We start from the raw sequence: 72,089 nt of genomic DNA, 5'->3' as shown, positions 1-72,089 counted from the left end.
GCTCACACATATATGTCATCTCACCTTGACTACTACAATTCTTTCTATGTAGCAATCAGTCAGTCTGCCCTGTCTCGCCTGCAGCTGGTTCAAAATGCAGAAGCGAGACTCTTCACTGGTAACCAGTGAACAGTACAGTACAGAATTTATTTTAAGATTATTTTATTTGTTTTTAAAGCACTGCACCAGATTACTGTGAATCTCCGAACTGGTCATCTCTTATTCCACCCCGTGACCCCTCAGATCTGGTGACCAATCACTGCTCTCCATTCCCCTCACCCAGTTAAAAACCAGGTGACTGAGCGTTTTCAGTTGTTGGCCCTAAATTGTGGAATAGTCTAGATCGATCTCCTCCCTTCCTTGATACCTTTAAAACCCGTCTAAAGCCCCATCTCTTTGCTTTAGCCTCTTAAATGTCATCATGAATACATGTCTGACCACACTCTTTATTTGTTGTTGGTGTAAAGCTGTTTGTGTTATGATTTTATCAAGATATTCTATGCTTATATCCTCTCACTTATGTCTGTGTTTTTACTCGATCATTCCTGTGATCATCAATGGAATAATCCCATAATTTAATCTCTCTGTAAATAGCAAATGTAAGTAGCCTACTTTTACTTTTGATGGTAGCATAAGTATATTTTTCTAATCAGAATCAGAATCAGAATCAGAATCAGAAATACTTTATTGATCCCCGGGGGGGAAATTGTACAGTACCGGTGCTCCCATTCAAGAGTAGAAAGTAGCATAATTTAGAACTAAAAGTTTGTACAAAATATAAAAATAAGAAATACAAAATACAAAATATACACATTTACAGTATTTAAGTGAAATGAGGTGAAAATGAAAAATGAAATGAAAATACAAAATATACACATTTACAGTATTTAAGTGAAATGAGGTAAAAATATATACAATAACAATGTATATGTATGTATCTGTTGCACTAAAGTGTGTGACTATATATGTATTGCATATTTGTATTGCTAATTTTGAATCTATGACTTTTACTTTAGTATTTCTTCCTTGTGGTATTGATACTTTAATTGAAGTGATCTGAACACTTCTGTCATAACTGCAGCCCTGATATGTGAAGTAGTAAGCAGAGATAAACGCACTCCCTGTTGTCCCTTGATATGACCATAAACCCGTTGTTTGATTTTCTGTTCCTCTCATTATTCAGAAGTCTGCCGTGAGTGTTATTCATCTATTTCATGTTACATTTCATTTCAATGTGAGAGAGAAGTTGTTTCCGTCGCGGTGTAAAAGCTGGTTTAAGGGGAAGTGGATCCTTTGTACTTGAGCTCAGTCCAGGCTGTGTGTGTGTGCGGCAGAGGGATCGTGGTGCTACTCATCACACGTAGCCACAGTTTCACACTGCGGGCGCGTGCTCGTGTGCGCGCTCACCCCGGCTATTGTGTTTTTATCAACACGGACACCACCGTGGCCTTGCGGGTAACCGAGCTGGCCAGCTGAACGACAAGGGAGCTGCGAAACCATGGCGGACGAACAAGAAATAATGTGCAAATTAGAGAACATCTTGGAAATACGGTAAGAGATGGGGAACAATATGAAAGTGGTTGTCATTTGTTTTGACACGTACGGAGAAACGCGATCTTAGCTAACGTTAGCCGGCCAAGAACAAGCCCCTTGGCATCGCTTTTGTTACTGAGCTAGCTAATATTAGCCGGTCTGCTGCGAACCCTGTCTTTAATAGGTTTTTGCTATTCTAGTTTTAGCTTGTTCCCGACAGGGCTGGCAAGAAATCGCCACAGGCTAAACAAGACACAGGTACAAAGACGCTGTTAGTTAAGGTGAATTCTGATCATGCATGCTTTAACAGTCCAGATGTGTATCAACAAAAATGCCAGATGTGCGTTGCAAATTATTTCTGTGGGTAAGCTAGCTACTTCGCTAGCAAGCGTATCGGTCTGTCAATAGCTCACTAAACACCGGTGGCAGAATGGTGTTTGTTCGAGCTGATGTCTTCTTTGCTGCCACGCTTAATAACTGTGTAACAGATGTGCAGAATACAGCAATTCATGCACTCAGTATATTAATTCACAGCTGTAGTAATTGGTCATTCTGCTTCACATCAATGCAGAACGTCTACCAAGTAAATCATCATTTTACTCAAATTCAAAGCATTGCATGACAGATGGAAAATAATGTTTTACATCTTATTGTGGATATTTCTTTTCTTTTTTTTTTCTTTTTTTTTGCATCTGCATCTGTGAGGGAAATAATGTCACAGCTGGTGTCTTTTGTCTCTGTGCCGCTGGCTGCAGGAACAAGACTGTCCAGATGCAGAAGATCAAGTCTCGTCTGAAGGTTGAGTTTGAGGCTCTGGAGTCTGAGGAGAAGCACCTGAAAGAGTACAAACAAGAGATGGATCTGCTCCTACAAGAGAAAATGGCTCATGTGGAGGAGCTGCGGCTCATCCATGCAGATATCAATGTGGTGAGTGGGCACTACACTCTGAGATAAGCACCTTCTATAGAGGAAGTGTTACTGAAATCTCAGTTCAGCTTTCAGATGAGTACAATTTAGCAACAGTGTTGAGAATAGCAATGTTAGACCAACAAGACATGATAAAGATATAGTGAATGCATTTTCAGTGCCTGTATTATTTTCAGTGTAAAATATATGGAGCTTATATCGAGCATATTACATATTTCCGAAATCCTGTCCTCTCAGATGGAGAGCACCATCAAGCAGTCGGAGAATGACCTGAATAAGCTGCTAGAAACAACTCGCCGCCTGCATGATGAGTACAAACCTCTGAAGGAGCATGTTGATGCCCTCAGGATGACTTTAGGTCTACACAGACTCCCTAACCTGAACGAAGAAGAAGAGAAGCTCTCCCTGGAGTCAGTATACGCACATAAACACACACACACACACACACACACACACTAAAAATGCATGCAAGGCGCACTAAAATTCTTTTGAACAGATGTTGTTAGATACCGTTTACAGTGTGTTCTTTTTAACATTTTTTTTGCAGGCAATTGACACATATATACAGTATGTGTCAATATATATATACATATAAAATATTTGACTACATATGAAAGACAGCCTTTTCATAATTTTTTTAATATGATACACAGCATACAATGGACAGTTTTCATGTTAACTTTATTACCATTGTGCTTTTTCACATATAAACAGTCAAAATTGCATAATTCACTAACTCAAAGTACAGTTAATCTTTGTGCATTTTTACACTGAACTGACATATGAATATTATCTACAGTGTAATCATACAGATTCTCAGCAGACCATGTAAATATCCACTGTCACTCTCAAGGTACATTTGAGTAGCACGCCTGAGTGTTTGCACAACAGATGACATTTCAGTGTGCATGTACATAGTGTCAGAATGTGATGTATTAATTACTGTGTTCATTGTGTACTGTGCAAAGCTGAAATTTACTCGCAGGGACATGATGTGTAGATGAATTCATTGTGTTTATTTATAAGCCACAAGTACATACAAATGTAGCATATACAAAGAAACATGGTCCTAGAATGGAGCCTTGTAGCACACCACATGTAATCAGTGACTTTGAGAAATTAAACCCATTCACAGAATGTTTGAATTTCCGCCCAGTCAAAGAGAACCTCTCCAGTCCAGTCCTTTTAAACACTGTCCCATTGCTTCAGTCTATTAATAAGGATACAACCAACCAGCATTGGCAGCATCAGGCTGCAGCAGCACTCAACATGATCTAATGTATGACCCTGACGACAGCTTGAAAGGGTTGCACACAAGCAACCTTAAAATATTCAGACACTACCAGAGGACAGAGAGCAATGTGGTTGCTATATAATTTAAAATGTGTGATATCTACAAGGCTAGAAAACAATCTCATATTTGAGATAAACCAGCTCACAGAGAGATCAGTCTAATGTAGCTCACTGTACAGGACCTTAGCTTCATCTAAGAAGGTTAGGAATGTTTGTCTCTCAATACCTGAGAAGTCAAGGTCACTAGAGGAAGATAGTTTCACAAATGGATTATGCTTATTTGTAGAGATACATTCATAAATATCGTTTGCTTTTGCTTTCATTTTCTTGTTCAATGAATTTATTAACTCCTTCATATATTCATAGTTCTCTCCAACAATCATGCTTTAAGCAATTGATTTATTTAGATATTTATATTTATTTATATAAAAGGATATATTGATTAATTTTTACTTGTATTTTCCTGGAGCAACAGTAGCTAAGATTGAGGATAAAAGTCCATTGATGCAATTATATAATCATTTGTCAAAGTCCAAGATGTTATTATGTTAATATTTAGGGTTAGGGTTGTAGGGTAAGTGTGAGCAGTACATTTCTAGTCTGTTGTGAATTCTTCTGACACACTTCAAAAAACTAGTTAAATATACAATTAAAGAGTATGAACTGAATCAAGAGTAAATCTCATTAACATTTACAATTTACAACGATTTGACGCAACATCATTGTGGATATTAAAGTTACCATCAATTATAGTTATAGGGCATGGGCAGAATTTCCAAAAAGGTTTCCAGCCTGAATTAGTTAAGGTTTAGGTTAAAAAGAAGACCAACATTGTGCAATAGTCTGTGAGTAATCGCAAACATGGTTATAAATAGCCACAGTAACAGTTTCGCTGACAGTTCTGATGAGTGGTGAGGGACAGCACAGATTATGGCAGTGAGGTATTTTATTGGCTGGTTAAGTAGCGTGAATGTAGCTCTTGAGATAACAGGCGGTTGTAGGTCATGAGGACCTGAGTCTACTGCATTGTAGAGAAGGTTTGGATTGGATGTCCAGATACAATATGTCAAGGGTGTATTTTTGTCACTGTGGTGTCATTTTTTTGTTATGATGGCAGACAACATCGTGGAGTTTATTCTTAAGACACTGAGGTGGAGAGCAAAGGCGGTTCGTTTGTGAGGCAGTTAATTTCCTATGTTGGCTTAGATGGAATATTCTTTGAGTGGGGGATGATCTTGTGGCCATCAGTGATCTGAAGAACCCGATTGATCTGTCTGATTTTAATATTTAGTCACTGATCTTTATGAGACGTTGGGCAGGCTTTCATAGCCCCGATGTAAACTTCTGAGATCTTTGGATTATTATCCGTTGTTGCTGGTTTTTGAAATGCCATTTCTTCATGCTTTGAACAAAATTACATTCACTTCCATTATATTTAGGTGTCAACAGAAGTCTCAACATTATCTCGGCACCTTGGCAAATTAAATCAACACTGCAATATCTGCACGACTAGATACTTTAAGGAATAAATGGGAAAATATGTTTTTGTGTTTTTAAGTGAACTGACCCTTTAAGTGCCTTAAAATGTAGCATTGCTAATGGTTATTAGAGGCTGGCTGTAAAAACTCTGCACTGACTTTTCTTTAAAAAAATGCCAATATTCTTTCTTGAAAAACATTCAATATCTCTCTCACAAGCTGCTAGTCTCAGCAGCTGATTTTACGTTCTTTAACATGTCGTGGTTGTAATGTGGACAACAAATGAATAATTTAAGGCTTAAAGAGAAATATCTGATAGACGTTCTCTTCTGTTAGCCTGTTCAGAAATCCAGGTCCAACTAAATTTCCCCTCCATTTGTCCAGATTCTGTGGCTTCAGTAACTGGCAAAGATGCCAGCGAGCATCAAATCCATTTTCAAGCTTCAGAAGGTCCTTGTTATCCACAACATTGCAGGCACATGAAGGGGACTGACAGGTAGACTCCCAGCCACACGAACTGCAGTCTGACATCCATCGACGGTAGTTGGTATTAAGATTGGACAGTTTACTATGAAGCACATCTGAGATAGCGGGGCTAGAATATGGAGGTGAGGTCAATCTCTGTGTTGGACTTGGAGACTCAGGTAGTGTTCACTTTTAGATTTTATCATCCGGAGACATTTTGCTGTGTAGGAAACTGCAAAAAGGGGTGGGAGGAGCCCAGTGCATGGCCCTTTCAAGTAGGGCTGCATCTAATTATTATTTTTGTTATCGATTAATCTGCTGTTTATTTTCTCAATGAATTGATTAATTGTTTGGTCTATAAAACATTAGAAAAAAGTGAGAAATGCCCGTCACAACATGTCTTGGTTTGTCCGACCAATAGCCAAAACCCAAAAGTATGCATTTTATTGTCATGTAAGACCAAGAAGTGGCACATGTTCACATTTGAGAACCTGGAACAATCACATTTTTTGACTTTTTGCTTAAAAATTACTTTAGTTTAGATTGGTCGATTATCAAAATGTCAATGGACTAATTGATTAATTGACGTATCATTGCAGCTCTACTTTGGAGCTCTAAATACCTAACAGTTATAGAAAATGACTTTTTATCTGAGATTTCTTTCTTCCATTGTACAGACTAAAATATAGACCCAGTTTGCTAGTTGTTGATTTGCTCCCTCACTCACATGTACGGCTGTCAAGATGTGACAATTGTTTTCTAACTTCAGAGTACATACTTTTTCACTTTGGCTGGTTGGGATATTTTATGTACTGCAATTTGAAGATTGTCTTCACAGATAAAGAGCTTCAGTTGTGAGTGTGCTGGGCCACTGCTGCTCTGAGCACTGACAGCATTGTTGGCAGGCTAGCCTCTCAGTTCGTCTGTGTGCTGTGTGGAAGCTCAGATGATGAGTTAATTTCTGGCCAGATGGTAGTCGTCTCTCTTTTCCTTCTTGGTGGCGTGCTCCTTGATGTTCCCTGAGTTTATGAGATACTTTGAAAGTTGAGGCTTATCACTGTTGTTGAGTGTTTTTCCTTAGATGAGTCTTCACTTGCACATCTTGCTGCCAGCAAAGTAATTCTAGGGTAATTTTGACAGTAATAGCGCCCACTGTTGACACCCCACAGGCCAGCGGGGTGTCAGCATATAAATGAGCACTCTACACCTCAGTAATAGCAAAACATCCGACTGAAATATTAACTTGTATGAAAGTAAGAACAACATAGAATCAATATCAAATAAACTTGTATTAACTGTGAAATATTTAAATGTATGTGCTAATGTGATGCTGGTAAATACGCTTTAATGTTTGGTGCTTTGATGGATCATGGTTACAAGAAATACAACCCATTAAATTTGTTCTGTGAATGTTCTACTCTATCACAAACCTATTTTGAGAGAAACCAGAGAGCGTAAAGAAATGGGATATCACTTTTTTTTTACTTTTGAAAATGAGCCAGTCAGGCATAAAGTCCAAGGCCAAATTTCTTTCCCAGCCCTCCCCTGCCCACACACACACACTCACACACACACACACACACACACACACACACTCTCACACACACACACACACACACACACACACACACACACACACACACACTTGCATGCAGACAAACACTCTGACAATGACTGTACTTTTGCTCAGAGTTGTACATAAAAAAAGAGGATGTGTGAGATTGACTATAATGTTCTCCAATTTAAGTCTCCTTTGTATTTGGTTTTGCCACTCCACATCTCTTAATAATACCCAGCGTAGATGGGATAATCTCAACCGTGATATGATTCAGAAGCTCCAAATAAGAATCGCAGCTAGCCAGGTTTCTCTCTTTCTTTGCTTTGAACAGTTACTTTGAGAAGCAGAAAGCGGAGTGGCAGAAGGAGCCGCATGAGCCCACTATCCCAGAATCCCTTGCTGCTGCTGCAGCAGCGGCGCAGCAGCTTCAGGTGTCCAGGAAGCAAGATGCACGCCAGACGGCCACCTTCAGACAGCAACCCCCACCTATGAAGGTATTGCTTTTACTGACCTAAATTAGCTGCAGTCGGGATGTGAAAAAAAGTAACATTTTAAGTTTGAATAGTCGGTGGATGGTGTCACCTAATAAAAGAGTAGCCATTTTTAATTAAGGCCTAAGTTACAATTAATTAGGCTACGCTTTATAGTTTCTATCTTAATAATGAAAAAAACGTGCTGAATTTCCAAGATGTAATTGGCTCCTAGTTGTGCCATATATGCAGAAAATGGTAAGAAAACAAATTTAGTTCCCACCTTAAAGTTAAATAAATAAAAGAAAAAGCTTTGTCAGATACAACCGGACTAAGTTGCTTGCTCTGTACAACACAGCAAGGACATAATATGAAGTGATTGCTCTAAATGTCTCCCACTCTCTCTCCAGGCTTGCCTGTCCTGCCACCAGCAGATTCATCGTAATGCTCCCATCTGCCCATTGTGCAAGGCCAAGAGCCGCTCCCGCAACCCAAAGAAGCCCAAGAGGAAGCCAGATGAGTAGATCCCACTCTACCTTCAGCAACAGCAGGGTTTAAAGGGACCTGGTCCAATACACTGATCTAAGATCAGCCACGTACATCACAATATATGGCTGAAATAACGGATCTGTGCTTCAGGACAATTTCCACAAACAGCCCCCACTTTAACAAATTGTCTTAGTACCTTTTTCATAAACTGTCAAGAATTGATGGAGGATCTGGTGTCATTCTGTTGTTTGTTTTTATCAGTGCTTTGGATGTGTTTATATGTAATTGTATGACTTCTATAGTAGGTATACTAGCCTTTAACCATGTAACTGCAATAAAGCAAAAGGGAACTTGATAAAATGTCCAAATAATTTTGCCCATGTTGCTATTGTTTATTGCCTTAGATATTGTACTGTACTTTCTATTTTTTTTTGTAATGCATGCGTGCTTCCATGGCTGTCATTTGTGTATTTTTTGTGCCAATATAAAAAAAATCGAATAGGTTTAATTGCGAAGTCAAATAAAACACAATGTTGTTTTAATGTTTACAGTGTTCAAGTGACCACAAACTGGAGAAAATGTCATGTCATTCATTTGCTCTGACTAGTGTTGTGTGTTTAACTTTAATACAGTGATAAGAAAATAAATGGCTGTTTTGTACTAACCTTGTTAGCATGTCCTTTTTATACTCAAAACAAAGGCTAGACACTTGCTTCTGTTATTTAATGGTGTGAACGTAAACACAGCTGTAGCTGAGCAGGGTAACCGAGGACACCGCCATCAGCATATGGATCACTGTTTGTTGGGCAAATGGGTGGGTTTAGCCTGTGTGTCAAAATAAAGAGGTAGGAATATGTTTGACTCCAGCGCAGCATTGTCCCTTTCATTGTATTAATACTGTGCCTGTCATGTCTGCAGCTATCTTTCTGAAAAAGGACAGCGAGGGCTTGCTAAATGAGTTCCTGTAGCGTTTTTGTCAGTGTAACCCCTCATTTCATCTGTTGCCAGGGCAACTCCACGTTCCTTAGTCGTTGCTACGGCAACCCCAGGTTGCTGTGACCCGCATATGTCCACCGAGTAATTCCTCCCAAATCCAGTGAGGGGCATCGAAGGCCTCTGAGAGATTTGGCACAAATTCCCCCAACATGTACACTCCTGTAACAGAGAGCGAGTTTTAATCCTCTAAATAATCAATGTGGTCAGTCGAAGTGACACAAGTATTAGTTGGCATCCACAGAGACGTGGCGTGACACTGTGCTGCTCTGTCTGTGTTTAAGTCACTTACTCCAGAGCCGGTGTGTGTGTTTAGTCTGCCCTTCAGTGATTGGAACTGCAGTTGTGTCTTCTTCCTCCTGATAAAACTTTTCAAGGCCACAGACGCTTGTTCCTGCTCACACGCGCTGCAGACAGCGGGGTCGTGGAGCTCCGCCCCTGCAGCCTGCCACACACAGAAACACGTGAAAATTAAGAGAATGGCGAAATGAGGCGTTTTTCTAAATTACAAAACTATGGAAGCACTGAGTCACACAAAGAGCGTCTGCTAACCCGTCTCATCTCCTCCTTGAAAGTTTTGAGCCTCAGCATTGCAAGGAGTTGAGGGGGGACGGGCTGGACTTCGGGACCTTGACACACGAGCTTGTGGGAGGTTTGGGCTCTCTCGGTACAGTCTGGAAGAGCGAGGTTATGCTCTCTGAGCTCCCTAAACTCGTCCCCGTTTACGACTTGTCTTTCAGAGTCGGTCCTCTCCCTCCCCCTGGATCCTTTGTGCTGGTGTCTCCTCCTCTCCTCTCCGGGGGCCGGAGGGTGCTGCTGCTTGTGTCGGACCCGAGAAATCATTATTCTGCAGTGGTTTCTTAGGGCTTCCTCCTCCATTTTGTACAAAGTACAGCCCCCGGCAACACTTTTAGTTTTATCTTATAAGGTTCACAGTGACAGCACCCTGTACGTTAACGCTACGCTAACGTTTACTTACGTAACCTGCACATTGAGCGTTGGTACGGTTCTTTTGGGGGGCAAAAGGACCAGCTGTTTTCTTTGAACAAGCCGAGACCCTGATGAACGAAATATAAAACCATTTAAAACTAAGAACAAGGGTCATTGAAAAATAGCTTCACCTTTTACCAAACTGTTCGCACGCCCTCTTCTTTTAGTGTTTACGACAGCTGCACTTCCTGTCATCGGCGCATCTCTACCGCCATCTGGTGGTCGACAGGGGCACGGGAAGGGGGAGCACATGGATGTATTTTTGATTTAATGCGATGTCATTTATTAGTTTAAAATTCAAAGATTCAGTTATTTTTATTGATCACGTGTAAACCAGGGGATGTACAGTGAAATGTAGAGTGACCAGACTTACAGGACAGTGCAAAATCCAACAAAAACAATGTGCAATATCAAATATAAAATGTACAATACAAAGATGATAAAATATGTCATATTTAGACAACAACAAACATGTGCTGTATAAATAGGCTGTATTCTTTTTATTTTTCCCACCAAAGAACAGGGTATAAACAGAATGTCTAAATGTTTTTATAAAACTATGTTAATGGTCATTCTAATCTCCCAAAGATGGAAGGTAAAAGCTGTGGTCTAGAGGTTGGTTGGCTTTGTTTTGCCCGGCAGTGATACATTTCACATTCAGTGCTGTATATATATATATATATATTTTATATATATATATAAATTAGAAATGTATTAGAAACTGTAAAAGAGATTCAGGAAGTTTGCATTAAAAGCAAATCTTAATTATCCACATTTAATTGCTCCATGTCTGTGTGCTCAAATAAATAAATAAAGTTTCCTTATGTGCTTGGACAATGCCAGGAATCTGGACTCTTGTGCCATCTGCTGAAAGAATGTGGTGTGTCACAGCCTCGCTGCTAAACATGGGACAGTATGAAGACATGGGTGGGTTTGGCAGAGGAACAGCTGACTGGCTGCTCCTCCGAAGCTTCTGACAGTCACGCAGCTGACACTTACTAAAATGGCTGCCTCTTGGTGTGAATTAAAGATACAGGGTGACAACAGGGCACACCTCAGTGCCTATCTCGTTGATTATTTGGCATTGTCCTCACAGTGGGAAACCAAACAGCCTTTACAACCTGTGTGACGAGCTGGAACGAAAAGTGGAGAATCGTAACATGCTTCACCATGCACTGTGACACTGAGACACAGACGTCTCCATTTCATTTTTTTGTTTTTATTGAGGACGCAGGGAAAGACAGCCACACTCACCAATCACCGGCTGAGTGTCACACTTGTACCACCTTTCTAATTATAAACCCGAGCCTGGACTCTCCAAGAATGGAAGTTTAGCCAGGCCCATCTGTGGCCTAAAATTAGCCCCCACCCCCCTCAGAAAGGAGCTCTGACCCCCTCTGTCACACACACACACACACACACACACACACACACACACACACACACACACACACACACGGTCAAACCACAGTGCACTTTTCACAACTCACAGCTCAGAAATCACACGCACCTTGGAGGACCTTTCTTTTCTTCTTTCTTCCACGTGACTTGTCATGGAGTTTTGAAAGTGTTAAACTTCTCTTCTCTTCTAATGTCTTTGGGAATAATCAGCAAGCAGCTAGATGAGGTAAGTGTCTTGTTGCAGTAAGTTCCAGTTTGCTGCTGTTGACACAAATTGTATAACTTTGTTTCTACTGAGAAAAGTCTGTGGACCTTTAGTTCAAAATCATTTTGTAGTAAAAAGTACACTAATGTACTTCTAGTCGGTGTGTATAGGCTGTGTTACTGTGATATGTCTTATATACAGTAATTGTGTCACGTAAACAAGCTGTATTGTCTTATGGTAGTACTGCATGGTCGTGGTAAGAAGCATCTTTTACTTTCATGTAGAAATCTGTTACGTTGAAATAAAAATCATGCCTGACAAAAATAATCCAAAGTGACAAGTGAGTGTGTCAGCTGTGTATGTGCTTGGGTGTATTATCGTCTTTCTCTGACATTTTTTGCCATTGCAGATGGAAGGGCTCTGACTTTAGCCTGCAGTTACATTATGGTTCTGGGCCAAGCTGTCAACATGAGTTTGATGGACATTTCTAAGATCTTCTCCCTGCTGCAGCCTAAGGAGGAGGATGAGGACAATGAGCAGTGTCAGGCCTTGAATAATGCCGTGAGCCGCAACGACGTGACTCTGCTCTCCGAGTTTCTGTCTCAGGAGAGTTACAGGAGGTCTATCAATGCTCGAAGTGGGTGGGGGGTCCCAGTAACCCCCTTGCGCACTGCCGCTGCTCTGGGACACCTGAGGTGCTTGGAGTTGTTGTTGGAGCATGGTGCAGAGGTGAGATGCAGACAGAGCATTTTGTTGTACAGCTTTCAGGTGAGGATGGTGAGACTGCTCTTTGGAGTAGGTGTGGAGGGGGCAGGTGGGACACTGTGCCGGCTGGACAAACCCACTGTACACTAGCGACTAGCTAAGGAAAGAGTGGAGCATTTAGTTGCTGTGAAGCCAGATATTTACGTCAGGAGTTAGTGGAGACAGACACAGAGCTAAAAGCAGAGTGAATAAATGAATGCTAATGTTGCTCAGTGTGTTCTGGAATTCTTTGCTAAGACGTTCATCACTAATCCAACTAGAGAGGTGAGAATATGTCAAAGGTTGTGTTTACAGCCAAAACAATCTATTAATGCAGCTGTAATGGTAGTGCACTCAAAAAATTCACTGAAGTTCTTGAATCACCGAATCACCGCTTGTCACGTTGGTGTGCTTCTGTTTGAATCCAGATTGACAGCCTGGACGTGAAGGCCCAGACGCCTCTGTTCACAGCTGTCAGTGGGAAACATCTGGACTGTGTGGTTGCCCTGCTGAAGGCCGGAGCCGACCCCAATGGCAGCCCGTACAACAACTGCTCGCCGGTGCTGACTGCCGCCCGGGAGGGCGACGTAGACGTGCTCCGGGAGCTTCTGCGATTCGGAGCCGAGGTGGACGTCAAACCCAAAGTCCCAGAGTGGGCCTCCAATGCCACAGCCTGCAGAGGGCCCCTTTATATCTCAGCTGTTTACGGACACCTGGACTGCTTTAAACTGCTACTGCTCCACGGGGCCAACCCCAACTACAACTGCACAGACGAGAAGATGCTGGCCAGGATAAAGCAGCCAAAGACAGTTCTGGAGGTGTGTCTCCGTTATGGCTGCGGGGTGGAGTACATCCAGCTTCTCATAGACTTTGGGGCAGACGTGTATCTGCCTACGTTGATCATTGACAAGACAACAAAGCAGAATGAAGCTCTGGGTCTGCTGCTCAAAGAAAGAGGTGAGAGACACTGAGCGTAGTTGGTTCAGTAAGCACTGAACTGTGAAATGTCTCAAAATGTTGACCTTTATTTGTCTGTTTCTGCCCCAGTTTGTCCCAAAACACTGATGTCCCAGAATCGGCTGGCAATTCGAAGATGCCTCCCCCTGGCCAATAAGGAGCCTGCCATTGACAGTTTGGACATTCCTCTGATCCTGAGGAACTACCTGAAGCACGACACCGCTGAGCTCATGTGATGCTCACGTTAGCATCAGAATATATGGCCAGTGTTTTTTTTTTTACCTCATTGCTGTGTACACTCATGGCTGGATAACTGATTTCTAAGTAGGACAACATAACAGACACTCACACCACCAATCTCAATGTGTAATGTTTTTGGTTCCTTTAGGGGTCACTGTACTGTCCCAGTGCTGGAAATTCTTGTTTTTATTATTTATACATTTTTACAGATTGGAGTTTGTGGCTGCCAATAGATGTATTTATTAAATAGTGTATGTTTAAATAGCTTCACAAAGCTCATTGAAGTGTCTTCGTCAGACACAGACACATGATCACCCTGAGGGGCTCCATGTTGGAAAATCTGCCATGTCCTTGGGTAGTGTAACGCTGTTGTCGACCACTAGAGACCACAGTAATACTGCTTTTGAGTTGTTTTGAAATTTGAGGCTTCTCATGGGCAATTTTGAACATGTTAATGCCTCTTTGCATCATCTTTAGCTCTGTCCTTTTCACAGGTGGCATTACACAATCAAATAAAGTCTCACTTCAGTTATTTCAGACATCCAGACACACACATAAACGAACGCAGACAACACACAGCGCCTGCATCACACCAGGATGTCTTAGATCTCGCCTGAAAAACAGTCTTGCATCTGTGGACTTCAAAACATTAGGAAGCGGAGTGATCAAGCTACACTTCAGCACGGCCAACTGGGAGAATATATTTGCATAAGTCTCATTACTTATTGATCGCAGCATGGTTATTTGCGGGCTACAATTTGTGGTTGGAAGTCAGTTGAAAATGCTCTTTTGTAACTTGCGAACACCATCCTGATAATGTTATTATCTTGTGTTTATTTGCCCGTCAATCTTTCCTCTGTGACACATCCAGGAGCGAGTGTGTGTCAGCTGTCGGGAATGGGGTCTGCAAACAGGAAATGATGTCACACGACAGGAAACCCAGCACAATGCCCTCACTCACACACTGACGCCTGGACACACAGTTCTGTAGAGGTTTTATTTTCAACAAAAGTACAGCTATATCAGATATGGATTTATTTTTACAGCAAAGTACAACATATTCCCAGTGCTTCTGATTACATCAAAACATATAATGTACATACAGTTGACATCTCCACTCTCCCATTCACAGTTTCTGGATTGAATAGGCATTATTTTTCAGGTTTTTCATTTCTACAACAAATAATCAAACTCAAAAGGCCAGCAAGAAAGAAAATGACAAATGTTTGCATATGGTGACAAAGGATATGGATACTGTGAGTAAAGTTATTCTGTGATAGGCAAAAATCCAGACCTCAAACTAGATGGTAATATACAATGAAGAGATTCCAAAAGTGGGATGTCCGTCTTCTGTTAACCTTGATGTCATTGAACACCACACCAACATATGGCTCATTGAAGACTCTGTTTGTACCCTGACTATTCTGAAACAACACAGGACTGCATAACCAACTGCAAGGAGTTCCTACTGAAGATGTTGCTATGCTAAATGTGAGCGGTTAGCGGCTCATTGTACACCCTGGACTAAAAGGAATGACATGAATCTGAGCAACCTCTGCTAACTTGGCTGTCTTGGAAAGAGAGAGAGAAAAAAAAAAACTTCAGCTGCACAGAAGGCTGTCCTCTCAGCTCTCAGTACAAGGTCAGAATGATAATTATATAAGAAAATAAAACCAATATATACATCCTTTGAACAATGTGGCCAAAACGGTACTATTTAATACTGCATTCAATAAATACAAGTGAGGAATTAATTTGTACTGTCAAGTCATTGTACTTCAAAGAATAATTTCTTAAGTAGAAACAAGAGCATGATATGAATTGCAATGAAGTACTGTGTGTGTGTGTGTGTGTGTGTGTGCGTGCGTCTTCAGGATTATGTTTTATTTTTAGCTCATCCCGAGAGGTTTTTATTTTCGCATTTATTCAGCTCTTCTGCTCGACTACAAATCTATACACAAACACCCATGATCAGTGCTAACTCCTATTTGGTTCACTGTTGTCATAGAAAAATTATACCCGTTTTGCCTCAGCGGTTAATGGTGTTCCAAAAACATAACCAGCAGTTTGGACCATGACAGTGGAGTCAAAGGAAAAGAAACAAAAAAATCAGGACTGACAGTTTATAGAACCCATTATATCTGGGCAAAGGAGAGCATCAGTGCCTTTCATTTCACCTATCAGCAGTTCAGTCTTTGATTCAGCGTGAGGAAAGATATCCCCCCCCCCCTTCTACTTGACAATAAATAAAGAAACAGAAGCTACAACCCTGTGATGTGCAGTGAGCAGGAGACAGGTGGACAGAGAAAAGAACTCCCGTTAGTGAGATGGCATGGGTTCACACACGAATGGTTCCGCGTTGTGGAAAAGAAATCCCATTGGAAGTTAAATGAAACTAAACAATCTGTTAAGAGTTGTCTTAAGTCTCATGCAAAATATTGGATGCCACAAGCATGCATTTACCTGGTACTGAGGTCTACCGCACGCTAGAACTGGAACAACATTCGTCTCCAACGCAAAATACCAATATCCAAATATATGATCTGTTCTTTGTACATTATTTACAGTGTGTAGCTGATAAAGGTAAAATAGAGGCTTCTTCTTTTGATTCATAACTCACTGTTAATAATATACTTTTAAATGTGAAAACCTAACTCGACTAATGGAAATCTGCTTCCTACTATATATTCAAAATGAAACCGTCTTTCAGCGTGTTAAATAGATAATAATGAAAGGAATTCTGTTGTTTCTAAACGTCTGAAATTAGAATGAACTTCTTTTTTTTTGTGCAATAAAATGACCACTATGTTAAGTGTGATATAATATAATAAGGTGTTTCAGTCAGACAGCACAGTTATCTACTCACATGGAAAAGGCCTGACCTCTAAGTTTCTGTCCGAGTGGATCTCGTGCACTGGGGAACGAGGAATTCCCAGTGTGTGTGTGTGTGTGTGTGTGTGTGTGAGTGAGAGAGAGAGCGAGAGAAAGAAAGAGAGAGAGAGAGAGAGAGATGCAAGTCCCACACTGAAGGGAAAATACATGACTAATTCAAATCTGCCTGTGAAACTGAATAGATAATCACTAGTGGAATGCTGGAAGGCACTGTTAGATAGCATCTCTCTTCTCCGCAGCAGAACGGGCCAGCAAGTGCGCATGATTATGTGTGTGTGTGTGTGTGTTTGCCTGCATGCTTGTGTCTGTATGTTGGTACTGGTGGTGGCGTGGAGTAGGGGAATGGGGGGGGGGGCGTAGCACGGGACCTGAGGTTATCATGGCCTGGGAACCATATATTTTTGCTGTGCCAGACCAGGGAATTATCTTCCAAAACAATCTCACTGGGAGCCATCTCTACAGACACCAGCAGCCAACTCACCCCCCATTTCTCAACTTTCTTTACTGAAACAAAAACATAAATTACACGACATACAAAGCAATCCGAAGGTTTTTTTTTCTCCAATAGGTTATAAGGCCTATAAGAAGGCAAACAAATGACATAGAACGATATATAACTCTTTCAGATCACGTCGTAGTGAAGCGTGAAGATATATAATGATATATCACATTGCACAAGTTGTCATACTGTATATGTACTGTCCATCAGGTGATGTAAGTCAACACAAAATGTACTTCTGTATCTGAGGTCAAAATATGATCACAAACCGTGGACAGATGTGTCACTTACATTCCAGCTGTAGAAAAGAAAAACACCGTGGTCGTTTTATCATCAGCACATCTTCGCTTTTCTAAAAACACCTCTGTTGAAGATCTCGCTAACAGCAGCTTTCGGGGACATTGTTGATAAAGCAAATCAATCTGATCACGCCACAGTCCTTTTTGTAAATCACTTAACGGCGCAGAGCTAAGTGCCAGAACATGGATCAGATCTGGGAAACAACGTGACGGGGAGGAGTGCCAGGGATTTTGAAGCCGCAGTCTTTAGGGATGCATGGATCTGTCAGAGGACACCTGCATGCTACAGATTAAATTCACCTCCCTGTGGTGTTGGCTCACACTCCCGCGCCCTATACTGACTCACGACCATGTGATGTGGCTGTCCTGTTCATTTATCCTTTCTGCCATTTTGTTGTGACCATTACCCCTTGTGCTGGTTTAGGGTTCTCTCTAATCTCTCACACTGTGGCAACGCATGTTTGCATCGCTCCTACTCAGACTGAACATGTGCTGTGCTTTTTACGATGTGAGCCATACAAAATAATGAACTGAAAAAGTCTTTTTTTTTTATTTTGGTGTGAAAGAGAGATATTATTTTAGACCAATGCATCAACTTCACATAAGCTCTCAGTGGGTTTCCGGAGGTAGGGTGTGCTCTTTCCAAACACCCAGTGAGCTGCCAGCACAGTGCTACAGGGGTGGTCTCTGGGGAGAGTGGGGAGGGGCTCTGACACAAGGCAGGCGGAGCGTGGCCTGCCTATCTCCTGCTCCCAGCTGTTTCATCTGAGCGGCAAGCCCTCCGTCAAACGCAAACCCTTGGCCCCCTCGACGTGATCGGTTATGAATACCCTGTCAAAAGTGGTTGGTGAAAGGATGTAAATATTCTATTGATGTTCTGACTATTGATTCGCTCCCTGACCCATCATATCACGGCCAATGGCAGCTTTCCAAAAGAATGAAGCTCATCCCTCCGAGAGCCACTGACTCACAGAGGCTGAGCAGGTGGGCAGCGAGATAGAGAGGATGAGGAGAGGGATGCAGAGAGTGAGGGAAACACTGTGAGCGTCAGACTCAGTGAAGAGAGGGCTACTATATGCAAACTAGAGAGAGGAACATGGGGCGCTGAGAGCGAAGAGGAGATCCAGACGTAAGACATCAGTGGAGCAGAGAGGGCCCGACCGGTCTGTGGATCTAACTCAGGAGATGATGCTGACACTCGAGCTTCACGGGTCCGTCAGGCGGCCACAGCCAGTAGCCGAGGTCCTGTCGTTACTCAATCTCACATTCAGAAGAATGCAACAAGCAATCTCACATAGCAGCACAGCAAGATCTCAGCTTTTGGACACAATCATACTACTGGGAATGCCCTGGCTTGGCCTTGTGTTACTTTCCAGATGATGGATTACAAAAAAGAAAAAGAAAAAGAAAAGAAAGAATATAACAATCTCAATAACTCCAGGACATTCAGAATGGTGTGAATATGCAGAATCCAAGGGAGAGAGTTCATGACAGTCGACTCAGCTGGAGAAGCATGATAACTAAGAACGTTTCTAACATATGTGAGTTGTAAAGTTTTGTTTTTTTCCCTCAATTTCTCAAGTCTTCAGTCCTCTTGCTGCTTCCAAGCACACTCTATATTAACATAGGTCCTTAACTTCGAAGTCTCTTGTGTGTGTGTGTGTTTTTCGTATTTTCTCATTGTCATGGGACATGATCATCCAGTGTTTAGTGCTTCTAAGAAAAATAGCTGGTCCTTCAGAAGAGTCTGTGTATCTCTATTTCTTAAATGGAGCTAATCTACTAAAATTCTGCCAGAAAGGAGCCTGGCCTCTTTTGGATTGACTGAATTCAAAAACCTCTCCTTGTGCCATGTCCTCCGTTACCTCATACTGCCCCGCACTGAGGGGGTCCTGGGGGGGCGGGTATGAGGGGGGCGTGCACCTGTTTACACCTAGGAAGGCAGGTGCAAAGAGAGCAGGAAGGGGGTGTGAGGGGAGGGAGGGGAGGAGGGGAGACAAGGAGGCAGCGCAGAGCACAAAGCAGAAGAGAAAAAAGAAGGGAGGTGGATAGCAAACAGGAAACATTGTCAGTAATGTATCTGAAACAAGACACAACAACACAACATCAAGTCATGCGTTCCAAAGAAAACAGGCACAGAGACGTACAAAATGAGCCTGCGGCGTTAACATTCCTGCATATTAAACCTGAGATATGATACGGTATGATCATATGATGACGGCTGAATTGGGAGAAACGTGGAATTCAGCTCTAGCAATGACACAAGGGAGACTAAAGGTGCTATTCAATCAAACTCTGCGGCAGGCAAACAAGAGAACCGGCAGATCGCATCGGATACGAGGATGAAACCAGGCATTTGGACAAGGGACATTGTTCTTCCATTGTTTGTTGACAGCGCGTTTGTTTGAATAGCACCCTCAACACTTGAGAACACAAGAGTGGCAAAAATAGAGCCAACAGAAAGCTGTTAATATGCATTTAACTACAGCCTACAAAGTCATTTAGCTACAAGTCTACAAGCATCACAACTATGCTAGTGCAATTGAAAAATTAGATACAATCAATATTTGGAGATGAAATATTCAAAAGTTGCCATGGCATCTTATAAAAATGAAAAGATGAGAACAGTGTCTTTTTGTTAGGGTTTTTTTTTTGGTTTGTTTTTTACGGCCAAACACTGTTTTAGCAGTTAGAAGGGTTTGATCTATTTGTGTTAGTGGAGAGCCTGTTTATCTTGGATAGACAAGATAATGCTTGTAAACAGATTGGACAGTGACTGCATGCTCCAATGCCAACGTTAATCACAACACCTCCCAATGCTGCTTTAGCAGTTGCCATGGCATCTTATTGTGCTAGCTCTAAGGAGAACTCTAATGCATATACCTTTATCATTTTCAAACCATGTCCATACAACATGGCCCTCTTTCTCAAGATGAAATCTATAAATGAATCTGAAATTCAAGAGAGTACTTCACCTTGTGCCAGCCATGTACACATACAGCACTTAGAAACACACAACATTTACTTCTGACAGACATCTACAGGGATCCTAATGTCAGAGAGAACATTCCAGCAGTGGTCATTTGGTTAATTAATACCTTAATGGATGGTCATGCTTATTGTGAAACTGGCAATAGCAAGAACATCAGTAATGGTAAATGTACAAACATCTAGCCTCGCACTAAAACGGCTAAATCTTAAAGGGAGATACCAGCAGTTTGGACGTGTGGGTCCTCTGTCTGTTGGTTTGTCAGGAACCAGCATCTTGAATAACTTGTTTGACATGTTTTCCTGTTACAGAGATAGTTGGTGGCTGGTGGGGTTGACAGCATTTTGACATAAATCACAAAATAAGACACATGATTACCCTGATGTTTCTCCTGACTTCAAGGCGTCATGTCGTTCCATTGTGTCAGAGCGCACAATGTAAGGTAAAGGCTCCTTGTTCTGCAATTTAAATGCTGTAATAAAGCTAAATAAATCAACTATAAACTACTAAAAGTATCAACTAGTAAGCATCAACCACAAAGGGTGATTTTTGTTTCGGGTATACTTTGACAATCTGGATGTAAATGGAAGCGCCAACAACGACCCTAACTCCGTAACAGAAAAAATGCAAACAGTTGTCTGAGGTACTACGTTTTTCCAAGACAAGTGTGACAAAGGACCCACATGTCATGAACACTGGTATCGCCCTTTAAACTCAATAAGTCATGCAAACAGCCCTCTGTCTTTTCATTGATGCTTAACAACTCATATCAGGTCATCCTCGCGTATGTGCTGACAGACATTTAACTCAGAGGCAGAATATCGAACGTATATAAATGTAGCGAGACGAAGAAGACATGAATTCACTTGACGTTTCTAGCTTACTTAGTACACAGATAGTCTAGGTCCATTCATAAACAAAGTAGGCGTGTTTAAAAAAGGTGCAGAAAGTGAAAAAAAAAAAAGAGAGCAGGTTAAGGGAAGAGTAAACAGCGATGAGAAGACAGAGCACACCAGCGAGGAAAAGAAAAGAGAAATCACCTGATATCTTCTTGTTGCCTCACCTTTCTGTTTGGTCACCTTTCTCACTGTCATGGCCGCCTGCCGCTTCTGGTACTCAGAGATCTCGAAACCTAAACAACAAACAAGACGGTATGGTTTACAAATGTTGCCTTTTACCGTGACTTAAAAACAGTTATGAAGCAGTGAGCGTTGAGGTTCAGCTTTTCACAATAAAGTTACAATAAAGAACAAAACCAAACTAATAATTCAAGCTGTCCTAAAACATACACGTAGCATGTTTGACAACATTTTGAGCATGAACCAGCCAGTCATGTTTTGTGCTAAAAAAAGTCACCTTGTAGTGCACTGCAGCATGTACAACATGTAACCGAAGCTCTGTCGCCCATTGTGAATGAAACTAATGCTTTCCAAACAGGGAGGGGCAGAGGGTGTGTGACTAACCGATTTTCTCATCCTCCTGCACCATCTTCCTCTCCTCGTGGAAGGCCCTGAGCCAGCGGATCTTCTCCTCTGGCTTCTTGGCCAGGAAGATGTGGATCTCCTCGCTGTCTTTGTTGCACAATTTGAAGGCGTTCTTCACGCTGACGTTGAAGTCGTCGTCGCGCCCGTCTATAGCGTCCCGCACCTCGTAGCGATCCATGTCGATGCGGCCCTTATAGTACAAGATGTCCCGGCGTATCAGATCCTGGGGAAGAGGAGGGGAAGATGTCTGTTAATGTGTGTGTGTGTCTGTTTGTGCGCTGAACCTTAGAGGTGTCAGCAAGCATCATCCTTCCCCTGGTCCTCCTGTGAGTCTGTCTTATGCAACCCTTTCCATCTGCTGCCCAAACATACAAACACCTTCCACACACATTGCAGAATTTCTCAGCAAATCTGCTTGACATTTGATATCACAAAATGCAGAAAGTATTATTTCAACAATGGCAAGACTACTTCCTAGTTTGTTAGGTACACCAATACAATCTAATGCACAACCTCACAACAACACTGCCATAAATCTCAACTTTGTGCAGAAAGTTTGTGTCAGACAGGTGTTTATTCAACTCTAATAATTTCCGAGACTCTTGAGCATTTGCACTGTTATATGTGAGAAAATTTCCAAGAGGTCGTCCGACAAACAAAGACATTCAGTTTATTATCACATGAGACAAAGAAGCACATTCTCACACTGAAGAGACTAGACTCAGAGAATGTCTGACATTTTACTTAAAAAATGACCTAAATCGAATATTATCATCAAAATAGTTGCCAATTATTCTGCCAATCTTGGCCACAAAAATCTCAATCGTGCCTTAGGACCAAATAACATCCAGTCACACTGTCAGGTCAAGAAAGGTAAAAAGAAAGAAAGAAAGAACAGGCGTCTTTTAATAAGCGAGCAGAGACAAATCTGCATCCGTGTGCTGATAAGGAAGAGATGAGAGGAAAAGATGGAAGGCTACTTGCAGCGTGTTACTAACACACCCCGAGGGCTGCCATTACACATGTCTCACTGTGCTGAGGATGCTGGAGAGAGATGCGTAGAACAAAGACTAGAATTGATAATTTAGTGTGTCTTGAAGCTGACTTTATTTAGTTAACACACCTGCAGAAATACTGAAGTTCACTTCTGGTGTCAGAGATGTTCAACAATGATAGAAAGGGGGGAGGAAAAACACAAGTCAGTGCATCTATATGTCTTTGTTAGTTTTTGTCTTTCTCCTAGTTGTGTTTGTCTGTGTAACGGTGTAATTATTGTTCCTCTGTGTGTACACGTGTGTGTGTGTGTGTGTGTGATGATGCACTTATTCGGCCCCTGTGTGTGTTTGTGTGGAAGTGTCTGTCTGCATTTGTGTCTGCGTCTCTGTGTGCATGTACTGCAGAGTCCAGCCGAGCGTGAACATCCGTCTGACAGGGGAGCACAGCCCTGGTGCATTACAGCCCAAACTACCACAGCTCCATTTTGTGAAAGGTGCCGAGGATTTGAACGCATCTTCGCTGAGGGCTGGGGGTGTCTCATGCGCTGTTATGTAATCTATTTGCAGCTCTCGAGTAAGGTGGAGGAAGTCGCATTGTCTTCAAGCATCTCCATCACCAGCCGTGTGATACACAATTTTTAGGAACCCAGGCCAAGGGTGCGTTTTAGCTTATCAGCTTGTTTTTCAGCCGACAAAGTCTTCAAAAAAAGAAGAGAGAGCGAGAGAGCCTACCTTCTTACAGAGGACCAGCTGGTGATCAAAGAGGAAGAAGACTCGCTGCTGGCTGCGTCCATACGGCTGATAGATCCATGACAACTCCCCAGTGTAGATGAGCTCCGAGCTCCTGTCCAAGATATCATCCCCCTAGACACACAAACATTGTGATTCGCACTTTATGAAATGAAGAGGATACTCGTAGACAGAACTATGTAACTGATGCGACTGTCAAAAGCTAAAAAGCCAAAACTCCAGGAATTTTACACATACAGGAAAGATCCATTTACTCATCGTGGTTTGTAGTTCTCAGCCTGATAAACAGATGTATAATGTCTTCTGCGGCTCTGAAGGAGATTTGTCAAGTCTGAGAAATGAACCCTGATGATGTCACAGGGATGTGCCTGCTTTACAAACTGGGACATATTGTTTATAAGACACGGCTGTTTAATAGGCAGGACAAGTCTAACTAAAAAAAACTAAAAAAAACTCAAGTTGCATTATGGGAAATAGGATAGGATCCAGCGTTTTTTGGAGCTTGAGCCCCACTAGTGACAAAAAGTCAGGATATCTCTGCTGCATCAATTAAGGCTGTTTTTTTTATGTGTCTCTTATGAGCCTCCCAACTTTGTGAAAGTGCAACACTAAATGCTGCACTACTCCTCCAACAAATGTTGAAAAGATGTCCTATATTAGTACTATATCTATAATCAGTCATCTAATGCAGGGTTATGTGATGGTCTAAAAGTGAAAGTCCTTGTTTTAGTGATTTAGCTATATTGAGTAAAATGTCTGAAAGCCTGAGTTGGGGAAAAAAATCTATTTTAGTTGGTTTAAAAGACAGACATTTAAGAAATACAAGGAGTTACTTGAGGAATTTTCAAAGCATAAACATACACAAAATGTAATGTTTTCACAAAGTAAACTTGAGGTTGTGTAAAACTGTAAAATGTAAGTTCTTCTGTCCCTGGCCAAAATCTGTGAGTAAACAGATGGACTAAACAGACCAGACCAGATTTTGCCAGTAAAACAACATCAGTGGACATCAGATGCTTCGTAATTACTCCACAACCGATACACACACACACACCTCCCAGTCCAGAACAGAGGCTTGCCACTGGGCGATCTTGTCGATGTTCTCCAGCCTCCTCTTCCTCTCGTTGATCTGCTGAGTGACGTTCCGCATTACTGCCAGCGCTGCTGCCACGTATCGATAGTCACTACGGACACAGTGTGTACATAATTACTCCCGGGGTGTTAAAGGGAAAAGTTATAGCTCTTGGAGGTCAGCCACCCTTTAAAAAAGACATGTAGTGTTGCCGCGGTGAGTGATACAGAGAACCCTATTAAAGGACCGGGGTTATAAACTCAAGTTAACGGCAGTAAGTCTGCTGGAGCACAGTCAAAATAACACACTGCTATTTAATTCTAATCAGCCACTTTCTCTATCCACAGTTAACTCTGGCTGCGTTTATGCTAACTGAGCTGGATTTATCCCTGTGGCTTAGATGTGATTCAATCCTCACTTTGGAAGATAGTGTGTGTGACAGTGTTGTGTGTGTGCATGTGACAGAGAGCAGGCCTATATCTGGCAGATTCTCCCCAGCTCCTAACAGTCAAACACTGTGATCTGGCAGGCAGAGCTGGCAGAGCTGGCACCTGTCCCTCTCTGGCTGAGAACGCGTGGTTTGTGAATGACCTGGAGCTGGCTGAGACACGCTGAATCACTTACACCGTGTTTCTGTGGGTCTGCATGCATGAGTTTGCACATCTGGATGCTCGCGTATGTGCACGAGAGATCGTCTGCAAATGTTTATACTGCGTGCTGTGCGCAGTGCATGCAGTGTGTGGGGAATGCTGATGCTTGCGTATATGCCAGCAGAAGCTCAAATTCATATTTAATCTGCAATCTATTTATATCCAGAGTTCTACGCAATGATCCTATGGCCATGTATTGAAATGAAAATGATTTGACATGGTTGTTTCAATACAATTGAGATTCCTTGATGAAATGTTTCCCTCTAAACATTCACAGAAGGCGGGTAAAGCAACGTTTGTCTCAGTCCATGCGTGGATAATCACCGCTTCAGTAGAATAAACCTACAACGGCTGCATTGCAACACAATGCATCTGGAACACAATGGTGCATCAGTAATGGCTTCTTTTTAGAAACAAACAGACAACCATCAAAAAGCACCACATTCGGCAGATTAAATGTGACCTCGGGCCAAAAAGCGTACAGTACCTGTGCTCCTGCGCGGTGTATTTGAGAAGCTCAGCCAACTGGAGTGGATATTTGCAGATTTTCTGGACAGGGGTGAGCAAGAAGCCGTCTATGGCAATGTCAATCATTTGCTGGAGGAGGCGACAGGCCTCGAAGAAGTGCTGGTACCTGCCGTCCCTCATCAGTTTGCTCAGCTCCATACAGGCGTCCAAGTGGTTGTTACAGTATTCTGAATAGATCCAAAAACCATCTTGCTGCAGAGCGGAGTAAAGATAGAAAGATAGGCGGTGAGAGAGGAAAATGTGTAATGAATCCTCTTCTTAATAAAACATGCTGGGGAGAGGAGTGCCAATATGTTCAGAAGAGCGGCCCCGGTTGCTAAAATCTTTATTACAGCTGCTTTTTCTCAAGATCATGACTTAATTATCACGTTATCTTGAGATAAACTGTTTGCTGGTGACTTAATTATCTCCACAACTTAACTGTTGTCTGAAGATAACGAGATGATTAAGTTCTGATATTGAGATAACAGGCCTAACCCAATTATTAGCAATTATGGCTGCTCTCGACTGGACATACAGAGGATTATGAGGTTTTTTTGAGAATTTTTTTCATACAATTTTTCATCAAAGTGTAAGGAAAGGAAAATGCTTAAGGAAACGCTATGTGAACTCACGTGTTCTAAAAAGCACGGTCCGATTTCAGAGAGGTGGGGTTCCTCTGTGTTGTACTGTTTCTCCAAGTCTCTAACAAAGCCCATCTGGAAGCGGTAGATGTCCTCGATGTTTCCAAAGATGACCTTCAGCTGGTCGTCATTGAACATGTCCACACGCTTCCTGCACTGGCGCAGGTAGCCCTGCAACAATACGGGTTACAACTACTATGAGGCGTTCAAATACAATCCAGTTTAAGTACCTGGTCCTGAATTGTGACATGGCTGCAAGGCTATGAGTCAGAAGATGCTACTGAACAGTATGTAGGCCTTTGCTTGTGACATCTCACTGCTATTTTTGTTCATTCTTTGAATAAACAACTACATATAATTCATTGGAGTCAAAATGAACTATGACTCTTTAGAAGATTCTGCAGAGTCAAAAACAATTTTGTATAGGTCGAGCTGTGGCCCCAATTTGTCAGTCCAATTCTTGTGGTTAATTAAATGCCCTGAAGCTTTGGCACTATGGGAAAAGATTTGCTATAAGAGGTACAGTACGTTTTTTGCTATTTCACACTCCAGCGCCCAGAATTTTCTCTGTTTTCTGTCTTTGTGAAATACACATACTAAGCCTTTTGTGCTTTGTCCAATGCAAACAATCAAAATGAAAGCAGCGTTTTAAAATGGGGTATGATTTGAGAAAAGTATTACATAAATTGGACATCTGTCCAAAATAATCGATGGTGCAAGATTAAAACAAATGATTGTGTATATGTTTTGTATTTTACATTAAGATCTTCAGTGATAGCCACCTTAGTGACAAGACCAGCCACTACAGGAAAATATCAGCAGCTTAGTGGCATTTTGACTTCATGTGCACAGGGATTCCACAGCATTTCCCTCTAATTAGCTTTCCTAAATCTTTAAACCCTTTACTTTTACTTTTGCAAGCACATCAACGATGGCTGTTAATTCTTCTTGCCTGTGCATGTTCATAGCAAGTTGGGAAATGCTGAGTACTCCAAAGTGTGAGAGGTGAGAAGGTGAAATTTACGCTTCATCGCAACTATTTTTAAACATTACGCTTCACCTGGAGTACAGACAAAGGGCACATAGAGGATTAAAGAGATGATTAGATAAGCAAGAATGTGCACCCAAAGTCATGATGCAAAGTTGTTTTGTTCTGTATACTGATATGACCGCTATGTAACTAGCACCCACTCGGTGGCTCTGCTGGTGACAAACAGCTGCTTCACGTGAAAAACAGAATGATGCAATCTTTAACTTTAACTAACTTGTATTTTGGACAATCTGTCTCTGTATTTTTTACACTATCAGCAGGACGACCAACTAGCAGCAATGGACTTCTGCACTACTGTTACTGCTACTGTGGCAGTAGAGCACACAGATAGATATGATAGATATAGATATAACTGTGATTGATTATAACTGTGGCCTATTTTATATCATAACTAAAACAATCATGTAGCTGGTTAATCGTGGCTAGAAATGCTAATGCCAATTCATCAGTTCACATATTACAACATTAAATTATCTTCTTTTACCATAAATATTTGTTTCTATTGAACCAGTTAGACAAGACAGGGACAGAGGACCAGTCGATAAAACAGGCTGTAGAATAAATAAAACCAGGCCCATATACATACTAGAGAAATTCACAAAATCAGTTCACAGTTTGCAGAATTCAGGATTTAATTTGTTAATATATTTACATGTTTGATGCCCAGATTCTAGATTCAGATTTCAATTTGGGGGGTGTCATGTTTTGAGTCTTTATAAAAGTCTTGCCACCTAAAAATGTCACAAATGCCAAGGCGTTTGTTTAATTTTATCAGGCGTGAATTCTAGCTTGTCACTTTGGTGTGATTCATAATATAAATGAAAAACTGAAACTGGAATAGATAGCTCCAAGTGTGCCAGCTGCCACTACTGTGTACAATTGACAAATTGTGTTTTCATATGTAACAAAAACAGTTATTTTTGGACTGTTTAGAAATCAACAGAAAAATATGGCTTGAATAAAAGTGTGAATGTGGGAGTGTTAAGAATTCATAATAGAATCTTGTGTAGAAAGGGCTAGTGAAGGGCTGCTTCCTCTCTCACACACGTTTCAGTTAATTCAGTTTCTTATCATTTACATTTGCCATCGTCTCTTTGGTATTAAAGCATGCCCTGGACCTGCAGTGTGTGCGCGCACGTGTTTAGTACCTCGCAGATGTCCTTGAGGTGTTTGATGTAGTGTCTCTCTGTGCTCATGATCTCATTGATGACGTTAGCTCTCATCTGGTCTCGGTTCTGGAGAGGCGAGCCCAGGCACAGGCAGTCGTTGGTCGGGTCCAGGTGCCCGTTCTGCACCTCGCTGGTCCCCTCGGCTGGCTCCGCTCCCCCATCCTCCTGGTTCACCCACAACTGAGTGCGAACACATTCACACACACATGCAGAGCCACAAACACACACACATGCGCTTGAATAAGAAATGTGCTCAGTTAAGTGTTGTGTGAATCTGATGAGAAAAGTATTAGTAAACGGACACATTTAGGTATTCACATCACATATCTCTGCCATATCAAGTGGTACTACTCACTCCTCAGGAGCATGAATGTACACAGCACACACGCACACATTTCACACACACAGAGCTTCATTTAGAGGGTCTCTGGTAGTTTGGACAGTGAATAAGTGGTTGTTGGTCTGCATGTCAGAAAGGTGAGGGACAAACACTCCAGAGTTTAAAAAAAGCCTCTTTCTCAGACTAGTGCCCAGAGGATATTCAATGCCCAACTTCGGCCCTGTGTGTGACTCCCCAATCTCCCCACCCCACCCCCACATGCATGCATATACGCTCGCACATAACCTCACAATTTCCTCACACATGCATGCACTCACCAACGCACACACACACACACACACACACACACACACACACAGATCCACATACAGACATACAGAGTGTATTCCACTCTCGCTCTCAGAAAGGGCCAAGTGAGCATGGTTTCAGATGTCCAGCAGTCAACACCTGATGACACACAGTTTGCCAAGAGAACATCAAAGAACCGACGGGTAGAATGCCAAACACAAGATGAGAAATGCAGCGCCACAGACAAGCAGAGTGACGGGTGGTGGAGCACTGACTGCAGACGAGAACTACGAGCGCAGCACTAAGACTGAGTCAATAGTAAATAGAGTACTGAAAACAATAATCAATATTCAAAATCGAAATAACCATGAATGTTAACAGGAATAATCATTCCAAAATCTAATTCTATATGAATACATTTGTAGAATTTGAGCGTAGGCCATTTACCATTATTTTACTTTTGACTCATCAGTTCTTCCTCTCTATCGACCCCGTTGAGGATGGTGTGATAAAGTCATGGGAACGTTAATGTTTGGTAATGTCGGGGGGTACGTTGTGTTGACAGACTGGAGCGGGCGGGTGGGCGGGCAGGCTGGATGGGTGGATGAAGCTGGGAAAACGCACCTTTGACGTGGTGTTTTGGAACCGTGGAGTTGCTATGGGGTTGATATAGAAAACCTGTTTTGTTTGGGGCTGAGGAGGGTGGGGTTCCACCTTGGAGAGAGAGAATGACAGAACAGAAAGATACTTTTTGGTTGACAGTCAGTCAGCCTGTCTGCCCTGCCCTCTCAGGAGTGAATATGGAAGGGTGGACAGGTGGGGATGGCCATGAGGAGTGTCTGAGGGAAGGGGGGGTGTGTGTGTGTGTGTGTGTGTGTGTGCTCTGCTGCGGGAAACCTCCACCTACAACAACTAATTCTTCCTTCAATAAGTGAAATAAAAGAAGTATGGGAATAACATACAGTAGCTGCATCAGTGGCTGATTTCAGTTGAGCTCAGATATGGGTGAGATTATATAATCATGGTGTAAAGTGAAGACCTTGTAATTTAAGCGGATTTCAAGGGTAGGAGTTGAAGGTGATGCCAAACTAAAAAAGGGGCTCATCAGCATCTTTGTTTCGCTGTCCCTGAACACCAGATAAAGGCACTTAGCTAGCTGTTCTCTCATCTCTTGAGTGTTATGCATTATTAAAATATAATATTATTCAACTGTGTGCTTCTGTGTGTGGAGTGAGCAGTGTGTGTGTTTTTGTGTATATGACATACACTCGTGCACCTTCCTCTGTGTATGTATCAGCTTGGGTGCATATGTTCACGTGCCTCCATTTCTGTTTGTGTGTGGGAGTGTGTTGTGTCTATGGTCGCTGGCCAGCCACGGCTGCAGCTAACTCACCCGTACAAAGCTGGCGGGGAACCATCCTTCCTCCTCGTCAATCTGGCCCCACCACCAGTCCTTGTTGGAGGCGTCCAGCACCTTGATGACGTCACCGGCCTTAAACGCCAACTCCCGGTCCGCCATGGTCACATGGTCCCATACCGCCTCAGCGTTGACGATTGAACCTCCACTTATCAACTGGAGAAATCGGAGGGAGAGACAGATCTTATGCTTTATTCTCATTACATGACACAGGAAGGAAACAGCATGGACAGCACTGCAGACACTGACCAATAAATATGGATCCACCTGATCTAAAACAGCACACAAATCAAATTTGAAAGTGATTGTAATTCAGTACTCAGCCTCATTTTGGCCTCGATTTGTGTGAATCCTTGTTGTTAAACCCACTCAGATTACTAATGGATGCAAATACACACCCTCAAAGCCAGGGCCCACTGGCAGCTTAGGGATTGCAAATAGAACGACACAATAGCCGACACAGACCACAGTACGACACGACAAAATACAACAACACAAAAAAGGCAGAGCCATTAGTGGAGAAACAACACAGCGTTCAGAAGCACAGCACCAGTCTCCACACAGGGACCGTAATTGGCCCATTATGACATTAGAATAATTACATGTGTTAATGTAATATAAATGCTGAGGAGCAAACAAATGTGAAGGGATAATCTCCCTTCCTTCATGCTGTCACCAGGGCTTGTTATTTTATCTGCAGCACAGTCTTTGACAAAACATGGAAGGATGACTCATCAAATCTTTTCTATTGATTTTAGCATTATGAATAAATAATGTGGACATTATGCGACACTGAAAAGGTTTAAATTGTACAACTTGCGTGCATGCACATGGGCAGAGTAATATTTTATGTGCATGCATTGGGAATAGTCTGTAAGGACATGGCAGTCTGTCAGGTGATCAGGGGATTTGGAGAGGCTAAAGGTTGTTCTCATTAAAGGAGAAGAGGCAGCGGACAATGTTCCTGAGAAGGACCTGAATCTGACATCATCCATCTACCAAACGGCCTCACCATCCATCGCACTGAGGACTTAACTTCGCCTTATGACGAGCACAAACACACACGTGCAGCCACACTTTTAGCTTTGTGTACATTAAACCCCTGTATGCATCTGTGGCACAGCTCCAACTGTTTGCTCCAATTGTTCTCTCCAAAGTAGTGTTCAGCAGTCCCGAGCTAACCATGCATCCAGTCCCTGGGGCTGTGGGCAGAGCAGCCAGCGCTAACCAAGCCTGACAGGAGCTGCTTAGGCTCTAGGTAAGGAGTTATCAAAGGCCTGGAGACAGGGATGTCACATGGATGGACATTAAATTAGTTCTGTATCTGTATTAAGGCTTTCGCATATTAATATTCAGCTGCTGTTATTTTCTAAATGGAGCTAGTCGTGCTTTTTTTCCTTCAGTCCTTATAAAATGAAATCCCTGGATGGGAAAACCTTTTAAAATGCACCTCATCACTTCGGCACAAAAATGCTATTCCACCTATGTGCTGATGCAGTGTGTTTGTAAGAACGTCCATGAGAAACAGCAGAATGTTTGTATTCATCCGAAACCCCCCGCGAGGATCTAAGCTCTCAGACTCAGCAGCTACGTTGCCCCCTCAACCTGTAGACAAGTCTACTTCCCTGATGGCTTACTGAGACAGCTACAGGGGATATAAGCCAATCAAGGCAGAGAATCAAGGCAGAGGGGTGAACACAGGGAGGGACGTCCATGCCTGGAAGGGAATGAACAGCCGTTGTCGTGGCGACAGATGAGGATGCTTCACTGGTATTGACAAGATGATGGGATGAGGCAAGGACACTTCAGGATGCACCAGAATATTTCCAAATTTAGGTGTGTGTGTGTAAGAGTGACCACTGAGTAACTGCAATAGCATGATTAAATATTAAAATGACAAACCAATCACATTAGAGAATCCAGTAACATTTCCATGTCAATGTAAAATGCAAAGGTCCATAGTGCAGGCCTCTGCACGCAGGTTTTAGATCAAAGGTGTCACTGAGTACGTTGATCCAATCAGGCATCATATAGGGCCGGGAGCTGGGGGCGACAATAGCTAGCCTATATCTCACAGCTCTCCACTACAGGAAGAGAGGAGGATTACCGCAAAAACATGTGTCACGCTGCCATGGAAACAGTACATGAATAGTACTCAAAAAGATTTTAAAAATCATTGTTGATTAAGGAAAAGGAATTTGAACACACACAAGAAAAGCTGGTGGAAGCCAAATCAGTTCTACTTGACCGTCACCATCTGACGTAAGAGACCTCGGCCTGAAACAGCACCCAAAGAACAGATGAGCCTTGGCACTGAGGTCAGTCTTGCTTCTTGTTCCTTCACTGTAATGTCTGTTTGGCCTAATCCACCCCCCGCTCTCTGCCCCCCTCCAGCACCACTCCATTTTCAGCCCCATTCACTCCAAGCACAATCTCTCCAGTCCCCATCAATCTGCTGTAATATGGGCAACAGACAGACAGAGCGAGGGAGAGAGACAGATAGAGATCCATTCACAGCCAGTGTTCCTCCCTGCTCACTTCTCTCCTTCCCCTCATCCCTCCATCTCCCTAATGAGATCAGCACTGCCCTCTCCAATACATTGCATCCCTTTTTTCCCTCTACATGTCTGAATAAATTAAAAGCATTACATAATCAATCTTCCCAATTCCCGCCTTAGCACAACCTCATACCTAGCTTGATCAAATGGCACTCAGTACATGCAAACACAGGGAAGTCTTACAACAACACTCATCATTACCTGTGTGCCTACCAGCTGTAATGACCTATGTCATCATCGTGGTTACACTGCAGTTACAACATCAAAGATCAGAGGGCGAAACAGCCGTCTTTAAGCCGCAAAACCTGTATTTGGGTCAATGCAAATGAATGCAGAGGAATCTGTCCCTACACATGGACATGTATGACAATGCTCTCTGCTTCACGTTCAAGCATAGACATGGAGACCGACAAGGAAATATGTAAGAATAGAGAGCCGATTCACTCGCTTATATCATCTTTGCAGCACAACACATCAGCATTCACTGCACTGGCAGCTCCACTGCATTCCAACATCCTCCTCTATCTCCAGCCATTGCACATCTGCACCAAAGCACCTACAGCATCCCTGAGCAAACACACACACACGGACACACTCGCCTTTAGCCAGCCTTACCATGTTTGTGGCATGTAACTGTTCAGAGAGTGTATGCATGGAGAAGTCCGGTTCATACAATCATGATAATCAAATCTCTTTCGGAAGCGGCCGAGACGGTGGTCCTCCGCATGAGCCGAGCCTGCTGATGTCGAGTAACAAGCTGCTGTATTCCAGAAAGAGGCTCCTCTTTCCGACGCACCGAGTCAGTCTCGCGGTCCGTCCTCCCTGTGTCTGCCAACCCTGTTATGTAATACACTTATACCCTCAGTCTGGGAGCCAATCAAAGATGCTCTGCCTGAAACTGGTGAGAAATACACACACATCTTCACACACACACACACACACACACACACACACACACACTGTTGTCTCGCTCGCGCACACCATCCGCACATTGACACTTCTGACAGCACAGCATTTAACTGAACTCTATTAGGAGGCACCTGCCCTGGAGGGATCACAAATGTGTGAACACTAGGGACGTGTGCACGAATCAGATTCAAAGAGGGACTACAGATAACACCCACCCGGACTATCTCACACACACATGCAACTTAGCATGCTCACGTACTTACATGTGAACACACATCTGTTAGGTAGCATTGTGTTGTCGCTGCTAGCCAACTGAGCCATAACCACTGCAGTATACAATATTATGATGCTGTGTTTACAGTCCTGTGGGGGTCCCCGCCAGGAAGCATGTTTCTGCGTTGTACCACAGTGATGAAAACACCAGCCCACATGCCACGGCATGTGATGGAGGAGGTATCTGTGTTCATAATACATGGCCGCCAAACATTTCTTTCTACACCTGCAGTACAACATCCACCACTTAACTAGATGCACACAGGAAACACACAGCACTTAGTCTTGAGTGTGAGAGAGCACATACAGTATCTTCAAAAAAAAAAACCTAGCCAGCCTAACGTCCCTATTAATAGGACTGTCATGGACGGCTCTGGGATAGGCTTTTAGCATATCTATTTCTGACATTCATTCAACATTCATGACACCTGCCTCCTATCCTTTATTAGATTATGCCACTGCGTGTGGCAAAAAAAAAGGAAAGAGGCATTTTTTATCTTCATCTGTTCCTTTTCACTTTGGAGGACGTGTCATCTGTGAGGAATATATGCACATATACTGATAAATCTTTTATTAGTCGCTATTTAGTGACCGGGGTGTAACAATGTGTGGGTTTCACAAACAGGTGCCACATTGAACTGTTGCAAACAGGAGAAATGTGAATATTGTGGGCTATGAAATGGGAGCTGAGTTTAGCTGCATCTAAAATGGGGGAAACCTGGAGTGACGGAGGCCCTCCTTTATTAGGCCTAGCCCTGCCCGCTATTAGTTACTGTTCAGCTGAGATTACAATGATCCTCCGGAGTCTGTGATCAGCAGCACAAACCTCTCACTTGCACCGCTATTTGCTACAAATATCACATTTACTTCAGTGGAGGGATCAGTGCTCAGCTATTAGCTGCCATGTTGTGGATGTGGCTACAGTGGATCACAATAGGAAAACAAGTCCTGACGCAGCAGTAGGCTGTTGTTCAAAAAACAAACCATCAGATTCATTTTGTCATCTCAAAGTCGAATTATTATTGAATCAAATTAATCCATACGCATACTCCACAAAATACAACATGGAGGAGAGAGGGAGATCGACGTAGAGGGGGGGGGGGACATGTTTATATGCGGGGGATATGAATTTCCAGTCACCACAGAAAAGGTAACAGCATCACAGATCTGTATCCAACAACTACGACCACCACCAGACAACACTAGCTATCACAAACGGTGAGAGGACACAAGACATAACGAAGGATTGGGGAGGGGGATAACAGAAATACATTATGTTGTACCAACGTCATTCATTTCAACGCGTAGCCGTGATGGAGCGCCGGGTGTCCCCGCTCTCGACCAACGCGCACTGCCTTTCTCTCCTCTCCTGTGTGAATGTGGGGTGCGCTGCGAACCGGGCCCCAAGCGCAGATCCATTAACGAGTACCGAGGATGAACATCAACAGCACGTTCACAAGCACCAGAACCGCGATCACCGTAAACACCGCGCAAGTCTGGACATCCAAGGCCATGGCGCAGCGCTGCAGGCCGATGCTGAGATGCGCTCTCAGTGACGGGCAGTATTCAGCTCTCCCGTCAAGACACGTCGCCTCGAAGCGACCGACAAATCCACCATTACAGTTAGGCAAGAAATGAAGAAAAAAAAGATGCCCCTACGCCTCTTCACACTACGCGATGTAATTCATAAAGGCACGGGAAGAGATGCATCATCCTCACCATCATCATCGTCATCAGTCTGCACCGCGATTTCTCCCCGCTAGTCAACACCTGCCGGTGTTTCGCCTCTTCCCCTAAACCGACCGACTCTCAGGCCAATAGACTCTCAAAGCAAACAAGAGAGAGGCTGTGCGCAGGCTGTCCGCAGCTGCCGAGCTGCCTTCCGGTGTGTGGGGACCGCAGAGAGATCGGCTGTGTGACTGAGAGGCGGTCCTGTATTAATACTGATCTGCGCTCCGCTGCTAGACTACCGGCATCAGCCATCACCTACAGTCGGGGGAGGGGCACAGCCAGCCCCTCGCTGACTACATCGACCACAGAGGCCACAATCATAACCTCATTCATCTTCCACCCAAACTAAAAATATCACCGCGCCGTGCTGATTTATCATCGATCATTAACAGCCCGTGATGAAGGAGGAGAAATGTCAGAGTAATGGATGCACGTTCCTCAAAGTGATCACCATCTTATAATTTTATTGGCATAATGTCAGCCGTTTCTGCCTATTTGTCTGTGGCCACGCATCAATCAGATACAGTGTGCCCAGTTGATCTGATAATCAACCACGTTCACACTCTGTTAGCACTGGTGTGCCAAACATCACTGATGCAAGCAGCAGTGCAGTCACTTAAAGGTGCCATCTATGGGCATCCACAAGTATCTCTGTTTGATCAAAAATGTTCAAGGAAAACATAGTTTAAATCTTTGTTTGAGTGGTTTAATTCTACATTATTGCAGAAATAGGTAGTTCCAGAGCAAATTAAGTTATCTTATCACAACAGTACAGGATTAGCACAAGGTGATGCTATTAGGGGGGAGTAAAGGGACATGAGAGGAAAATGTTTGGTACCCTCACCTTATTTGTAGTCAAGTCCCTGTTTTATTTATAAAATAGTCTGTACTCAAATTCACATTTTTGTCATGGTAAAAAAAAAGGTGTGAATCTCGACACCGGGCTGCACCGCACGCTCTTTGATGTACACACTTGTATATGCTTTAATATTTTTAAATATTGTCCAAAAAACCCCCCAAAAAACAGGGTTACGTAGTATTCATGCTCAAAAAAAGAGAAAATTTCATTGCAAAAATATGAAAACTGAATTTGCTCAATTCACAATGCAGGCATTAAGATAGAAAAAGTTCTGAACAGCAGCATCATTTGGTTGCAAGATGTTTCAGGCTTAGTACTCTCTTTCTCTGACAGCATCAAAAGGTTTATGTTGATGTAGCTCTAGAAATAGGTGGAAGTGACGTCGCCATTGCATATGGTTGCAGTTATGTTACAGTTTTTTATTACATTAACCTATAATAACCCGCTTGCTCTGTAATACCAATGTTGAGCGCAAACGTAAAGTTGGGGGACTTGCATCAGATAGATAAAGAAAAAAGAATGGCTGCAATTGATGCAGCAGAGAGCAAGATATCCTCACTCAGTCCTTAGCAAAGTTTCCATATGGGGGGAAAGTGAGGACGATTCTAAGGGCCTGTGACTCTTTATGAAAAAAAGAAAGAATATGAAATCCTTTTCAATGAAAAGAATTTAAACACTGTAATTATTTTTCCACGTAATGATCATGATATGAAACAATAACAGCCTATCGTCTGTGTTGGATGCTGGACAGTTTGAAGCACTGAGTGACTCAGTCTGTATTAAAGTAACAGCCAGCGTTACAATGACACCTTCGAGTCATTTGGCCAAGGTATGGCTCCATGGCTTTGATGCACACTGAAATGTGGTTGTTTACTGAGGCAGGGTTGGGTCCCAATCTTTCAGTCATCTTTTCATGGGGGCCAAAATCCCTGGCGGCGCCTCTGGTCCTTACACGTGTCAAGCTCTGAAAACGCTGGATCCTACATTTCCCATATTGTAATTTGACAGCGTATTTTTACTTTTCTACTGGTAAATACCCACACACAGAAGAAGAGAATCTTGTTGTGTAAAATCAGTGAAGTTCCCCCTTAAATGTAATAACTCTGCATATTGAAATGAAACAGAAGATAAAGGGCATTTTAAGTGGTTTGTGGATACATTTTGGCATGCAAATACACACACAAACCTTGATTTATACACTTAAAACTTAGACAGGGGAATGTCCTCACCAGCAGTGACACCCTAAATTGCAGCGCCCCAAATCCTTGTGGCAGTAGGAAATGGAGTTGCAAGCTGTAGTCAGGTTTAAGTTCTGCCATTTGCAATACATTTTAACGGCAACCCAGCTACATGGCAGGAAAAAAGGTATCAAAATGTCAGTCGAAACAGCTCAATCTATTCCTGCAGCTGCCATTCCATATGCTCCATATGTTCTGTCACATTAGCACCAAAATACGTCGAAATAAACACATTGCTTTTTACGCTCAGGGCCAACACAAACAAACTTAGTTGCGGGTTGAAAAATATGACTGTTGAGCATATGGATGGATACCAGAGAAGTGGGTTGTGCTCTGGAGTGTTCTGAGAAGTTTCTGTGGATGTTTGGACACATTTTCTCTCCATGAAACTGTTGCTGGAATCCGCTGTAGCTGCTGTGCAGACTACAGCTGACGTTCTCAACAAAGGAGCAAGCTATACAAATGTTTCAGAGCAGCCTTTCAAACCTACAGGAGGTGAGTGTTTGGTATTCAAAACATTCGTTTTTTTCGGGGCAGTATTCCTTTAAGGCGGCTCAGTGTTGTGAGTGACAGGCCAAAATGGCTCCAGCTCCCATCTGATGCACGTGTTTGCCATTGGCGTGCACATCATTATTTTGGCCTCCACGTTCTCAGTGATACTTAAGGTGAACATTGTATTACACACGAGCGCATCCCAGCCTGCAGCCCTTGTCCTGGTGTCCGCGCCTCTCATTGTTGGCAGATTATGAAGAGAGCACAATAAGATCATGAATGAATTCATACAGGAGAATCAGTTCAGTTCAGTCGCCGCACTCACAAACCAGCCGCCATCCAACAAACGCACGGACACAAAAACCCTCTCCAAACTAAACCCTGTCTTCACATTCAGCATTCAGAGAGCGCTGGGATGGATTAAAAAAAAACCTAGAATAAGTTTAAAAGAATAACACCAAAGGAGTGCACTGTATCAGTATTTTTAAAGCCATAAATAATTTCCAGGGCACTTTCTGCACATACATGCTAATAAAAGCAGTGGATCCTGAAAGCCAGGCTTTCAGTGCGATGCAGAGAGCTGTACGAGGCATCACAGCTGAGATATGACAACCGTCCTCAAACAAGCTTCTTTTTTTTTCCTGCTCTGTGCTTGTGTGTGTGCATGCGTGTGTGAAACGCAGAGTGAGCAGATTACATAAGCCTGCCCTACCTCTGTGGGCTCCCTCTCCAATCTCCCTGACATTTAGACAACAAAGGTCACATCTGAAAGTCTAAATCTGCACAGACCCCAATGCTAATATACTCATACATATACAAAAGGGGGGGGGGGGGGGTGTTGTAAAAATGGCAGAATATCTCCCAAATATGACTTGCATCATTTTCAGGATTGTCATTATTGTGAGGGAGTTGTACTATTACAGTATAAATGGGGTTTGATTTAGGTAAGGCCAATTCTGATACCAATGTTTTTGGTTTGAGGCTATTGATAACTGACAATAATTAACCTCTTTAAATTTGCAGAACAATGTACATATGGACATGTGAGTAGTGTATTGAGATAGTGAAGAAAGTTAACTTATCCTTTAATCATCTTGCAGAGAAACAACCAGGTGAGGGTCCGAAAAAGATAAAAAGGTTAGTGAACTTTGCTTTGTGGGTGTGGGTCTGATGTAATGACGATCACTGCAGCCACTGCACCAAACTGGCAGTCAATCTCATGATCTCACCCTTCACCTGCGGCTTGTGAAAATGACCCTGAACCCCTTCCACAGATGCAGCTGCTCACTGCTCACTTGATTGGGGCATCTTTCCCCATGAGAGAACTACGCCAGTGTGCGCATCGGGTACCAGAGTCCAATTAAGCCAAAGGGAGAAGAGCATCTAATGTCATCAATCTGGACTCTCCAGACCTCGTGTGTGCCTCAATATCCTGTCAATGAATATAACAAACAGACGTGAGCACAAAGCACATCCTCCACACCTTCCACACCTTCCTTGAACAAGGCTGATGCAATGCTGCCGAAAAAGCATGGCGTAATTATACTATTGCCACACAGCACTAATTCCAAATGCCTCCAGGCAATATCTACTCATAATAGTTAATAGTATCCTGGTAGGATGTAGGCAGGAAGCTCTGCTACTCTACTACAGCGGCCGTTTGCTACAATATTGGCATCATCCATCATTGCCACACTGACAACCATATTAGGAACAATGCTTGCACCTCTCACCTTTAGATGAAAGACAGTAAAAATATTCCAGACCCTCCCTATTTTTTAAGCACTAGTCCAGCACCAGTAAGAGTAGAAATATAATTCTACATAGCCTCTATTTGCACTGACAATACTCCTTCATGTTCATTTACTGGTCTGAGATCAGTTCTTAAGTTCTAACTGTGGATCTACTCTGAGGTCTGAGGTCTAACTGTCCTTGCCTTTAGCCAGCGGGCTACGTCTTTAGAAAGTCTCTCTCTGAGTAAGACTACAAATTTCAGTGCTAGCAAATGAATCTGTTTGTGGTCAGTAGGTATTTGGCTAATGGGAGGCGAAGCCCACCACACCCATTTCCCCTCCAGTCTGCCCCAGTTCTTTTGTTCCCCTTCCATCCCCACGACAACCACGCTGACTTCCTGCTTCCTCCCAGGCCTTCCAGCCACAAAGTGCCCTAAAATAAATCCACTGGACTTTTCCTGAACGCAGTTTTGTCACCATTGTTCAGACGTCAGCTGTTTCTTCGTTCAGCTCAATTTGGCTGTAAAGGCGAGTCAGTGGGTCAGAGCACAGAGAATGTGAAGAAAATGGTGCAAGATAGATGAGATAAAAGAGGTAGGTGAAGAAATTACACATCACATCACAAGTTATATCACAACATTCCTAGACCTAACGGCTTCAGTAGAAATATTCCTACTCAGTCATGACACAGCCACGGGACCAGTAAAAATGAATTATTGTTGAATGATAAACCAGTGCAATATCAGTGTGTTCTGGGGACAGGACAACAACACGTATCTGCCCTGTGACTGTTTTCTTTATGTCAGCCCCTAGTGAGTCTGCATAACATTGTGAAGTTCTAGCAGGGAAAGAGAAGACACGTCTTTGTATAAACACTGCCAGAATTTAGGGTATATAACGTCTCTTGTGGAATAAAAGCAGGCTTTTGAAAACAAGCTCGCAGAGGAGAAACATAAAATATGAAGCTAATCTAATACACAACTTGGTCATTACTATGTTACTTTGATAATTGTATTGTATTTGCTAAGGGAAAGTAGGTTAACTTTGGCATTAATGGCTGAAAGCACACAATACAGAGAACTCCAACTCAACCTTCTCCCCTATACCTCTATTAAAAATCCAAATTATATTGGAACCACTGGGGGGACCTGTCGGTGTTTGCTGAAAAGTTAAAGGAACAGTGTAACAACTTCTTTGCTTTCATGCTGACAGGTATGTCTCGTTTGTTTAATCTGTACAAAACCCAAAGCGTTAAATTGGCACATTGTTGTTTTACTAGGGGTTATGTGTGGGACTATTTCTTGGTTGGATAGACGCTGTAGCTTCTTGGAGTCTATGCTGGTTGCCTGGCAATCTCACGAAGACTCAAGATCAAGTCACTGTGCCCGGCCAAGTAACAGGAGTTATAGGGGGTATAATAGGAGATATAACATGTTAATCAATGAGCTTTAGAGGAGCTGGTAAGCAGATTTTGTCTTTCGGACAGAGCCAGGCTAGCTGTTTCCACTGTTTATGCTAAGCTAAGCTATCCGGCTGCAGCTACATTTTTACCCTACTGACAGATTACAGAGAGTGGTATCAATCTCCTCATCTAACTCTCGGCAAGAAAGTCAATAAGCGTATTTCCCCAAATGTCAAACTATTTTTTTAAAAGGAGAGTGTATATTTATTACAGAAATAAGAAGTCAGTAAATTATCAGGTTGTATTGTATTATATTATATCATATTTTTCTGAAATGCATTTAATCTAGATTACATATTCACCACTATTAATTTGAATTCATCAACATTTTCTATTTATTTGACCCTCTTCTTCTCTGACCAGTGGGTTCCACTTCATTTGCACACGTTGACCCCTTTACATATCCATTAAGACACCTCCTTGATTCATGAGTAGAAGAGTAGAAGAGTCTGAATATGCTCAAACTGAATTCCCAAAAGCTCTCCACTCATTCAGTGACAGTGTAGTAAGTCTGAAATTTCCTGTAGAGGGGGAAACAGTGCCTCTTCTAAAAGACACTGTAACAAGCTCCCCAAAGACAGCAGGGTAGCTTTTCACAAACGGCAACAAAAAGGAAGCATTAAGGAAACACTGTTGAAAATACTGTTTGTCTATGTTCGGTGCCTGCGTGTTCTCAAGTAAAGCCCGAAGATTGGTCATTTGAGAGCCCGGCTGTGGGGTGAGGGATAAAATTTTACGATCTATGCTAGGATTTGGTTGGTTGCCTAAGCCGGCACTGCATTACTGTACTTCTGCTGTGCTGGTTGTGAGTTTACTGAGCGCGCTCACTAGTGTCACCATTCATCAGAGCACTGTAAGCCACCTGCGGCCCAAAACACTGGGAGGTGGCAGTGCCTTCCCATCCTTCAAGAGTTTTCTGGCTGCTACATTTGCATGCAATGTTTGTACTGTGTCTCTTTGAGAGCAGAGTGTTGTATATTTAGATTTTATTTTAACATTGTTAGGGAGGCTGGTCACATTATCTGAGAAGACAGGGGAACATGAACAGCCTACACACTTACTCTAATCAACCATCATGCCCACTAGATGCCATAGATGTGTAACTCACTATAAGGGGGGGTTGGGATACGAAAATCTACAGCACCACCTGTCCTCTGAGCTAAAATGATTTTACATTCTCACTGCTTCCACACCATGAAGGTTCAAAAGCAGAGCATCGGATTGAAATGCAAAACTCTGCAGTGAAACGCTATTTGGGTGCAGGGTTTGGCATTCTGTGTTTCTTACTTCTTGTTGATATAATTCCATCAAAGACTTCACAGACTCCTCCTGATATAGTGCTGTCCTGTAAAACATTCACTAACAAGCTTGCCATCTAAAATATATGACTGCACACAGGCATGGATGCACATAGAAACTTGCATGCTCTCATGCGCACGCACACACACAAACACACACAACAGGTCGCAGGAAGCAGGTGTTTTCACATGCCTGGAGGAGGGAATGGGATGGAGAGAAAGGGGGAAGATGAGGTTAGGGAGTGAAGAAAAAACGGTGGGGGAGAGAAAAACGTGATCTGAGGAGAGGAGAAAACAGAGATGGAAGTGATGACGAGCTCTGAGGTCAGGAAGAAAGGGAGGCGGATGGAAGAGGGGGAACGAGGAAGAAGTACAAGGAGCGAGGGGGTTGCATAATACGTGTACGTGATGGAGGGTTTTCTCTGACGCCGCATGTGGTGTAGCAGGGAGCCAGAGAGGTCAGAGGGAGAAAGTTAAGCTAAATAATGTACACAAGAAGTGGCAGCTGCCAGAAAAATGCAGCCCATCTTTCACAGAGGCCTGCAGGATACATTCTAACTAGCAGAATGCTGTACAGGCAGTTAGCTTCTGTCTCATTATTTCAGGGCAGGGACAAAGTGACCAGGGCTGGAGCTATGTCTTTTATTCAGCGTGCAAATAATGTTTTACTTGTTGCCGACTGGAAGGATCATTGTCAGTACAAGATTTCAGCTGAGCTCATAATAAAGTACAGAAGAACTGGATTACAGTAAATCTGCTTATTAGTGTGATGCCTATTCATAGTTTTAAATGTAAAATCAAATAGGAAAGTGAACCTGAAACAATCTTTAAGTAAATGTGAAAAAGTGTTGTTACTCAAAAGGTGCTTCATTACAACAAAGAGCTGCATATAGTGTGTCTTTCAAATGATTTCATCATCATTCACCTTTACCTGAAACTGAAGTCAGAATTGTGTTGACTGGCAATATTGCTGGATATTACATTCAGTTTTAAAGACACAGACAATTTACGCACAACACACATGATCCCCAAGACGACAGCCAGCAGATATTTAGCCTGTATGTTGACAAGCAAGATGATGACCCCTAATCAGGTCATAATGATGTACTGGCACCATTGGAAGCAAGTAAGTAAAGTTTATTTAGTATAGCACCTTTCACAGAGGTCACAAAGTGCTTCACAACAATAGAATAATTGATGAACGTAATTACTTGCCAGCCCAGTTTCCTCTGTTTATTTGCCCCCAGTGTCACAATGAACATTTTTTAGTTAATATGAGAGTTGACCATGAACATAATAGCAATGTGCGCGGCAATGGCCAAATTAGGCTTCATAGATTATTCATTTTCAATGTGTGTAGGATTGAACAATCATAATGTTATCATCAATATTTTTTGTATTTTATGAGCCGTCGCTACTGATGTTATTAAATTGGCCTACTTAACCTTTAATGGCAATCTGCCAAGTAGGTAACTTCCAGGTGCCACTAAACACCGGGCCACACGACCTCCTTGCCTCAATGCAATGTACCGTAGAGAGGTATGGAGTAATGAGAATGTAATGAGATATGGAAAAAAGTCTAGGCTATTATTATAGCCAGGCAAAAAGTTAAAGTTGTAAAAAGTAAGGGGAATGGCTACAGTGAAAGATACCAGTGGATTTAATACATACATAAAAATTCCACAATCTCTCAGAGGAAGACAACTGTAACACATTTTAGCCTGTGGGGTATCTGCTCTAAGATGGTGCTGTCAGATAATAAGGGATCATCATATTACCCAACACAAGGTGACATTCTTCTGTGTTGACTTAAGACCAGAAAAAGTCTTCATCCCTAATATAAACCTGGCAGACAGCCATGGAAATAAACACTGTATTACACAAACAGTAGAGGCTGATGACTGTGGGTAGAATCACCTAAGCAGCCTGGGAAAACTATCACAAATGATACAACTGATGCTGTGTAACAAGCACCGGAGTGCCTTAGGCCTTAAATAGTCTCATAACAAAAATCACTGCATGTTGTGACATTACTGGAACCCTCTACCAATATATCCCCACTGTCCTCCCGTGGCAGCAGCACAACATAGTTGGTGTGATGATGGAAGGATGGAAATACTGGCCCTGATGAGGTATGAAACAGAATGTGCTCCAAGAAAGCACAAACACAAATCTGGACATGCACAGGCATGCATGATCTGACAAAATACGGAGTATAGTGCGGAGATACTGTAAAACAGGATACACCAGTGAGTAAGAGAATTAGCACACTGCACTGTTCCTCCAGTCCCCAGGAACATGCAGCCATCTGAAATAAAAGTGGAAATGGCTTTTGTAAGGAGCAAAGGAAACCCTCTCAACAGTTATATAAGAGAAAAGGCCCTGAGCCTATCTGTCTCTCTCCTAACACACACACCACGTAAGCATGGAGTCACGCCTGTGCATACAACAACAACAACAACACATGCACGCACCTGACAGGCAGAAAGCCATTCTTTGGAAGACACAGCCTGGGAGGATCTGACACAACCACCTGCTCAGATTCAGTCAGCGGCACTACTATTTATCAGAACCCGCTACATCCTACAAAACAGTATTACCTGGTGGCTGCGGTAAGTCGCAGCAGATGCGTGCCTGTACCCTGGCAGGGGAACGATGTCAAATGAACATCGATAAAGGATTCTAGGTTGCCTGTGGCCCAGGGTGCGGACCGTACATACATGCAGTTATTTTGAGGAAGACCTATTCCAGTGGTTTGTCTCACGGGGCTCTGAAATAAAGCCCTGGGTGAAACAAATGCCACGCGTTCACAGTGGGTTTGACAGAGATATCACTAGCCGGTGCTATTCATTCCTCACCAAATAATGAGGTCGTCAATGCAATGACTCACACACCCTGACAGATGAATTCTGAATACATCAGGAGAGCATGTGAAGAGGGTGTGTGTGTGTGTGTGTGTGTGTTGTCAAGAGGGTGTATCATAGGGGCTGAGGCCTCGGAGGCAGATACAAGCAGAATCAATGTGTGTCTGTGTGGTTAAATTAACATATGAGCGCTGGTGCTCCCCACGTGTATGAAAGTGTGTGCATAAGCAGCTGCTCAACTCAAATTTGTCCTTTTTCATCACTGCCCTATTATTCGCCCAACTAGCCAGCTGACTCATGCGTTCATAATAAATAGATAGCATTGCGTAATATGATTATGACCAGACAGACCTAGGTTAGCCCAAACTTAATCATATAAGATTTCTGTTGAAACTCTTAATCTGCGTGAAGCCCTTAATAAGACAGTCCCCCTTTCTGACAAGTTGACAGCAGAGCTTCGGGCACAGCATTAGTAACACACAGGAAACTGTCCTCTCATCTGCATAGGAATTAACAAAGACCGCTAATGCTACGTGTTTGTTACAGGAGAGGAGAGGAGAGGAGAGGAGAGGAGAGGAGAGGAGAAAGAGGGCAGTGACTGGGGGAGAAATCCATTTAAATGAAAGGGAGAAGAGAGGCGTCAGCATTAGCAGTTAATCCACTGCAGTGAGAATGCTTTCTCTCTGCCTGCGGCCTCTAGGCTCCAGTAGTCATCCTAACAGGAAGGCTGTAACACACACGGCACTGTATCACAGACAACAGACCCGGTCCTGACACGAGATCTATACCAAAACAAACAATGCAAGACTTACCAAGACAGCAACACACAGATTTAATGTCGAAGCATTTTCCATCCATGTGACTGCACTACAGCTGCGTTACCATGTTATGTCAACTTGTGCGTATACAGTATATATATATTTATACTGTACATATATATGTGTATATATATATGGTACCGCCATGCTCAAGTCATAAATCCCAGCATTTGAGTCCGCTACAAATGAACTTCCCTCGCCATTCAAACACACACAAGACATTTCCAGTGTTTTGAGTCCACGTTCCCTACCCCAGGGGAGGGCCACGACACAAAAGTGCACATACAAAGGGAGCATCTCTCTTCCCCTCTCCGTTTCTCTCCCACCCCTTTTTCTCTCTCTCACCCACACACTTTCTCTATTTAGCTCACACTTAAAAAGGCTGCCTAAAGATAGAAGCAAGAAGATGAACAGGAGCCAGCGAGTGTCATGGCAACAACGTGCAGTGGCTCACAAACACTATTTAGACCAGCAAGAAAAAGTTATAATCAAAGCCTAAATGCAAGTAGTATCACCTCTTCAAAGACACAGTTTTTCTAAATTTCAATGCAAAGACGTGCCAGGTCTGAAGGCCCGGGGCTCATAATTCAACAGTTGAGTAAACAGCATCTGTCATGAAAATGGACAACTCACTGTATTGTGTGTATTGTGCTTAATCCTCACTGATTCCTTGTAAACAGTTTGAATGTGGGCCTATTGTAGAAAACGTGAGCTCTACCCACAAAGCTTTACAACACTGTGCACACTCATTCTAAAATTACATTGAACATATGTTTCCTATATATTCAAGTGGGAAAATACTAATGCTAAATGCTAATGAACGTGTTTTTATAATTTGAAACATTATGCATGATGCTCTCCACTCGAAGAAATAAAACGAGTCGATGAAACATTGCACGTGGGACTCAGATTCCATTTAGTGTGATCATATAATAATGTAAATAGTGTTAAGCCCTATGCATCGCCGCTCTGTAGGTGTAGATGTTGGACACAGCCCCAGAAATGTTCACTACCCTGTCAGGGTGTTTCAGAGAAACTCTGCATCTCCTTCCACTCGAATCCCCCCGAGGCCACTTGCACATCAAAGCAGCGATTCTGAAATGCCTGGTTTCACTTCCCTGAGTAGTATTACTCCAACGTACTCTGAAGCTAATTTCACACAACTGACAAAGACACGTTACACTCCTCACAGATTCCAGCACACCGGGTGTACGAAAACCATTTAATGTCACTCCTCTGTCTGCTGTGAAGTTCAGTCCGTTTGTCTGCATGTATGTGCTCTCGCCACATTAAAAAACATCTGAAATGTTGGCCGCCCCATTCGGGGATGAGTAATGGCCTAAGAGTACTGGATGACATTAATCCACATGGCCACCATCTTCACGGATCAGTTCCTTCATAATCTGATGAAACACTGACCAGTGCTCTGTCATCTCCATATTACCAGTATCAGTGAGAGAACTCATACTCCTACGCTATTATACATCCTATTATCCCATCTACATCTGCTCATCTGTGCGACAGGTGAACGAACTCAGTGTGATGTGTGTGTGTGTGTGTGTGCGTATAGGTACTTAATATTATATATATAGTGGTCACAGTATTCTTTATAAATCTGTGCATGCAGAGGTTTTTATAAATCATTCTAAAGGCCTTGATAGACTGACAGAAAGAAGAGTAAAAGCAGTGATTAGATCAATCTGTATCTCTGTGTGTTTATGAGGGTGTGTGTTCGACTCACAATGTTGACCTGCAGTGGTTCTGAACCAGGTCTCAACAGCCTCCTCCTCCTGCAGCTACCAGAGCCTCCAGACCGCAGACGCACCGACGATGACGACTGGCCCATGCCTGGGGGACAGACACATGCAGGCAGACAATCAATCTAACAAACACACGTCAATCAATAGTCTGCATATTCATGTAAAATAGAAATATGCAATGGTACCTGACTGAGGCAGGAGCAGCGCCAAGGCAGTGAGAGTGCTGGGGGGGAGCGGCAGGGAGCGGCACCGCTGGAGAGATACCCGGAGCGGGGGCTCTAACGGTGACACACCCGGGGGGCGAGACAAGGCCTACAGGGTACTGAGTAGTTAGGGCATCTCCTATATTCCATACAGAGTTACTTCGATGCACGCACTCACACACACACAAGGTTGAATGCACACATTCCCCTGCCCTTCAGGTATAAAAAAGTCTTCCTTACTGCCTTGTCCCCCTTTTTTTTTGCAGTGAATTAAAGTATTTCACATTCAGCAAGTCTATTCTGGTGCATTGGTCGGTGTGCATGCCCTGCAGCAAAACCATGAGAGACTATACATCATGCCAACCGGGCGGTCTCTCAGGTTAAAATGAACTGACTCTGAGTTAGGGCAATGAGAGGTAGAGCTTATGGGAGCGATGAGGCAGAAAATTGGCCACAGAGAAAGACTGAGAGTGAGGGAGGGAGAAAGGGAAAGCCACAAAGAAAGGAAGGGAAAGAAAGGGTGAGGGAGAGGAAAAGAAAAAGAGAAGGAGAGGGGGAGGTGAGCTGAGGGAAAAAGCAGCATCCAGAAATACAGGCCTCTATAAATGGGGCAGAGCATGCATGCATTGTTGCAGCAAACAGTGAGCGGTGTATAAATACTGGGTTAGGACTGGGCTGCCCTTCAATGTCTGTAGTGTGTGTTTGATTCATTATGGGCTTGGGCTATATTCATCAGTGACTTGGTGGAGACTACTAGTGAGACTCTGCCCTCCTACTTTCATTTTTTTTTCAACATCAGGATGTGATATATTCCTGTCTATTCCATATAGATACATTTACTGAGTATAAATGTGTATTTGGATATTCATGGGACTGCTTATTTGTCATTTTTCTGTCAATGTTCTGAAATGTATGTTTCAGTGAAATAATGCATGAATTCCTGTGTTTGGTTATTTGACATCTTACTCTGTGGTGCAGCTCCGTGGACTGCGTCTCCCTAGTAACACTGGTCTCTATGACAGAGCAAGGCCTGGAGCGAGCAGCCATCCGTCTCTGCCCTGGAGAGTGTTGCATGGCGGGAGCAGGCCTGCGTCTCCGCCGGCATAGCGAGCCAACCTCACTATAATGGCTGTAGAGATCTCGGTCCGGGTTGGGCCTCCACAGGTCCAGTACAGCTGAGGCCGGGCGAGGACGAGGGCGCAGGGGCTTGTGAGGTACAGAAGTCTTCTCTGTGCTAGAGTGGGGCACGACTGGGCACGGCTGTTTTACACTGCAGCCTGCCTGGCTGGCAATCTGCTCGCACAGCTGTGATTGGCAGAGATACTCAGTAGTTTGGCCCAGATTAAGGTGCAACAATGCATTTCTTGTGTAAGGAATTGGGAGGAATGTCTCTAGAGATTCAACAAAATATACCTAATATTTCATTTCAAAAGATTCTACTAGCCATGAACTCGTGTTCCTAATTACAACGCATCAGTAGCTAGCCACAAGTGCCAAGACTGCCCCATAATGGGAGTTAAATTTCAGAGAAGAAAACAAAAATACAACAGACAGGTGGATTTAATATGCAAACAGCTGGAGATTAGAGAGGAGGATTTTCCTGGTGCCATCATTTCTCTAAATTATTGCAGGACTGCACATTAACACAATTCCCAAAACACAGATTCCCACAGCCCTCGCCCTTGCATAATAAACCCTTATGAAAGTGTGCTGAGTGTTGAGATGTCACATCTCATTTTGTCATTAGGAGTTGGGGCAAACATGTCCTGACTCGTTGGTGTGACTAGAAGGGAGATGACTAATGCTTCCACTGGAGAGAGGAGGGAAGGGTGCCGTCATGAAGCGCAGACGTCACACAGCTCTAAGGGCTATCGCAGTCGCACACGGCCAGCTCCATGGGAAATAGGGTTTCCTTGCATGCTGGCTAGGCAGGAAAGGACAAACTTCTCAAAATACAATGATGTTGCCCACCAGTGCAACTACTGACTGTTTCCTCCTCTCTCCAACAGATGGGGCAAAAGGACAACTGTAGAGCTGGTGCCCAATTCATGTCCTCCCAGGCTGGTGTATGGTGAATGTTTTTGTTTCTCCCTGACAGTTAATGAACCACACCTAGGACTTATATCACGAGGAAATGAGTATCCAGCTCTGGTAGCATTTACATTCTTGTTTGTTGTTGATGATTTTAAGAAGCAAGATAATGACCACGGTTAAAACAGTTACACAGATGATATTTAGAGCATTTATGCAGTAATTACATGATGCATGCCTTTGGCTATGTTAATGATGTGGAGAAAAAAAGCCTGCAATGGAATGTGGTTATGGCATAAATGTGCATATGCATATGTGTGACACACTATACATGGCAATGGTGATTTAGCAACACAAATCACTGATTTCTTTAGCAAATGCATTTATTAAAATTCAGTGGCTGATAATAAACACAGCTCATTTTGTATTTAAGTCACATACCTTAAATATTTCCTCCGTGGAATCTGATGGTGGTGCGCTATTGGTTGTGCTCTCTTTATCACCTTGTTGTGATTGAACATTCACTTCCTGTATCTGGTGGGAGTCAGGTGGAGCATCCCTGGAATCCTGCTCATTTCCTGTCTGTCCCTCTACCTTTTCCTCTTGACAGAGACAGTTTAATGGATCCCTTTCAAACTCTGCTTCCTTTTTAGTCTCTGTGTTTGGACCTGACTGGGGGATATGATTCTCAACTATGGCTGTGGACCTGTGATTCGTCTCTCTGTCTATATGTTTGTCTGTGCCATCAGAACTCTGAAGGCCATTGACAGCTCGAGATCCTGGGCATGCCCTAAAGGCTTTTAGGACCACTTTAGGGGACCGTCCACCTGTCACAGGTGCTATAGCCGCGCTGTCAAAGCTACTGGAGTGTGAGGATTTAGCGGTCACAGGTGATGATGGAATAGGCTGGGACTTTGGAAGACCCTCACTGTGGAGTGTCAGGGACACACTGTGAATGTTGTCCACTGTGTGCTGTGGAGCCCGGGGGGAGCTAATCGGAGTCCTCTCTCCCTCTGGAGGAGTGAAGGAGTGTGATGTTGTCCGCCATTTTCTGGCTGTCTCTGCTACACTGTTGAAAAACTTGAACAGACCACCAAAGTGCCCCTTGGTGTCAGAGTGTTTTGGGGGCGGTGGTTGAAAGTCTCTGACACTCTCAAAGTCTACAGAACCATAGTCTGAGTCCATGGTCTTGTCCATAGAGTGAAGCTCAGAGTCAAAGCTCCTCTCTGAGTAGACAGGATTGGCCTTCCCCAAAATGGAAATCCTCCTCAGGTAACTCCACACATCTTTGTGCCTCCTTCCTCTTCCCTGGTGTGTGCTCGGGCTACCCTTAATGCTTGGCTCTTCACACACTGCAGCTGTTTTGTTGCAGTTGGTTGAATTGTTGTGGCTTCTTTTAGTATAGCAAACTCTTTCTGATGGTTTACAACCATTCTGAGTCACAGCCTCTCCCGTTACGGTGGGCTGGTGGCTGTCTATAGGAGCTGTGAGGTCAATGTCTTCGAACGAGCAGTCAAATTCTGCTGTGTAGCCAGCATACGAGTGCCTCTTGCCACGATGTCTAAGTGTGCCCCTGCTGGACTGCTGAGGAGTGCCAATGTCGCGGCAGAAAGATTCCTCATCCACCAAGGAGCTGCTGAACTTGGCAGTGGAGAGTTTCCCCGTCTTCCCTCTGAACACAGAGGGAGATTTAAGCTTCTTGAAGGAGCGAACTTTGTCTGCAAACGAGAGTTTAGGGATGGAAGCCTCGCCGGGTAGGATCATGGAGTGGGGTCTGCGCTCCAGCTCTGAGACAGCTCTCTTTCGGTTCAAGATCTTCCAGATGCCCCCCGTGGCACGGGGCCTCCGGTTGACCTCCTGTCTGTCCTTGACAGGGGTCTGAGAAGAGGCAGCCTGTGTCTCCCCCTGCCCCTCTGCAGGCCCTGGCCCAGTCTCCTGAATATAAACACTGCTGGTCTCATTCTCCACATCCAGAGAAACATTAAACACTCGGTTGACAAACCCATTAGGGTTGTTGCTCTCAGGGGCAGGGTTGTCTGTCTGCTCCATCCTCTCTCATTCTACAGTGTCAGCTATCAGCTCCAATGGACATCATGTCTCGGGCCCCTCTCTCTCTCCCTCTCTCTCCCTCTCTCTCTGTGTCTCTCTCAAACACCTGGAGGAACAAAAACACATTTTTATTCAGGAGTTTACATTTAACTGACTTATCTTTTCATATGATGCATAATCTGCCTTAATGTTTGTGCCATACATGCAAAATATATGAATATAGAATGTCCAGTGGAGGGTCAGCTGTCTTTTATCCACACAGGATGTCAAACGTTCAAGAACAATACATGTGTAGTGCTGCTTAAACACTACAACTCAGTGGGAGCATTAGATGTCTCACTTTGTGATTCTCAGACAAGGGCTTTTGTACCATGAGTCAACAGTCACAAACACCCCCAACACCCCCACCCCCACCCCATATTTGGTGCATATTATCCAAAGTAATTATTTGAGACACAGTCCCCCGTCCACCATTTAAACCAGGAGGCTATGTTGTCATGGAAACACTAACTACAGAGATGTCTGGTTATTTCGGGCCTGCTCCTGGCTGTGACATCATCATAGCTCAGATCAGCTCCTTCTGAGGAAGAAGATGCTCAGCAAGTGCTTCACCACCACATGTTAATTACCCCCCATTTCATAATCCCTTTCATGTATGGCAGCCTCTTGTACAACTGGAGCCTCCAGCATGCATCTTTACATGAGATCATCACCAAAGATGTGCTTCATTTAAGCTGGCCTTTTTCGCTGAATGTCACAATTTAATTTACAAGCTTTTCACTGATAAGCTCTTAGAGAATACTATCTAAAGAAAGAAGTCAATCATTCCAAAAATGTCAAGCACAGCCTCTAATTGCACATATTAGAAAGTACTTGAACGTTACTTGACTATTAATATCCAGTTATTCTGACAACGTTAATGTGGTCTTGTGCAATAAAGTCTGTTTGGTAGTTATAGTGGCACTACTACGATACACATTTAAAAAAAACTAGTTTTGTTGTTTTTGGCTTCCATCATTTTCACGAAACTTAAGGAAACTCGGTCTCCATAGAAAACTAACAGCGACAGGACGCCTTTATGTCGGGCTGGGCGTCCGAAAGTAATGTCTTGCTTTAAAATATGGCGTCAACAAAACAAATATGACATTAACGTTGCAGCCATTTGTGAAATTGCTTTGTAACATAGTTGAGCGTTAGTTAGTTAAAAACGTCTCCAAACTGCCGAATTAAGCGTCCGTATCAGCGACACCTAACTTATCATTAACGTCAGAAACTTGAACATGAAGTTATGCCCGCGAAAGACAAACTCCTCTCACCACTGTCATTTAGCCGTTAAAGCTGTTAACTTACCCCAGAAAACGACCCCCGTTTAAAAGAGCATCGTCGCTGCCGTCCTCACGGTCAATAAAAACACCGCCTTTCACGCCGGCTAAACGTCTCCACTTTGCGGGCTTAATATATCCATGAGCAAGGCTCGAGTTATGTTTGCGGACAGCGACTCCTTCGCGGGTCTCGCGTGTTTGGTTTTTCGTCCCTAAACTTCGTCCGCTGTCATCCGGCAGAGAGAAACTCCCCGAGTTAGCGACAGACCGGTGAACTCTTGCCCTGTAAGCTCCTGCAGACGCAGACACTCTGATTTGTGATAAAGCTCTCACGCAGACAGGCCAACACACACACACACACACACACACACACACACACACCCTGTACACACACAAGAAGACACCAACACACTCAAACCCACACATACCTACACGCTCAGGAACACATCAAAATTCATTATTATTATTATTATGTGTTGTAATAAATAGCAACTTTAGACCTAAGTCATGTTCTATATATTAGTGATTAAATTATATTAACATTGGTTACTGTGCTTTTATCCTATTCTATTAAAATCCTAAACTATTCTCCACAGCTGTTATATCATATATTTTTCACCTATACTTTGAGTTTTTTTTCCCCCTATCCTATTTGTTGGATGGCTTTATAAGGAAGCACTTATAATTTCTAAAAGAACATCAGTGAAAACAAGTGATTGACTGAACTCTGGTCTCACTGGCTGATCCTCCTTTGGGATTTGCGTTGAATGTGAAAATCCTTCCATTGAAATGACACAATGGGGAGAGGGAGCTCAGAGAGAGGGGGGGGCGTATGGAGGGGGGGGGAAACTAAAGGAATTCAGAAAAACTAAACAGCTCCAGAGCCCCGCAGCCGTGGAAGAGGAGATGGTGGAAGAAGGGGCCTAAATTTAAACATTTCCTCTTTGTCCTGTTTTGGGCCCATTGTCATCGCATGGCGTTCTCCCTTCTGCACAGGAAGGAGTGGATCTGACATCAACGCTCTCAGGCTGACAATGCCAGGAAGTCTGTCTGACTGTATGTAAATATCTCCGTGTCCATGCTTCCCTTGCTCGCTCTCTCCTCTCCCGGGCCCTCTCCCTCCCTGGAGCGCCTTTAAGTACTTGAGGGTGTAGTAGTAGTCGTAGTAGTCGTAGTAGCAACATGGTGATTTACATGCTACACTTCCCTCGATAAATCATCTGCAACTGTCACTGCGAATAACAGCAAACCTCATCTTCAAATGACCTCTCCTCCGATGGAGCATCTTCAGTACATGGCGTCATGTGTAGAAGCTCTTTTTTTCTATTCATATACACACAGTAACCTATATTTGTCTCTTTCTGAGTTTTGTGTTTTTATCTTTTGTCATTTTTCATCATAGTTCTACGTTGACTTACTATTTGTTACTCTCCTTCACTTCCATTCCCTTCGCTTCTTCGCTCCCTCCCCCCTTACTCACTCACTTCCTCGCAAAACCCCAACCCGTCTTCCTGTTGTCCCCTCCCGTCACAAAAGACATCCTGGCTCGAGCAGGCCAAATGTTTCAGCTCGGCTCTGGCTTACACCAACATGAAACTCACCTCTTATCTTTAGAAAATACATTTGCCCACACAGGGTTCTGTATGAACTACAGAAGGCATGAGGGGGGAAGGAGACAGAGAGCGATGAATGGAGGGAGACAGGCGAGAGATTTATAGACCCTCCACCGGCTGGGCCCGTGTCTGACATGATACGCTTTGTTGACGTTTGGCGAGCCGTGTACATTACAGCGGGTTAACTTTGTTGCCTATTTACCGTGAGTGTTGAACACTCTGAACAGAGCTCTTTGAAATGATGTCATTGGCTTCTCCTTCACAGAACAATCGGCCCTCTTCCTCCTCTTCCTATGACACGGTCCCTACTGGTGGAGATTACTGGAGACAAACACTTGCTGAGTTTAGGCCCAGCTGTAATTATTTCGCCAGTCTTTGTCAAAGCAGCTGAGTGAAAACAGGCTGCCGTGAAAAAGCCGGCCAGACAGGGAGGGAGGGAGGGAAGGGGAGGAGGGGGGTCAGATATGTTGTGATATCAAATGAAAGGCTTACTAAAGCCTGGGAACTGGATTCAGGAGGTGTAACTCGTGTGAGAACAGCTGAGGGTTCAGACAAATTGTGTTTTCAGTGCAGGTGTTTGGGAACATTGAGAACACACACACACACACACACACACACACACACACACACATACAGATGAACGTTTCTGCTCACTTTTGGTTTAAAATATGCCCAGGTAGTAGCTGCCTCCAGTGGTAGAAGAAGAGAGTTTGAATTACACTGACATTCCTGACATTCCCTCTGCACTGACCTGCATACTTCCCTGGCCGGGCTACACATGGCACTATCCCTTAAACACACACACACACACACATTTGAGCCCATCCTAGCAGTTCACAGACACTTTGATCTTAACGGCAATCAGTTTAGGATAATCAATCAGTTTGGGCTCTCACACACATGGACACAAACACATAACGTTTGTACCAGCTCACATGGCACACACATGGACACCTGGAATGTTAATGTGTGGAAAAGGCCTGAATGCTGTTGGTGATGGGGAAGGTCTCCCTGAACGACTTCTCTGGCCGCCATCTTAGAGGCAGTGAGAGGGAGAGAGACAGACATAGAGAGAAAGAAAGAACGAGTGGGACACGACAGAGGGAGTGTGTGTGTGTGTGTGTGTGTGTGTGTGTGTGTGTGTGGAGCTTTCAGCTGGGGACTTTCAGCCATTATCAGGATGAATCTGAAAACAGGAAGGGGGGTTCCATTAAACAAGACGAGCGGAAGACAACCACAGTTCTACTTCCTGTTTTAGAGCAAGGGAGGAAACAGCAGATTTTTTAGGAATTCAAATCAGAATCAACACTCCGGAAAGAACGTCTTTATAACACATAAAATGCTCAAAATGATTGGCATTTATGGGCATTTTATACTATTAGCTTTTATTTGCTTCTATTTTTACATGGAGTTTTGGCATATCAGCTTTTATTTTGTGCAGATGTTGCTGTCCAAAGTGTGATGTGCAGATGTTTATCCCAGTTTTGTGTCTGTGTGATTGCTTATCTGGCTCTGTATCCGTATAGGCCTTGGGCTGAGATGGACTTGGCTGTGTTTTGTGGGTCAGCAGCAGTGAGAGAAACGCAACCTGGCACACAAAACACCATTTGCGCTCATCCGGGAGCTTCCACTTCTTCAGAAAGTTGAAGGTTTCTGATTGGGGAAAACCCCAGGGGACAGGGGGTGATGAAGGGTGGGATAGCAGTCTTGCGAAGGAGGGGATATTTAACTGAGAAGAACAAAAGGAGATCAAACATGGCAGATCATCCTGTGTCTTCTCGACACATTGTGTCAGTAAAGGGTTGCGATCAAAGGCAAGATAGTACACAATTAGTAGTGTGATTGATAGTACACTGGCATTCCTCTCACTGATTCGTTATTGAGAAAGTTCTTTCAGAGTTGTCTGTTTTATCTGCTTGATGAATGTTGACCTCTGACCACATCATTGTCTCTGGTCAGCGTCCTCCAGGCTGTGAAAATATTGAATTGAGCAGCCCTGTTCTTAATGGAGATGGAGCAATAGCCACATCATTAGGCCTATCAGTTATAACTGGATATAATCCCTCCCTCTCTATCTCTCTGTCCTCACTACAGCTCCTTTGGATGTCCTAGTTAGAGGCGGAGGGATATGCATGGCAAGGGTACGTCTCTCTGTCTTCTCACCAAGAGAGGGAGCAAAAGAGGGAGTGAGGCTGTCATTTTGTAAGTTTACATTCTGCTTTACTATTTTGAACAAGCAGCATAACCACATTATTCATTCGCTCATAATCCACAATATCATAAACAACCAAATCAAACCAAAAAATAGTGCAGAAGTCTAATGCCTGAAAGAAAGTGTTATGTATGGCTATGATACAATCAAGATTATGTATATATTATGTATTACCATGGCCTTTTAAAGCAACAACCGGCCTACTTACATATTGTACAAAGCAAGATGATGCGATACATCTTTGATTACAATAAAATAACCCTTTTATCATAGAACACTTCTAATCATTAAAAGGGTAAAACATTACTGAACAGGGTTCAGTATTCAGCAGCAGGTCATGTGTATGAATGCCTAAATGACCAAGCACCAGACTATTTACATGTGTTTGAGCAGACTAGAGGCCAGCATGGGTACAACACTGTACTAGCCATAGATCCAGTCAAAATTCAGATATGGCTCCTTTGGATCTAAATCATTTGAATGTGTAGGGGGCTAAAATTTAGAACAGCTTACCAGATGACGCGAGATACTCAGAATCTATTGCAGTTGTGAAAACGTTTTATCTGAAGAGATGGATGAATGTATTTAGTATTTTAGTAAGAAAGAAGAAAAATACTATTTGTATAATAAGTTACATCTGCATGTCACAACTTTCATATAAGTCTGTAAAGTAGCAGAGGCAAAGCAGTCTGTGTAGATATCATGCACCACTATGGAAATAAGCTATTTTACCGTTTAGTGTCTTTATCCTGCATCATGCTCTGTTTCATGCACAACACCTTGTTTGTGTTACATGCTATCTATGGTTTCATTTTTGAGTTTGATGTTTCTGCATGTCCATGTTGGAATAGATTTGTGTAGTTTTGGTTTCTTTCTTTCTTTCATTTGTGAATACTTAGACTTGGATGAATGTGTACTAAGTGTGTTATATATAGGTTGTTTTATGACAAATAAACCAAACCAGCATTGTATGTTTTTGCAGTATGCATGTTCTTGTGCAAATTCTAAATGTGCATCCCTCCTCGCCATCCGCACAACCCCTCCGCCCCTTCAAACACACACACACTTAGATCCTCCCTGTTAGGGTGATGTAACAGCATGTAGAGGTTTGTTTGACTTGACAAATATCCAAAAGCAGAAATCCACTTGGGTGAAGAGAGACATCTAGAGGAACCAACTGAAACTGTTCTCTTAGTTAATTTATTTACAAACATGCCATTTTTTCACATGCCAAGTTTGATGAATCTTGATTAATCTTTAAATACAAAATACACAAAGGGATTTCTGCAGAGAGGGCTGCCTCTCACTGAAACTTGCACTCACTCTACATGTTAAAACTTTACGCTGTGTATTAAAGTTCACCAGTCTGCAGTTCAGGGCTGTAGCCACATGATGGCACTCTGGCTCTTTCAAAGGACATACATGCATCTTGCCAGTATAATAGTGGATTACAAGACAATCCTTTATTATTAAAAATCAGATATGGCGTACATTTGAGAATATTGTCTATTTCAGGAGTAATACCACCACACAGGCAAATCCAGGTTTCAGGGGAATCAAACTGATAGAGTGAATCCAGAGGAACTGATCTAAAATGATGAACTGAAATTGACCAAATTTGCTATGAGGTTTTTAATTAACTACCAGAGTTCTGAGGTTTAGTTCATTCTCTCATTGAATTATTGGTTGCTGTTAGATAGGTTCATTAAGAAACTGCTACCAAACCTGATAAAGGGCTTTGACTATGTGCTCTGCACTGGTCTGCACCTGAATTCGGGCCCAGTATTAATGGCAGAGGTGCCCTGAGGCGTCAGCCTCCTCTCTCTGTAATGAAGGTGTAGTTACATGTGCAGAAATTCCATAGAAACAGCCGGCCACATGTGTTACCAGGAATCCTCTTCATTGGGATTCAGCCTTTAGCCACGTGTCAATCAATGGGCCATGGTCATACTGCTGAAGCTGTGACCACAGATACATTTTTTGGAGAAAATGTGCTCTGGGCTAGAAAGTAATTTGGTGTGAAAGTAAAGAATTAGACCTCGGAGATGTGGCTAGCATTAAAGTTAGATGTGATTAAAGCTACAGGCATCGATTGGATCTCTGTTACAAGGTACCGAGCCTTGGGATGTTCTGTAGAATAGCGGAATCACTCTATTCAATTTCATGATTTTCCACTGTAACACTGTGAGATGATTTCATTTGCTTTACACATTTGCAAAGAGTCTCAGTCAAAAAAAAAAGAGAAACAGCGAGAGAGAGAAAATAAGAAGCAATATCTCACACTGTTGCTGGCCAGTTCCATAGAATCCAAGGATGCCTAATTGATACAAGTTAGGTAATGGCTTGGTTTAAATTAAAAGCTACAAGTCAAGTGGAACTTTCTCATTTATTATTCAGTGAAGCACATCGTCCTTGCTTAAAGGCCTTAACAGACAAGATAAGAGGCTTTTTAATCTGTGTATGGGAGACATACATCTGTCTCCGCTCCAATCAGTCAAGACGAGGTGAAATCAGTGAGACAATGCTCATGTGCATTTGTGTGTTCCATATGTGTTTATCCAATCTATCTGGGTGCACATGCATTTATTTACGCTGTGCTTATTGAGAGCCCAGAGAGTGTGAGGGAAAAGAGGTATTCTGGTTATTAGGGGGAAAACTGTTGAAGAGGTTAGAGCCCGGCACTCCAAACTGAAGCCACTTTCGCTTTCATGTTAGCAGCTGTCCAAGCCCAAAATGGCCAATTACCATCATTTCTCTGCTGGTGGTGGTAATGTTAGTGTGATAGTCAGAGAGAGAGAGAGAGAGAGTAACGCTGAGGGAACCAAGAGCAGATGAGGTAGAGGCAGCCGAGATAAGCCGGAAAATAAAACCATATTTCCCCAGCATGGAAATCAGACAACATCCACCATGACAGAAGGTGAATCCATCATCTGCAAAGGAAATAGATTCAATTAGATGGGTCCTTCTGGTGTGTGAATATACCCAGAGATTGTTTTTATGGTAATAATGATTGTAATTGCAACGTCTCTGAGTCCTTTCACATTGATTATGCAGTGTAAATAAACAGGGAAACACATTGTGGCAATGTATATACTGTATTCACACACGCACACACACACACACACACACACATATATGGAAGGAGGAGAGAAAAAGGAAAGAGATAAAAATGGTCGTGTGGTATCTGCATATTCTGTAAGCATGCATGTATTATTATTATTGAGAGTGAGATGAAGACAGTTTCCCCCAGAGACTCCTCCACTGAGACGCAGATCAGTGTCTCAGTCTGATCTTCGCCAGGAGGTAAACGCCGTGAAAGCTTCAAAGATTGCTCGCACATCATTTCTTATGGGAAATATATGATGTTCGGTTGGAAACGGCGGGATGGTTTTATCACGCCTTCTCGCAGTCTTAACAAGCTAATCAATGTGAGCCAATCAAAGTCGCATACCATTGAGTGCTTAAAAAGTAAACATCACTGGATCCTTTCCAACCCCTTCGGATTCTGACAGTCCCTCAGGGAACACGCCGCTGTGCAGCACCTCGTCCTTTCCAAGAGACGCACAAACACAAACAGCTTCGACCACAGGCAGCAACGTCCAAGTGAAAGAGATGACATTTCTCAGTTAGGTCAGATGAAAGATTGCGCCGTGTCTTTTCATCAAGATGGATAATGCAGCCGCGCAGTATTACATGTGGGTGACTTTGGTTGCTATACTGAAAAGGAATATAGAGTCTGTTTTCTGACCTTTCATTCGACTGGCTGGACCTTACCAACGGATTGACATCAATATCAGACAGTCTGGTCTGACAGGGAAAAAGAGAGAGAGACAGAGAGAGAGAGAAGCACACCATTTTGTTGACAGAGTATGATCGGGGAGTTAAAGGGAACAGTGGCAGAGGGGTTTAAAAAAACACCTGTGCGGGAGAGTGATGATGCTGAGACTAGAGGGAAAAGGCATTGCAGACCTGAATGATAATATCCCCTCCAAAAAAAACCAGATGAAATCTTTTTTTTTAGCTGGTGATCCTCCGTGGTCCAGCCCACAAGCTGAGGCCCTGCTAATTCTCATTTTAGGTCCTTGCACCATAAGTAATCAAGTACCGATCACGCTGAGTTTATTTTCATTTGATTAATTCTAATGCTGCCCTGCCCAGTCTGTGATGATAACAATGAGGGTTTGCATGTCTCACTGCCTCCATCTGTCCTACTAGAACATGTCTGGGAACACAACATCACCAGAACACCAGAACGGTTAATCTGCCTGATTTACTTCTCCCAATATGGCTGCTTTGTCACACACATCGTTTGTCCTCCAGGATAAATATTTCCCCAGCGTCGGTGCACACTAAATGTTGATTTATCCTCAGCCTGTTAAACTGGCCAATCTGCATATGGCGTGTTTGTGTTTTGTCAGGATGCATCCACTGTGACAATATATACTATAATTATCATCTAAGTGTGGCAGCAGAGCCGGATACCCATTCATTGGTCTGCAGAGACGTTGGGTGTGTGCAGGAACTGAGTTGTCATATTGTTGCTGTGTATTGAAGATGTCTCATCTGACAAAGGGCTGATTTAATAGGAGAACAATTTAATGTTGTCTGATTTCATTGTAATGAACAAGATCTCGACTCATTTTGCTCTCCTCAAAGGGAGAGAAACGAGGGGGGAGTTGGGGGGAGAGAGAGAGAGAGAATAAGAAAGAGATGAAGATCTGATTCGTAGTCTAGCTATTTATGTTGCTGAAAGAAAGAGAATTTGGAGCAGGCCATTTAACTTAATGCTCTCTCTTCTTTGCTAACGGTCTGAAGATAATTAGTATTACTAATCAAAACACTTGTGTCTCCTCTCCCCCAGTGTGTCATCTTCCCCTCAGGGCCATTGTAAACTGTCTATTGCTATGAAGGGCACTCAGTTGTTCCTTTTATGTTTCCATTGGATATACATGAGCACAATCTAATGTATTTCCCATCTGCACTATTTATTGTCTCTGTCTTAACATCTTCACTCTGTTGTCTTTGTGTGAGTCACCAAACGTCACATAAAAAACACATAAATCACCACCACATTGTTCTGGTTTAGATACAAATACATCAACCAACCTCAATTGGATGGATGCAAATTGGACAGAATCAAGTAACTGGCATCAGCAGGAGGACCAAGCGTTAAAGTAAGTGATTAGCTATCATTTGCTCCATAATTCAGTCCATTCCTGACACAATTAGTCAATTAATTAGTTGATAAATTGATTGACAGAAAAGTATAGTTATTTTATTTTATAGTTATAAGTTATAGTATATAATTGGTCATCATTTAAATTATTTACCAAGTAAAAATATTATTTGTTTTTGCCTGTCAGTATTTCATCTCATTTTAAACAGGGGCAGCGAATAACAATTATTTTCATTATCATTATTTTTCAATTAACTGATTCATTATTTAAATTTTAGGAAATTGTGAAAAATGTCCATCACAAGTTCCTATCAGTCCTATCGAGTCCACGGTGAAAATATCTTGTTTTGTCCAACCAACACTCTAAACCCAAAAGATATTTAATTTATGATAATATAAAACAGAGAAAGGCAACAAATTCTGACATTTGAGAAACTGAAACCAGAGAATGTTTGACAGTTTTGCGTGATAAATGACTTAAATGATTAATAGATTATCAGAATTGTTGGTGATTCATTTTCGGTCTGTTGACTCATCAATAAACTGAATAATTGTTTCAGCTCTGTTCACAAATGGGCTTTCAATTTTTGGTCAAACAAAGTACATATTTGGATGACATCACTTTGAGCTCTGGATGCTCTCTTATTGTTTTTGACATTTCATCGGCTAAGAAAATGACTAATTATTAAAGAAAACACAAGACTAAGAGTCTACAGCCATGCGCTGTGAGACTGTACGCCCAGTGCGGTGCCTTTGAATGATATACTAACATCAGCATGCTAACATGCTAACACTGGAAATGCAAACATGCTGACGTTTAACAGATAAAATGTTAGCCTGTTCACCCTCTTAGATTAGCGTGACAACGTGCTAACATTTGCCAATTTGAATAGCTGTAGCAAATGTCAATCCATTCAGTAGTTGTTGAGATATTTTACTCTGACCCACAAATGTCAACTTCATGGGAGCGCTAGAGAAAAAGTCAGGGCATCACCAAAGACAATAGAATTCATTGGATTTTTAGAATGTATAATAAAACCAGGTTGTTCTTGTTGTGAGGAAACATCAGTAACCACCAAGCCACTGATGAAAACAACAAAACAGCACAATATATATATATACATATATATATATATATATATATATATATATATATATATATATATATTTTTTTTTTTTTTTTTTTTTTTTTGTAACATTAGAACAGGTGAAAAATAATCACAAATATGATTAATTACCAAGGATTTACCAAGTAACCAAATGAAAAGGATGGGAAGCAAAGGATGCAGTATATTGCTGATTTCTCTTCTGTCTAAACCCATTGCAGTGTTTCTCTCTAGTTGACACTTTACTCTGGATGGTGGATATTGGCAGAGAGGAGGGGAAGGGTTGTGTGTGACTTCATCTCAATAAATTACAGCCTGCCATGGATTATAGATTAATTAGTTTGTCCTTACCTGAGAGCAATGAGTGGAATCCAGTGGTGAAAAGACCAATTTTACACATCTCTGATTAAATAGTGTCAAATTACTTTATAGAAATATGAGCCTGGAGGAAATTGTGGAATTTGACTTTTGTTTTTACACTGGGAAGCTCTAATGGCTTTGGAGCAGGGCCTCTAGTCTACTGGGCTGTGCATCACTAAGACATTTCTGTATAATGTGAATTACCTATTTTAATTAGACAAACTTGAAATTAGAAAAAAAAACCTCTAATACTGCCTGGATGGGTGTGCCTGGATGTGAGATAAGGCTTATATACAGTATATGATACCATGTGTAGTATCTCCGGACATGGCTTTGCACCTGCGTGGCTATAGCTGCGCTGCCAGGAACCGAGTCGTTCTGATGTTAAGTTCCCAAGGTTTCCTTCACCGTGGAGTCTTGGTTTGACAGAATTTTACCTCCACAACAATGCAAGGCATCTGGACATCACAAATCAATGTCTGTACAGGCAGAGGTATGTCCTTGTCATTATTGTGGTTGTTATGTCGATAGATGTTGCAAAAACTATTTAAATAAAGACTGGCCAAGAAAGTACTGTCTATTTCAACCTTTCAAACAAACACTGAAGGCTAGTGTGTGTCCAAAGTTTGTCAGAGCAAATGTCTCAGCTCATCACACAATGTAACCCAATGTTGCAGGAATCAAACAATTGATGCATAAAGCACAGTTGGGAAAAGTAGCATCCTGGGTGTTTCTATATGTGTCTGTGTTTGTGAAGATAATGATCATCTGTCTAGTTGAGGACGTGATTTATGCAGGATTTATATATGTATGTTTAAATCTGAAAACGTTTCTCTCAAGAACATTAAATATTCACGCAAATGTGCAAAAATCAAAGGTAAATATTTGAAAATAAAAAAGAACACGCCTGTTATAAACCTCACAGACCTCATTTCCAGTAGCCTAAAACTACTGTGCACTTCCTGCAGAAAGCAGACAGAGTTAGCAACTAGCTGGTAAAAATGTTAATATTTAACACCTAGCTAGCTGGGACCAAGACATTTCTCTTAGAAGTTGGTGAAAACCAAACTAGAGCTTAAAGGGTGGAGGAGGATGAATGAAAGACTTCCAGTTGTCACATGGCCATAAACAAAACTGCAATGTTAGCCTGCTTGGTAACATGTTATATGGTGATATAACGTCATTCACCTTGTTTTGGAGTTTATAGGCATCCTTATGCAGCAGCTGTAAAGGATGATTTTTGATGTTTTTTATGTGAATGACATGTCTGCGGTCAGTAGTAATTATACCAGTGCCAGCAGGAGTAGCTAGCAATCCTTTTTAACAGCAGCAGCAGCAGCAGCAGCAGTTTCCGTTATGATAATTTCACCTCCAATTGGAGACATGTCAATGTTGTGTTTATTCCAAGTGTGGGTATTGACATGGCGCCAAAGAATTAATTTACCTCACTTGAAAACATATTATTATTCATGAGTCACCTTTTTGCAGCAAAATCACTGATCATCCAAAAAGCTGTTGAGGGCTAAGCCTGGATCAAAACAGAACAAGACAGCGTGTGAGTGGCTGCGACTAACAATCCCTGGAGAGAAAGCAACCTTGATGGGTTTCAGACACTGCTGGTGTCTGACAGGGTTGTTTGGTCTGTCCCTAGTGCCCTTATTCATGAAACTTCTCTCAAAAAACCCAGATCAAACTGGCGTTGGTGCTCCTTGTGCTTGATGATGGAAAATTATATCTAAATAAAATATGAAAAACCGAGAGCGCTTGAAAGTTTTTGTTTATTGTCAGGTACGTGCACAGTATGTGACAACTGAGGAGGCAGCGTGTGTGGATTTGAAATGCAAAAAAGAGAAATTGCTTGCTAATTTGAAATCTCATGCATATTCAGATGCTAAGGTAGGGCAGCCTGACTCTTGAAGATGTTTCAGAGTGTTCCAGCCTCACTCATCTGTCACACACTTTGTACTGCGCAAGAACTCTACTGGGAGAGGGTTCATATGTTTTGCAAAAGACTCCTTTCAACATGTGCTTTTGGCAAGCGATCAGCCCCTTAGCCAACTCAGCTGTGATATGCGTGTTGGAACTAGTGCATAATAAGAAAACGGTCTTTAAATGTGAAAAATATCATTATTCCTCATTTAGCTAGTCTTCTAAAGTCATCACTACAAGTCCTACCATAGAGGATGCGATGCTCCCGCAGCTGCTGTGATTATGTGCAATATGTACTCATTGTGTGTGTAAGCATAATTCAGCTGCACGTGTATTTGCATGCTCACATTTGTATGTGCATGCATGGGTGTGTGTCCCTGTGAGACAGGATTAGGTGTAGATAGAGTTTTCAGAGAAGAACCGATCTCTCGGAGAGACAGGGGTCTCTGGGCACTTAGTGCTGAGCCCCGCTGCTCCTCCTCCTCAGCATTTCCCTCCCACTCCTCTCAGCACCATGCTTAAATACTGTGGAACCTTGGGATGAAACCTGGATACAGCACTGTGGTCTCAGGGCTGTGGTTTCCATTTAAAATCTGCCCGAATCCTCTTTTTTTCTACAAGTTTATGAAAGGGTGAGAAATCTGCTAATGAATGGATGGAAAGATGCTACTTGTGCTTCCCTCTATTCCCAATTGCAAGCTCTGTGGGTGTCAGGTTTTAACAACAGCGAAGAAAAACTGAAGTTTTGTGCACAGCAGTCTCTGTTGAGTATGTGAAGGATGAACAGAGACACTGTAGAGAATGTCCCTGTCATATTCGAGGCCAGAAAATAACATTGAGTACCTGTGATGTTTATGTTTTTCATCACCCAGTGTCCGTGGGAGAGTGAAGGAACAAGTTCTTTTTTTCCTTGTGCGCACAGAGCAAAATTGCAGAGACAAGCAGACATTACCTTGCAAAGTCAAGACCCAACATTTGCGATGTGTATTGACATATTGATTTTCCTTGGCAGCTATTGGCAGAGGGAGTAAGGAGGATGGGGCCATGTGTGCGGGTGCACGGGAGCTCGGTGAGATCCAGGCAGCATTATGCACACCAAGAGAATGAGGCTTAGCATATATTGAGTGTTTATGCTGCAGAATAGAAAGTATGGAGCACCTTTGCTTAAACTCACTGACTGTTAAATTGGGCTTAACTAAAAATCCCTCTTACACAAACAGAAAGTGATCCAGCCCCCCCCCCCCCCGCCTTTTGCATAAAATCTTTTTCATGTGGGCATTCGTTGTTTTTTTTTTTTTTGTATTGATGGGTCTCTTTGCTTTACATGAGAATATACAGATAAATGTGTATGTGAAAGAGATGAAGAAAGATGGCCAATAGATGAAGGATAATTTGTTGAAAGAGGTGATCTGGAGGAGAGTGAAGGATATCCATTGTTTGTCTTCTTAAGGGCAGGGCACACATGGGGGACAGAGCTGGAGTGTATGTGGATTAGAGTGAGGCTCTGTCCTGAATATATAACCAACCCCAGGTCTCCTCTCCTCTCCTCTTGTACAATGGCCATTATAGGAGTTGCAAGACTGTGAAATATTAACATCCTCAAAGTATTCTTACTGGACACCTCTTTGATGTGAACAGATAACTAGAATAACAAATGGCAAGAATGTAGCTCATGTAGTTCGCTCACGTTTCTTGCCTGATGTAAAATGGGTCAAAAGTAGAAATCATGGTTTGGGGATGCATTTTTTATGGGTTGGTTATGAGCAGGGATGAGAGGAAAAAAGTAGTGTGTGTGTGTCAGGACGTATTTTGATACGAGATATAAAAATGTCCAAATATATGAACGTATGAAATAAACCACAAAATAGTGCAACCACAACCTGAATCAAAACAAAATACAGTGTTTTTTTTATGTCAAAAATACAAAGTGCCTTTCCCTTTAGGGAATTGGAACAGTGTTTCACTAAACTAGATTTCATATGAATGAAATATCAAACAGACTAAATGATCAAACAGCAAAAAATATTAAATTCACAAGCAATCATTCATGTAGCAGTACATTGCTCCCTTTGCTGATAAGGTTACTGTAGGTGTTGTTATACTCAGTAGCATGTCTTCAGTCTTTACAATTCATGCTTTGTAGCAACATATACAGTCTCTTAAACACCTGAAGTATTTCTGTGCCATGCATTTAATGCGCTTGGTGCTCTTGTTTGCTGGCAATTAAGAGCTTAACACAGTAACTCATTGATTTAGCTTCGTGGAGCATGCGGGTGGCATGAGTAATAAGTAACATGACCAATTATGTCAAATTGTTGTGATTCTTTTTTTTTTGTAAAATGTCCAATGTCCCACAGCTAAAGCGAATGCATTAGTTTTGCAGTATAACAAGGGTCATATTGCATGTTTCCACTGTAGTCACCCTCTCACTGACCTCTTACTGATAAGACTCTGAGCAAATGATTGTGTTCGATTTGCAGCTCGAAGTGTTCTGCTTAGGAGGGATTTAAGCTCAATGATGAATGTTTCTGCACACAGATACAATGTGAGTCTGGATTGGTGTACAGGGTTATACCCTGTGTAACCCAGGCTGCCAATCAAATGCACACAAAAAAGGTTTGAGAGAGGGGAGTGATTTTTTCACCCAGCACCGTCAAATACAAAACAAATTATGCATTTCAAATATATATTTAAAGCAGCAGTTTAGCTTAGCATAAAGACAGGAAACAGGTACACGGCTCTGACAGATAATCCACCGACCAGGACCTCTAAAGCTCTCTAACAAGCTGTATCTCAGTTGTAGCATTCCAATCCTTATGCTAAGCTAAGTTAAGCTAGCTGGCTGCTGCCTGTAGCTTTATTTTTGCCACAAAGATATCAAAGTGGTATTGAGTTTTTCAAGCGAATAAGTCTATTTTCCAGAATGCCAAACTAGAATCTATAAAACCAGAAAAGGCACAATTCAGCATTGTTTTTACACTCGAAATCCACAGTGGGAAGAAAAGTTGCCTACCACAGCACAGCACTGTGGCTTCATTTGAACCCTCCGCTCTACTTCTGTCCCTGTCACAGAAGACAGCATGTATTTTAACAGGGATGTGGCAGGTGGAGCATTCGCACATGCCCGGTCCTCTCATCTCAGTGCCTTCCATATCCCTTTCTTGGATGCACACAGTGACGCAAGCTGAGAAACTCACACGAGCACAAGCACATGTAGCACATTGCAGTTATGTTTCAGTTGATGCTGGAGGGCTGATGGTAAGACACAGCTTACCCCCAACTGAGCAGGCATGACTTAGCCTGAGTTTTACAACCAGCCTTATTGATTTACTCATTATCTTCTTCACAGGCGATCCCCCCCGTAGGGGATCAAAGGCCATCGCTCTATTCTACTCTGTTCTACTCTGTTCTACTCTATGCTTTATCCTAGAAAAGATCAAGCTTAAAGGGTCAGTTCACCGAATCACAAAAAGTACATTTTCCTACTTACCTACTTTGTGGTATGTAGATTATTTCGGTTTTGTTTCAGAGGTTTTGAGATATTCACCACTTCACTACTTTGTACCTGAGAAATATTTAAAATGAAAACTGGTTACAGCGAGATTTGTAGATTATCCAGGTAAACCAGAAAGACATGTTCCAGTTCATGTTTTCCAATGTAATTTTTCAATGCTTTGAACACCCACAGTTGAGATAAAACTGTCAGGGGGACTGATCCTTAACCAATAAACAGATAAAGTAACATAGCCGTTAAACTCTTCTATTCTATTGTAGTTTCAAAGTTCATTCTCGACCTTGAAAACATCAGTTGAGAAAGCAATATCACCACAAGGTCCAGCTGTTCATTCGTAGCTTTCAATCATATCACATCATCTTCATCATGATATGATCCAAAGCTCCAGAGCAGCCACTCAATTGGCCTTGTGGTTAGATTATATTCACTTCTATTCTGTTCTATTCTATTTTCTTTTATTCTGGTCTAGGAATGCAATGGTCAGGAAATCTTCCTACCGGTTAATAAATTCTGTTTCAACAGGCAATTTACAAGAAAAGATATTCGTCGATGACGCTCAACATCTGTAGTGTGCTTACTTTGATCTTCAATTCAATTCAGTTCAATTCAATTCATTTCTATTTATATAGCACCAAATCACAACAAAGTCATCTCATGACACTTTACAAAATACAGCAGGTCTAGACCGACTCTTTATAATGTTATTACAGAGACCCAACAGTTCCCACCATGAGCAAGCACTTTGGCGACAGTGGCAAGGAAAAACTTCCTTTTAAGAGGCAGAAACCTCGAGCAGAACCAGACTCTAGGTGGGCGGTCATCTGCTTTGAGAGAGAGAGAGAGACAGAGACAGACAGACAGACAGACAGACAGACAGAGAGACAGAGACAGAGAGATAGACGTAGAGACACAGATAGGCAAAGATGTATGGCAGCACTAGCAGTAGAAATAGCTGTAATACTAGCTGAGATTAATAATAGCAGCTTTAATAGTAACAGAACTATGACTAAACATAATAACTGTAGTGATGAGAGTCAGGCAGGCCCATGGCGGCAGCAGCACCCAGGCGTACCAGGACCATGATCCACAGCGACCTGCAAGTCGACAAAGCACAAAGAAACTCCGGGGAAGAAATAAAGTTAGTAACATGCATTGGACTGTGATGAATGTGCAAAGATGAAGAGGGAAAGGAGGAAAGCTCAGTGCATCATGGGAAGTCCCCCGGCAGTGTAGGCCTATAGCAGCATAACTAGGGGCTGGTCCAGGCAGGCCTGAGCCAGCCCTTAACTATAAGCGTTATCAAAAAGCAAAGTTTTAAGCCTACTCTTAAAAGTAGAGAGTGTGTCTGCCTCCCGGACCCAAACTGGGAGCCGATTCCACAGGAGAGGAGCTTGATAGCTGAAGGCTCTGGCTCCTGTTCTGTTTTTGGAGACTCTGGGAACCACAAGCAACCCTGCTCTCTGGGAGCGGAGTGCTCTAGTGGGGTAATAGGGTAATATGAGCTCTTTAAGATATGATGGTGCCTGACCAGTAAGAGCTTTGTAGGTGAGGAGAAGGATTTTAAACTCTATTCTAGATTTTACAGGGAGCCAGTGCAGCGACGCTAATACAGGAGAAATATGATCTCTTTTCCTGGTTGCTGTCAGTACACGTGCTGCAGCATTCTGGATCAACTGGAGAGTCCTCAGGGACTTATTGGAACAGCCTGATAATAAGGAATTGCAATAATCCAGCCTAGACGTGACAAATGCATGGACTAATTTTTCTGCATCTGTTTGAGACAGGATCTT

The 72,089-nt window shown here is 42.6% G+C and overlaps 3 protein-coding genes and 1 long non-coding RNA gene across 8 annotated transcripts; 2 read left to right on the top strand and 2 right to left on the bottom strand.

Annotated features, from left to right (window-relative positions):
- Window positions 1-1,430: 1,430 nt before the first annotated feature.
- zc4h2 (zinc finger, C4H2 domain containing) lies at window positions 1,431-8,877 on the top strand. Its single transcript, XM_070913191.1, has 5 exons — window positions 1,431-1,551; window positions 2,289-2,460; window positions 2,698-2,870; window positions 7,586-7,748; window positions 8,135-8,877. The coding sequence occupies exons 1-5, from the start codon at window positions 1,499-1,501 to the stop codon at window positions 8,246-8,248; spliced, it is 675 nt and encodes a 224-aa protein (XP_070769292.1). The 5' UTR covers window positions 1,431-1,498; the 3' UTR covers window positions 8,249-8,877.
- LOC139291225 (uncharacterized) lies at window positions 8,789-10,036 on the bottom strand. The gene is made up of 3 exons (XR_011597559.1): window positions 9,759-10,036; window positions 9,499-9,651; window positions 8,789-9,368 (listed from the first exon to the last, which is right to left on the bottom strand). It is a non-coding gene; the product is annotated as an uncharacterized lncRNA (long non-coding RNA).
- A 2,210-nt stretch (window positions 10,037-12,246) lies between these two features.
- Window positions 12,247-13,813, top strand: asb12b (ankyrin repeat and SOCS box-containing 12b). The gene is made up of 3 exons (XM_070913190.1): window positions 12,247-12,531; window positions 12,975-13,503; window positions 13,594-13,813. Exons 1-3 carry the CDS (start codon window positions 12,247-12,249, stop codon window positions 13,737-13,739), a joined length of 960 nt encoding a protein of 319 aa, XP_070769291.1. The 3' UTR covers window positions 13,740-13,813.
- Window positions 13,814-16,519: 2,706 nt separating this feature from the next.
- Window positions 16,520-54,503, bottom strand: LOC139291195 (rho guanine nucleotide exchange factor 9). 5 transcript variants are annotated; one of them, XM_070913153.1, is made up of 15 exons: window positions 54,418-54,503; window positions 51,460-53,173; window positions 49,954-50,292; window positions 48,970-49,096; window positions 48,766-48,872; window positions 30,766-30,945; window positions 29,997-30,086; window positions 28,724-28,924; window positions 26,516-26,695; window positions 25,861-26,093; window positions 24,706-24,835; window positions 23,634-23,765; window positions 21,886-22,129; window positions 21,486-21,554; window positions 16,520-19,366 (listed from the first exon to the last, which is right to left on the bottom strand). In XM_070913153.1, exons 2-15 carry the CDS (start codon window positions 53,065-53,067, stop codon window positions 19,191-19,193), a joined length of 3,816 nt encoding a protein of 1,271 aa, XP_070769254.1. In that variant the 5' UTR covers window positions 53,068-53,173; window positions 54,418-54,503; the 3' UTR covers window positions 16,520-19,190. The 5 variants fall into 5 exon arrangements, with proteins under 5 accessions (XP_070769254.1, XP_070769255.1, XP_070769258.1 ...); XM_070913154.1 differs by lacking the exon at window positions 29,997-30,086; XM_070913155.1 differs by lacking the exon at window positions 29,997-30,086 and having other exon boundaries at window positions 19,307-19,366; window positions 21,463-21,554.
- Window positions 54,504-72,089: the final 17,586 nt, after the last annotated feature.

This window comes from Enoplosus armatus, chromosome 10 (assembly GCF_043641665.1).
Source record: "Enoplosus armatus isolate fEnoArm2 chromosome 10, fEnoArm2.hap1, whole genome shotgun sequence".
Taxonomy (NCBI): Eukaryota; Metazoa; Chordata; class Actinopteri; order Centrarchiformes; family Enoplosidae; genus Enoplosus; species Enoplosus armatus.
Note: the sequence above shows the minus strand (reverse complement) of the source record. Positions and strands in the feature narration are given on the sequence as shown.

Excerpts from the sequence above, each read along its gene's own strand:
- asb12b (XM_070913190.1), top strand. The coding sequence starts at position 12,247 with ATGGTTCTGGGCCAAGCTGTCAACATGAGTTTGATGGACATTTCTAAG. Across the intron at positions 12,532-12,974 it reads TGTTGGAGCATGGTGCAGAG|ATTGACAGCCTGGACGTGAA; the intron begins GTGAGATGCAGA and ends GTTTGAATCCAG. Across the intron at positions 13,504-13,593 it reads TCTGCTGCTCAAAGAAAGAG|TTTGTCCCAAAACACTGATG; the intron begins GTGAGAGACACT and ends TTTCTGCCCCAG.
- zc4h2 (XM_070913191.1), top strand. The coding sequence starts at position 1,499 with ATGGCGGACGAACAAGAAATAATGTGCAAATTAGAGAACATCTTGGAA. Across the intron at positions 2,871-7,585 it reads GAAGAGAAGCTCTCCCTGGA|TTACTTTGAGAAGCAGAAAG; the intron begins GTCAGTATACGC and ends TGCTTTGAACAG. Across the intron at positions 7,749-8,134 it reads AGCAACCCCCACCTATGAAG|GCTTGCCTGTCCTGCCACCA; the intron begins GTATTGCTTTTA and ends CTCTCTCTCCAG.
- LOC139291195 (XM_070913153.1), bottom strand. The coding sequence starts at position 53,067 with ATGGAGCAGACAGACAACCCTGCCCCTGAGAGCAACAACCCTAATGGG. Across the intron at positions 30,087-30,765 it reads TCCCCGCCAGCTTTGTACGG|GTGGAACCCCACCCTCCTCA; the intron begins GTGAGTTAGCTG and ends TCTCTCTCCAAG. Across the intron at positions 26,094-26,515 it reads GACCGTGCTTTTTAGAACAC|CAAGATGGTTTTTGGATCTA; the intron begins GTGAGTTCACAT and ends TCCGCTCTGCAG.